Genomic DNA, 72,089 nt, shown 5'->3' with positions numbered 1-72,089 from the left:
TTTTGTCTATGCAAACATCTATTCAATTGTCCAGTCCAGGGCCAAGAAAACATTTTGTGCATTCCTGTATCAGAATAACCTATTCATACCTTGCCAGGCTTTACAAGTTTGGAAGTGACTGCCTGCAGCGTTCACATTATCTGTTTATACTAATTCACAATCACAGAAGTGTTGAGGAGCGCTTAAGGTCTAATATCTTGAGTCCAGCCTACCAGTGCGTTTCATTACAAGTAATTTTGATTCAGTGAATCCTCTACTCATTGTTCTATCAACATACTATGTCATCGGGAGTCTCAGAACCATGGTTGAGAATAAATATAAGTAGTAAACGCTATATGCGCCATCACCATGTTAATTTTTAACCAATGCAAATGCAGCATTTGGTTTTGACAGGTCCCCTAAGCCAATCAGAATCGACCGGAAGTCCCACCTCCCTGTTCTGGTCATGTGTTTGTAGTCTTTGAGCATTCTTCCCGTCTTGTGACGTTTTGTAGTTTTAATGCCAATATGGAAATCCCCCCTCCCATCCTGTCATGTGTATGTAGATTTTAATGCCCTTTTGGAAACCGTGTTCCATGATTGTAGTTTATCACATTAAAATGGTGAATTAAACAAAGGTTTAGGGTATTATTTTTAAATGTATTTAAGAGTGAAATGGGGAAAAACAAGGGGGAATACATTGTTTTGTTATATGTGTTATTTCAGAAAATAAAATAAACTTTTTAGAAAATAAAATAAGCAGTAAAAAAGGGTATAGTGTTGAAAAATAAAATGAGTAAAACAAAAAATGTAGCCTATAGTGTTGAAAGATAAAGTAAGTTTTGAAAATAAAAGGAGCAGTAAAATGTTAAAAACAAGGTTACAATGCGTGTACTTAAAAATGAAAAAAAAACAGTTTAAAAGCGGAGAAATGTGAACTGTTAAAACCGGCAGAGAACAGAGAAGTGTGTCTGTTGAAAAAAGACTTAAAACGTGCTAAACCGTTTAAAACACTTCTTGACCACCACATATATAAATAAATAAATAAATAAATAAATAAAACAAAATAAAATGTGAGAACCGGTATACATGGCAAAGTTAGCATTTTTTAAACAGCTTGAAACACACGGCTCTTCTGAAATGCGCTACAAAGTGCCTTGAGTTTAAAACATTTAAAAAGCCAATACAAAAGAATACAAACCTTGACTATCTGCTGCGGCTGCTGTGGCGATGTTAGACTTGTTACAATGTATTTGCTTAAAGAAAAAACATTTTTTAAATATAATGCTACAAACTGTGACTGCGTGTGTCTGTGTCTGAGGGAAAAAGAAGACTGTTGTACACTAAACTGTACCCTGCATGGAGCTAAGGGGCATCGCTCGAAGATAAGAAACTGGAGTGCCCCATCAATGGCTAGCAGCGTCAGGGGTTGTTGGCAAGTTTGTTCGAGATAAGAAGGGATCTAGGTGCTAAGGGTATTGATGAAACATATGGTAGCAATAAGAAACGGCCTAGAACCAAGGGGGTAAAGGGGCCCCCCTTGAAAATGTGAAGCAAATGTCACAAGTGACGAATCCTGTGTGTTTATATTGTATATTTTAAATTGTGTGGAATCTGCTCCTCTTAAACCCCTGCTGTTTTTTTTGCTGTGCTGATTCATGGACAGGGTGCTGTTCTGCCTAGCAACAGGAAGCCCCGCCTGGTTAGTACCACGGCCAATGGCGCTCCAGGTGGGACTATATAAGGATCCAACGGGTTTGGAAAAACTATGTTTTTTTATACTTATCTTTTTGTGCGGGACAGTATAGGACGGAAGACTGTATTTTGTGGCTGTTACTATATGTGATAACCAACATAGCTATCTTATCTAAACAAAAACAAAGGGATTCACATTCACGTTTTTTTTGTTACTTTATTGTTGATTTAATTTGGACAGTTTAATTTTTTCTGTTTTGTTATTACACTGTTTCTAGAACAAGATACGGGTTATTGGTTGGTATCCCAGCTTTTGGACACCTGGCCTTTTTCTCCCCACGGATCTGGGAGAGGGGTTATAGTTTGAATTCTACCCGTGCCGAAAAAAATAAGAAGAAAGGATTACTTGTGTTATTGTTTACACAGACAGACAAATTCCTAGTCTATTTTTTTATTGCAAAAAAAAAAAAGGAAACTACTTACCTACGCTGGTTGGCCCCGTACCACCCTTCTGGGTGTATTCGAGGCCTACGGTGTGTTACTTACCTTTCCTCCAGGTTTTCCAGTCCAGCTTCCAGGTCGGGCGTGGTGGCAGTACACAGAGGATCGGGTGAGGTCCGAGGGTGTGGTAGGAACGTGGGAGAGAGGAGAGAAACGCGAAGTGAAAGACTGGCGGAAGGGAAGTGACCAGAGCTTCTGGGTGGAAGTAGTGATTTACTTACCTGTGGTACAGTTCCTGACGGCCCCTTTTTCTTTACCCCGCTTCCTGGTCGCAGGTTCTACGGGGTGGTGGTCGATCGGCCGGGAGAGGTCCAGCAGAGAGCGGCTGTCCTACCAGAGACGAGGAGTCCGATTACGGACCAAGCGAGTTGGAGGGGGAGACCCCGGGAGCGTGGGATTTACCCCTGGACTATTTCTTTCTGTTTCATCCCATCTTTGTGTTAAGTCCGTGACTGTGATGTTTTATGTGGACCTTGTTTTTATGTTTTTATTTTTTTTCTCGGAGCCAGTGACCGACAGGAGGGGATTGCCTTGGTGTGCTGTGGATTTTTGCTTTTTTTGGTTCTGTTTTTGGCATTCCCTAGTGTGGTCCTTTTTTTGATTTTAGTCTAGCGATCTCTTTTTCTACCGTGTTTTTAGTACCCTGTCGAGAACAATAAAATTTGTTTTACCCGATACGGTTTCATTGTGTGTGTGTGGGAACCTGTGGATCAAAGAACCTGAACGGGAAAGTATAATTATCATTCGGTTACTAAGGTCCTTGCCTTATTAAAAACAAGGTGGCGTAGTTGTCAGCTACATAGGTATTATCGTCAAGGTTATCTCAGGTCACCCCACCCGTGACACAAACTGACCAATTAGCAATAACTGCATGTTTTGGAATAAACAGATAAGAAAAAAATATATGTTTAGACATGATTTTCTTATTACTGCATAAAAAGCGTGAAGTCTTTTTTTATTTAGGGGGTTTTAGTTGACTGTATCATGGATTTACAACCTCTCTTCAACATGGATGATTTTGATGACAATTAACTTATGTTTGATTTGATGGAGGCCTCTAGACAAGGTACGTGGTTTGTTTGTTTGTTTGTTTAACTCTAGCTGTAAAACAGAAAGGGTTTAAATAAGTTTGCTATGTTTTTCATAGTTGTTGGGGCGGCAGTCTAAATATTAACAACCACCTTTTTGAACAGCCGACGGTTGCCCTGGTCTGCTGTCAAATGTGATCAACATAACACCAGGAGAACAGACAGGCTCATGTAAGTGCATTTATTTTGTAAGACTCTGTAAAGCGATTTGCGATGTTGTGAAATTCTAAAAGACATTGTGGTGATTATTTGAATGTATGTTTAACAGTTACATCTAATGAACCAAAGATCCAGGGAACTGCGAAAAAAGTGTCTAAGCGGGGCGACTCTAAAGGAGAGATATTGCCAGGTAAACGAAATGGGGGGACAAACCAACCAGACGTTGCGGGTGCAAACGCAAAACAGAATCAGACAAAACGTAAAGGTACGCCAGAGTTTAAACCCACTAATGTAATGACTAAGAAGAACCTGCCCCTGTGGTCAACTCACCTACTCCCAGGTGGGCCCATAGTGTTTTTTCTTCACCCCAGAGAAGTGGAGATCACTGGGTATCTGTTAGAAGGGGACCCAAGGCCAAAGCTTCTTTGCCTGTTTCCCCTAAACTCGTGCTCAGAAATAGATTTAATGCCCTTATTGATTGTAATAAACATGATTCCAATTCTGGTGAAATACTCTTAGTTGGTGACTCCATTATTAGAAATGTCAGCACAGCTTTCAGGAATACTAAGAACATGACTGTTAAATGCTTTCCAGGCGCAAGAGTTCTTGATATTGCTGGTCAGATGGAACTTAGTTGGGAACCATATACAAGCGTCCACTGTCATTGTCCATGTGGGCACTAACGATATTAAACTTAGAGAATCTGAGACACTCAAGAAACACTTTAAATCCCTTTGTCAGAAATTAAAAACATTGGGTAGGAATATCAGTCTCGTGCCCTCTGCCTGTCATTAGGAGGGGTTGTGAGGCTTTTAGCAGACTGTTTTCTCTTAATAGCTGGCTAGCTAAGTGGTGTGCCTTAGAGAATCTGGGTTTCATTGATAACTGGGACAGTTTCTGGGAAAGACCAGGGTTCTTTAAGAAAGATGATACAAATCTCTGACTGAATGCTTCATTGCAGCCACTTGATCAAATTCCTGAAGAGATTTATCCAATTCAAGTTATACCAGTCCCCCGTTTAAAATGTTCAGCTTTTTCTCCGGGCTCATGTACTAAGAATTTAATTAAAGTTAGTACAACATCCACTGTGAACTCATCATGCTCTGCACCATCCACACTTCATTTTGCCTTATTAAATATAAGATCTTTGGCTAACAAGGCTGTTTTAATGAATGATTTTATTCTTGAAGCAAACTTAGATTTTTTAACTTTAGTTGAGACATGGTTGAAGCAAGATGAAAATGTACCTCTGGTAGAGGCCTGTCCCACAGGTTTCTCCTTCAGTCAGAAGACGCGCCCAGTGGGAAGAGGTGGTGGTATTGAAAACATTTTTGGTAATAATTTTAATGTTAATTGTGAAAAAACAGATGGCTATACATCATTTGAAATACTATCTTTTAAGGTTCATGGCCAAACTTCTATTCTAGTCTCTGTTACATATTGTGCTCCTAGACCTAACGCTCTGTTTTTGTCTGAGTTTAGTGAGTTTTTATCAACAATTGCTGTCAAGCATGATAGGATTCTACTTTTAGGTGATTTTAATGTACATGTTGATGTTGATAGAGATCCCCTTGGTAGAGATTTTTTGGCATTACTAGAGTCATTTGGTTTTACTCAACATGTTAAAAGTCCTACTCATATTCATGGCCTTACTCTAGACCTGATAATTTCTCGTGGTCTGCATATTCAGAACATGTCCATTACTGATATAGCAGTTTCTGATCACTCTGCTATTATCTTTGAAATTGTATTACATGGCTCTATAGTTAAGCCGGTACGTTATGTTAAAACTAGATCTCTAAATTCATTATCATCTGACGAGTTCCTGGAAGCTTTGTCTGTTTCAGCTTTTATTCAGTCAGGAGTGGTCGGAGATTTGGTGGATAACTATAACGCCACTCTGGCAAATAGTCTTGATACTATTGCACCTTATAAAATAAAGAAACTATCTACAAAAAGATTTTCTCCTTGGTTTAATGATACAACACGTATGCATAAACGTATGTGTCGCAAATTAGAACGCAGATGGAGATCGACTGGACTTCAGATATATTATCAAAGCTGGAAAGATAGTATTTTAACATATAGAACGTCACTGTCTTTAGCTCGATCTGTTTATTTCTCCGATCTTATTGACAAAAATAGGAATACAAGATTTATTTTTCAGTCAATAGCAAGATTAACAAATCCGCAATCAGAGTGCGTTACACAGAATATTCCTCCAGTAAGCTGTGACGAGTTTATGAATCACTTCAATAAAAAAGTGACCGACATTAGGAATCAGTTGAGCAACTACATACCACATCGAGATAAGTTGACTGACATAAACAATGATACAAATATTCTTGGTCCATCTGAACCCATCCAAACCTTACAGCACTTTTGTTTGACATGTGAACAAGAGCTGGATGCCATAATTAAAAAGACTAAACCCACAACATGTGCATTAGATCCCATTCCTACTACACTTTTGAGAAAAGTATATCCAAAAATAAATAACACTTTTTTTTTATATATAAATTTAGTCATTGCCAATTATTTTTATTATTTTCTCCCCAATTTGGAAATGGCCAATTACTTTTTAAGCTCAGCTCACCGCTACCACCCCTGCGCTGACTCGGGAGGGCAAAGACGAACACACGCTGTCCTCCGAAGTGTGTGCCATCAACCGACCGCTTTTTTTCACATTGCGGACTCACCATGCAGCCACCCAAGAGCTACAGCGTCAGAGGACAACACAGCTCTCAGCTTACAGGCAAGCCCGCAGGCGCCCGGCCAGACTACAGGGGTTGCTGGTCCGCGGTGAGCCGAGGACACCCTGGCCGACCTAACCCTCCCTCCCCCCGGGCGGTGCGCAGCCAATTGAGTGCCGCCCCCTGGAAGCTCCCATCCTCGGTCGGGAAAAGGAATAGCCTGGACTCGAACTCGCGACGTCCAGACTATACAGCGCCTCCTGCATGCCACATGGAGCGCCTTTACTGGATGTGCCACTCGAGAGCCCCTAATAACACAGTTTTAAATATTATTAACAGCTCACTGTGGTTGGGTGTTTGCATAGGTATATGTCCTGTTGTAACCCATTACATTTTGACTCTATATTTACAGGATCAAGAGAGGAGGCATTTTCCTGAGAGAATAAGTGTGCAAACATATCAGAAATGCGTCACAATTAACATTAAAATTATTACCAAAAATGTTTTCCAAGGCGGTTTTACCAAGTTTCCCTGCTATCTTTGCCTTTGGGATAGCAGGGACACCAAGGCGCACTACCACAGGCGGGACTGGCCACAGCGGACCAAGTTCTCTGTGGGGAGGAACAACATCAAGTGGGAGCCACTGGTGGACCCCCGGAAGGTGCTGATGCCACCACTGCACATCAAATTGGGCCTTATGAAACAATTTGTCAGAGCTCTAGATAAGGAGTCGGCAGCCTTCAAGTACCTTCAAGACTTCTTCCCTAAGCTGTCTGAGGCAAAGGTCAAAGCCGGTGTCTTCGTCGGACCACAGATAAAGAAGATCCTGGAGTGCAATGAATTCCCCAAGAAGCTCACTAGTAAGGAGAAAGCGGCTTGGAACAGCTTTGTCTCAGTGGTTTGGGGCTTCCTGGGCAATCACAAGGCCGAAAACTATGTGGAGCTAGTTGAGACTCTGGTGAAGAACTACGGCACAATGGGCTGTAGGATGTCCCTCAAAGTCCATATCCTTGATGCTCATCTTGATAAATTCAAGAAGAACATGAGAGCGTACTCGGAGGAGCAAGGCGAGCGCTTCCACCAGGATATACTGGACTTTGAATGCCGCTACCAAGGACAGTATAACGAGAACATGATGGGAGACTACATTTGGGGGCTGATTCGTGAAAGTGATTTACAGTATAATCGTAAATCTCGAAAAACTACTCACTTCTAAATCTTTTGTAGTCATTTTTGAATTACTTTAGTATAAATAGATGTTAATTTGGATTCATATGTTGTTTTTTTCTGACTTTATGTGAACGAAAAGACACAAATTTGCCCGTTTTCTCATTGGAAATAGGTAAATTTCAAAATATCACTGTCCTGGTCACAAAAGCAAAGTTTGTGGGGAATAATAGCCATTTTCTATACTTTTGAGGCATACGCAATTAGGAAATAACACTTACTACCCAGGAATAAAAATTGTGTTACATAGTGTAATAGACACAGTTGAACAGACGTCTCCTTGATCATTTTCAAAGCTTAGACACGTGTGGTGCTTTTGACCAGGCTCGTCAATTTCACAAGCATAGCAGTCATCAATCAGAGTGCCCTTGACACGTTTTAATAACACAGAGCCTATAACAGCATTTACAGTGTTATTCATTATGTATTTTACACGATCATCCTGATTTTTAAAACTACTCTGCACAGCGTTCTCCTTGCTACTAGCAAGACATGCGCAAAAGCAATTCAAGTTCATTTTACAAGGAGTTGTGCAGTCTGCTGTTTCAGTTACTCCAGCGTCGTTCTCGTCTTTATTCTGATAAAAAAAGAAAACACTCTATAACTAAAATATTTAGGCAAAAACAACCATTTTTAAATTTGTAATAAGTTTATATTTACCACTGATCCCTCTTTGTCGGATGACAAATCAAACATTTCGACCCCCTTACAGAATAACAAAAAAAAAAAATAGTAGTTAGTTCGCGTACATCAAGAATTTGCTCTTATTAATACCCCCAAAACAGAGGCCCCCTGACCCCCTGCAGTTATTGCTAATTGGTCAGTTTGCTTCACATTTTCAACGGGGGTGGGGGCCCTTTACCCCCTTGGTTCTAGGCCGTTTCTTATCGCTACCATATGTTTCATCAATACCCTTAGCACCTAGATCCCTTCTTATCTCGAACAAACTTGCCAACAACCCCTGACGCTGCTAGCCATTGATGGGGCACTCCAGTTTCTTATCTTCGAGCGATGCCCCTTAGCTCCATGCAGGGCACAGTTTAGTGTACAACAGTGTTCTCTTTCCCTCAGACACAGATACACGCAGTCACAATTAAGATTTGTACCATTATATTTAAAAAATGATTTTTCTTTAACCAAATACAACAAGTCTAACATCGCCGCAGCAGCCGCAGCTGATTGTCAAGGTTTGTATTCTTTTGTATTGGCTTTTTAAATGTTTTAAACTCAAGGCACTTTGTAGCGCATTTCAGAAGAGCCGTGTGTTTCAAGCTGTGTAAAATAAGGTTTTAAAAAATGCTAACTTTGCCGTGTATACCGGTTCTCACATTTTATTTTGTTTTATTTATTTATTTATTTATTTATTTATTTATTTATTTATATATGTGGTGGTCAAGAAGTGTTTTAAACGGTTTAGCACGTTTTTAGTCTTTTTTCAACAGACGCTTCTCTGTTCTCTGCCGGTTTTAACAGTTCACATTTCTCCGCTTGTTTTTAACATTTTACTGCTCCTTTTATTTTCAAAACTTACTTTATCTTTCAACACTATAGGCTACATTTTTTGTTTTACTCATTTTATTTTTCAACACTATACCCTTTTTTACTGCTTATTTTATTTTCTGAAATAAAGAATATAACAAATTGTATATCCCTGTTTTCAAACTTATTTTTATTTTTCTAAAAAGTTTATTTTATTTTTCCCCATGTTTACCGACCTGTTTATTTTTTCTGAAATAAAAAATATAACAAACTATATACCCCTGTTTTCAAACTTATTTTATTTTTCTAAAAAGTTTATTTTATTTTCTGAAATAACACATATACAAAACAATGTATTCCCCTTGTTTTTCCCCATTTCACTCTTAAATACATTTCAATTACAAAATAATACCCCAAACCTTTGTTTAATTCACCATTTTAATGTGATAAACTACAATCATGGAACACAGTTTCCAAAAGTGCATTAAAAACTACATACACATGTCAGGATGGGAGGGGGGATTTCCATATTTGCATTAAAACTACAAAACGTCACAAGACGGGAGGGTGGGACTTCCGGAATTGCTCAAAGACTACAAACACATGACCGGAACAGGGAGGCGGGACTAAGGGGATCTGTCAAAACCAAATGCTGCATTCACATTGGTTAAAAATTAACATGGTGATGGCGCATATAGTGTTTACTACTAATATATTTGTGCTTAACATGTAAGAGAACGTACTGTCAATTTGTGAAGCACTTGAGTCATTAAGATGGTTAATGCAGCACTACTGGGAATATTCATTTAAATGGCTCCACTTGAATGATTCAGAATTTAGGATTAACTACATTGTTTCTGAGACTTTCCTATGAATCCCTTATTAACCGTCATATGTCTTTTTTTTATCTCTTGACAAAGAGCTAATTTGTCAATGTATATTTATATATGCAAAAGCAATTAAACTATAAAAACCCCAAAATAATATCCTTGTTTTCATGATAGATATCAATCTAGCCCATTCAATTTAGTCACATACCGAGACTTATGAAAATAAATAATATTTACAGAGGTTTGAGATTGTTTTGTTGTAGTGTATATATTTAACAATAATAGGAATAATGAGATTTTTCTTCCCCACTGTTAAAAATTGAGATAGGATTGAATGCATCCATTGATATGTGCTCCTGGGACAGATAATACTCATTCCTTAATTATTTTTTTTTTTTTTAAATACCGCAGAGCTTCTTCAAAAAAGCAGGCATAAGATAAGATTCAAACTAGGACACATAAGGGTGGCTTTAGAAACTTATAGGAAACAAAAAGGAAATGTATAACAGTTTTAAGTTTTATATATATTTTTTTATTTATACATATAGGTTTGTATAACAAAACACATAATTGCCTTTACATGGTATGGAGATAATGTGGAACTCCATGTTTAAATAGGCTATAAAGGGCTCTTACTCTCACAGCTTTCCCACAGTGAACTTGTCTTTACCGCAAGAATGAGCATAGCATAGTCGGTATCTGTGCTAATTCCATTGTGACACTAATGTTCACAGATAGACTCGATCCAAACATGAGTTCCGACTTCACTTGATGAGATTAAGTTGATTCCATTGGCTGATACAAATTTCTATAGCAATAGGTGTTCTATACCTACACAAAAGCAGTTGGATCTGAGAATAAAGAAAATAATGCAATCCGAGACTCTGTGTTTCTGTAATCCATGGTCTGACGCTTCAGGTCCAGTCTGTTCAAATATCTTTTTTTAACCTGAGACTGGTTAGAATTTTTTTTGTGTTTCTTATCTTTTTAATTTGTCTTTAAGACTCAACCTGTGGCCCCGAGATATAAGCCCACCCTACAGGGATGCTTAATTAGGTAATGCAAGGAAACAAAGGACTGTTTACTTTTTCTTTTTTAATGACTGAAAAGGGATTATATAATTTAAAATCATCAGTATCTGTTTTTGATGAAAAGACCAAATTGATGAATGAGGTCAGGACAATTACTAATACACATCATTGAGATGATTAGTAAATATATGATAAAAAAAAAAAAAAAAACAGACAGTCTTACGATTAAAAAAAATAGCAAATTTCTTATCGAAATATAAGAATTCAACTTATAATGCTATTTGATAACATTTTGTACAATTAAAAAAGAAAATATCCCTAAAATAAATTATGATTTCAGTATAATGCATATGTACCTAATTATTATTTTTAATACAGGCAGTTTCATTAATAATATCATCTTTAGATGGGGCAGTTTAATTTATTATTTATTTTTATTTTTTTTACTCTAAAGCAGGCATTACCTTGAGAGCACAGAAGAACGATGTAGTTGCTTCATTATTGTATGCGGTTTTGTTTTATTTTGAGAATGTCTTTCTTTACCAAGCTTTACAAGTAAAGGAGGGGGTCAGAGTATCGTGTGGTGATTGCAGTGCTTTGTGGTGCTGTTATGGGTCACAACCATCGCTTTAATCCGGTTTACTATTGAGTTTCCACGGGTGGTTGTGTCTACCCCGTCAAGCTAATGGAATGTATTAAGTTGATGGAATGCTATTCTCTTTTGCATGTGGGCAGTTCTAAACACCTATGTATGCTGGGGGTGATAGCGCCTGGGGAAAGGTCAGAGCAGGGTCGGAAGTTACGCAATTCATTACTAATTTCTCTGATAAAGCACCACTCGCTCTGGCGCTTCAGCATGAAGTCACGCAACAGTCTCACACTGCACAGAGATCTGTTTCCATTGCCAGGAGTATCGATGGGTGAAAGAAAGCAGAATCTCAATTCAAGGTTTTATCCACAAAAAAAGATTTGTGGAAAGATTAATTCATTCTTGTTTTTGAAATGACACTGATATCTGAGTCTTATGATTTTGTTTTAACACATAAGACTGAAAAATAAAGTTTTCCTCAAAGGACAATGGTCTGTCTATAAGGCAGGAATTTTGCATACAAGTGACTAACAAAAATTAAATATTTACTCTGGAAGTTGTTTCACCTTTAATGGAGCTACCAAAAGGTATAGTTGTAGAAATTAACTTGTCTGTTGCCACACATTTTTCATTTAGGTCCTTTTATGAAATTTTGCTACAATTTTATGAAACTTTACATCTATTTTGAGCGTCGTCTTTAAACAATATCATATTTGAACATTTATCACATCTCATATTGCTACACAGCATATTGAACACTGAAGTTGTTTAAAGACCCTTCCATAGTAAATATTACATTTTTGTCTGTCACTTGTAGACTATGTTAAAAAAAAAATTGGTGGTGGCCATGAGTGGAATTTTTCAGCCTCTGTTGAATAATGATTTCTTCCAGAAGTAGAGGAACAACTAGGAGTGCTAAGTCAAAATGCTACCTGCAAAGTAACACAGATGCATTTATTCCACAGTGAAAGAAGCGGTTAGGATTCAACATTTCAGTTGCCAAATTGCTTCTCACTAATTTCAAAGGCAAGCTAGTTAAGATATATTTATCACAAGCATGCCCTAATTTCAATCAAAAGACAATATATTGCCCTTGTGGTCTTAACAAGAGTAATACAATCTGTATATTTTCAACAGATTAAACTTCATAGGTTTACAAAAAAAAAATGTAAAAGACCTACTGTTTTTTAAAATATCACTGGGGCTTTTGTATTATGCATGGGAAATTGATGGTGCTTGAAACAACTGATAGTTTTCTGCATTTTAATCCCAGTTGGGGCGACACATTAAAATTTGTTTTAAACTTAAGGTAAAAGGCCTGTAGGCAAAAGTCAAGGAACAATCGGTTTAAAAGAATGCAAGTTATTTCCTAGACACCATATTGACATAAAAAGTGAACAATCCTGTTTCTTTTAAGGGAATTGCTCCTTCATCTCCAATTAGAGAATTGCCTGTAACTTGGCTGTTTGGCAGCACATAATTTCTACAACAGTTTGCAAGTTTCTATTGTTGAAGACTACAGCTAGCAAATCTCTGTCTTTTTAACATTGGTTAATTGGTTAACTCTGCAATTTTAACAACCCAGCCTGTTCTGTTCAGCATATCATTTTACATATTCACCCCAGGCTTATAAGCAGACACTCCCTTAATTACTTGCACTAGAGGTGATGGAGGTAGGAGCAGGTAACCGAGCCAATCAGACTAAAAGAGCAAATGGTTAATCCAAGAGGTATGAGGAACACGCTGCATTAGGAGCTGTCAGCCCTACTTAGATCAGATCCCATCTCAATGTGCTACAAAAATACATACGCCACCACCTGGGAGGGAAATTCCTTTATCATTAGTCAAGATTTTTTAGGTATTCAAGATATAATAATGTTTTATTAAAACAATGATTTACTTGGGTCTCTGGTAGTCCAACTGACACGTAATTTTAAATCATGGAAGGTTGGTTACTGATAAACAAAACCTCCCAAAGAAAATGTCTAGAATATGACTCAGCCAAGTCACTAAATGATACGTATGTGAAAAGGAGATGGAAAAAGACACAAGATAATATATCCATAGGAAAAACATTTTATTGAAAAACAAAATTTCAGTTTGTAACAGACTTGTGGAATGTGACTTCTCATTTTCTATTTTTTTATTTTTCCATGGCATTATAACTGCAATGTGGAACTAAAGAAATCTAGAATTCATGACAGGCTAAGTAAAACAAGAAGAAAATATTTATGAACTCAAGCATAATACTGTGTTACTTACAAACTGGACAAAGAATTAAATAAATATTCATGGTACACGCTTATGGCACAAATATGCAGCAGTCAAATTTTGGCAACTATTTATTTTCCATTTTTAACCAATTATTCTAAACAGTGCAAACAGGGGGAAATGACACTGCTTTTAAAACAAGATATAGCTAAAATACATAGCAAAAAAAATCAAATTTTATACAAAACCTCTTATAAAACCATTTCATTATTTACACAAGCTGGTTACCAAAATTATGTTTTGCTGTGTGTTTTTATTTTCTAAAAAGGTGAATAAGGCTATCGTAACAACCCATTTTCCATATACAATACAAACGTTAACATATTTACATCTTTCACTACTAATGTACGGTGCAAATTTCAAAGTCAGGTGACTAGGGATGACCATACAAGCAAGGCATTTACAGTAACAGCCTGAAGTCTTAACTAACTTCAGATTAAAAGAAACTAGTTAATACGATTGTCATATTCTGGACCAGACTTGCAGCAACCACAACACTGATATTTCAATTGATTGCAGGTTGCATTTCATTAAATTCACAGTTTACCTCATAACCACAACACAGCCAAATGATGTTACATAAAGAACTGCTTCAAGGAAGAAAAAAAATAAAATAAAATAAAAACCTTAAATAAGGAACAGCAGATTCAAGCTACCTTTTACAATTACCAGAGGTTTAAGAACACTTTTCATGGGTATGCAGATCATTATTATTATTTTTTTTAAATACATTTGTGCAGAACTTGGCAACCATGACAACCCAGTACTGAGACATGAAGTGTACATGCTCTATTCTACATCTTGGTCAATGTAATTTTCAGGTTCATGAAGTAGTCAAAGTCATAATTTCTGTGACAGTTAATTTATGCAAGTATTCTTTTGAGAATTAGGAATATTAAAATAGCTACACTTTTATTCCCATTCCAGAATACAATGATATTGTTGTTATATTAAAACAAGACTTTTGTAAAACTACAAGTATTTTACATTACACAAGGGTGTCCCATTTAAAAACTATTCTCCTTTATTTGAACTGATAAATGTTTATAATACTACTCTACGTTAGACAAATGAAACACAATGACCGTAAATGCCGGAACACCTTGCTATTGTTTAATATATAATGAAGATTCATTTCCTGGTATTCAGGGGCTTGTGTTTCCTCATCTCCTGCAACTTGAGACAGCACAAGACTTATTTTTGCTCGGATTAGTTATTTTTGGAACAGGGCTGTATTTTCCCAGGGGCAGTTGTCCAATTTTTCTGTTTGGTTTTCTTTTAAAAAACAAAAAAGGCAGCTGAGACTTTCAAATTGTTAAAAAAAAGGGTTTTAATAACCTAACTTGCATAATGTGCATTTACCGGTATACAGTATTACATTTTCATACCACAAGTCATGTGCTCTAATCGCCTATCATAAATAAATCTTTTTCACCCCTCAAATTTACAAATTTTCCATTTGCAAAACAAATTGCAGGCATTATGTGCTTTACAGTTGAACAGAGCACCAATGAACTGCTGTGAAACTTATACTACCCACACCATAATAGGTTCACAGAACAGTCAATTTAGTACCTAAGTCTGCTTCAGTAGCTCCCCAAAGAAGACTAGGGTTCTTCAAAACAGCTGTAAGGCAGTTTTATTTCTTGTTGCCTGTACCTACAGTTACACCTGCCATGCCAATATGCCACCAGTGTGACACACTGGACCATCTCCTCTTTCTTTCCTTCCCTTGCACTTCAATTTTCTACCCTGTAGGTGCATTCTAGTGATCAACTATAATTCTACCATAATAAATATTCAAAGTGCAGCAGCTTCCATCTTCAGCTATTGTTGCTGTGTCCCTACCCCCGCTCCAACAAAGTGCTACTTCTAAGGTCACATATCCAAGCAGTAGCACAAGACTGCTTCTTCAAATGAACTCCTTTCCTTGACCGTTATCACTAACCTCAGGCTGGAGGTCTTACTCCGATTTTCTACCACTACACGCCATTTTCCATCCATTCTAGTGTGGCTGTTGTGTAGTATGTATGTTGAACATATGCAAATAGATAGTGTTAATATGCATTTTCAGTGGTGTGGTTACATAATTGAAAAGGAAATGAAATTGAAAAAAATCTGGCATTCAAGTAACCGTAGTTGAGATAACAGTGGTAGACTAAAAAAAGGGGGGGAAAGTGAACAGCTGACTACATTTAAATTAAAGTATGACAAAAGAAACGATTTAAGTAATGTTCTGGAGTTAAGTACAAGGGTCCTCAGAACCTTGTATCACTCAAAAACATCCCTTTCTGATAATATTCCCCAGAATGACATATAAACTGAAGAGACAAAAAACATTGTAATGAGTTTATTTCAGCCAATCCTCCAGTTTTAGTGAACGCAAATACACTATTACTGTGGCAGTCCACTGAATGCTTCTCTCATGGTATCTTAAGTCCAAGTCATTCATAGTGCACAAGGAGCCACCAAAAGCCCAACCACAAAAGCAGAAGGCTAGGAATTCTCCATTCTAATAATATATGAATCCTCAAAGAGTTTAAACTGCTGGTTCAGACTTTGTAGTAAATGTTTGCCGGACTTTGAGGTGGCATCTCTTGAACAATATAAACTGGATGCCCATAGTCTCCACTGACTTTCTCGTAGTGAGGGCAGAACACGCTATCCCCAGTCCTAAGTGGGATGATAATGTCACTGGGTTCAGAGCCATTGTTGTTGCCACCACGTTTGGGTGTGGCGAGGGTGCTGAGAGAGAGTGTGGTAGTGTGCTGTGGCGAGTGTTTCCTGTGTCTCCTCCGGTACTTCAGCAGGAGGACAACCAGCATGATGATGATAATTATGAAGATGACACAACCCGAGGCAATCCCCGCAAACAAGGCCACTTCGGATCCAATAATGCTTGAGGACTGTCCTGCTGTTGTATTGTTGTCACCCGTGTTTGGTCCTTTACCTCCTGAAAACAATAAGAAAAAAAGGAAGTTATAGAAGTGTTTAAAGTAATTCAATCACTCAGGCGTCTGAAACTCACTGACAGGAATGTACTCTCACTTTGAACACTAAATCTGGCTGTTGAACTTTGACAAACCAATTACTTTGTTCAGGAGCTATATGCAAACAGGAGTCAGCAGTCACTATTAAAAAACACTGGGGGTCTCTTGGACTTCATGTCCCCAATCTTACCCAAGCAGGGCTATTTTTTTTCCTACACTGCCATCCATCAAATGGAGAGCAATGCAGATGACAGGATATCTTTGATGTATGCCTCAAATAACAGATGCAGGCTTAGGCCACACTGTAGAGACTGTTGAAACAAATTCAGGACAGGATCTTTCATGATCACAAACTTGAACAATTTGCATATGTAAAACTAGCTTTTTAATACACCAATTATTATTTTTTTTTTTGTAAAGCAAAGGGTAAGCATTAGCAATCTAGGTTTAATTATCAAGAACATTTTTTCTTAATTGTTCTTAAGGAAGAGTGACCTTTTTGCCTTCACACAAATGGAATACTTCATCTGAGGCCAATCCTTCAGAGATGACTATTATTATTATTATTATTATTATTATTATTATTATTATTATTATTATTATTATTAATTTATGTTTTACACATAGAACATTTAAACTTTAAGATTTCAAAGGGATGGATTAGCAGCTCTCCACTTCCTGATAGTTTATACAATTACAGAAGGAATATGCTGCCGTAGACACTTAATTCACATGACTTTGATCCCCATATGCGCTCACCTGAAAAAACTGCTGATGCCTGCTAGAAGGATGCCAAAATAGATTTACCGGCATGCTAGCAAATACACACCCATTGTCAAAGTTATTTAATTGTCAGTTCAAAAGCAACTAGTCATGCCTTTTTTCTAACTACTACAGTGATTTCAGATTATTCTTATTGTGACCATTTAATGAGGTTCCAATAAAAATCAACAGCAGAGCGTTTACAATTTTGATGTGTAAAGCCTGGGAAATGCTTTAAAGCAATCCACACAGTGCCCTTAGCTACTAGAAACTAGTAACAGTCTGTTACTGTGAAACTTTTAATGATTTAACTAAACAAGGCAACCATCTGTTCAAGCTCCCACTCAGCATAAACAAGATACGAGACTTTAATCACATTTACAGTCTCAGCTTTGTGCCACATTTTCTAGGCCACGTGTGATTTTAAATTTGTTCTCTACATCCCTGGGCCAGTTGCACCAGTTAACTCAGATATTAAATGTATAAATGTTTACCTTGGTTTTCATCTACACCAGTTTCAGATTTATTTGTAGAGCCTTTCCCAATATTTTCAGTGTCTTTTGTTGGAGACTTTGTCGGGCTGTTCTCTTTTGATGATCCTGGGTCATTAGGATCTGGGGGAAAAAAGTAAAATAATTAGTTTGTTTTAATATAACATCATTAAGCATTATTCTTTAGAAGGAATCCTGATGTTGTTCTAGAGGGGGACTAAAGCATGCAGACAAAATGCAGGTCTCACAGGAACTGTATGTTGTGGAGAGTGAGATGCACAATGTTAATTCAAGGTTGACAGATTCCTGCATGGCATTTGTCTTTATAACCCAAGTATGCTAATGTGGTGGCCATTTCACATGTTCAGCGAGCAGGACCATCTGCACGAGCGACAGGAAACCTTTCCACGTGACATTTCAATTTCATAAAGCAACTTGACAGACTGTAGCAGAGACTACATGCTGTAAATGTAACCAAATCTCTTATCTATTGAAAAAAAAAAAAAGGGATCGCCTTTTAAAAAAACATCAAAAATGATATAAAAACCTACTAGCCAATGACATTGAAAGCAGTTTACAGTTGAACTAGGGGACTAAGAGGGCAAATGGAGTACATTAATCTTATATGAAACAATTCCTCACTTCAATCCAAATAAAAGTAGATTTGATATGTGATGCTTACCTTGCCCAACTTTCATCATGATCTTCATAGATCTGAATTTACAGACACCTCCGTCTTGATTTTCCAGGCCTGCCATTGTTCCATTTGAAGTAGCTGAAATATATCAAAGAAAATGGAGGAAACAAATTAAGCAATAAGATTACATGGCTCAATTAGCTCTTGGTTTATAAATATTTTTTACAGAAAAGATAAATATTGAAAGCCATCAAAAAGAGATTAACCAATGTTGGTGGCATTTGTCAACCTATGTAAAAACGGCCAAGCCATTAACTTCTTTTGTACTCCCCTGCAGAGTGATATGCCAAGAAACAAGAGAAATGCATTTCAATATGCCTCCGTACAATTACCATGGATTTTCTTCTAGTAGGATCCCCTACATTTATTTTTTACTTCAAGAAGCCTTTGCAATTTAATCTAAGTAATGGGCAAGGACTTAAATGACACGTACACCAAGACAGCCAAAATAATGATGTCATGCATTTTTTATGTGAAACAAAATTAATGCATCAGATATACTCATGGAGAACATGAACTCACAAGCTACTGCCAAGAACAGCAAAATAGTGGACAAATAGGTATAATGTTTACATTTGAACCGAGTTTCATAATTAAATTGGAAATGGAATTCATTAGATCTGTGGTGCTTTGGCAAAAAACTTAAAGAACAGCTTTAACTACGACATAAATCATCTGTTGGCGAGTGGGGAAGGGAAGTTTCCTACCATTAATACCTGTTGAAAGCTCAGAGTGTAACAGTTAACCACAAGTGCTAGTACACAGTATCCCCAACTGAACACAGCTGTACTGAAGACTGATCACTTGGTGTAAATGCACCATACCACCCCCTCCCCAAACTTGCCTTTACATCTCAAGATGGTGTTCTGGTTACAGGACTCGCATGCCATCAGCACAATAAATCATTTTGCTGCATGTCTGCAATGAAGCTGAGAATAATAATGTCCCCGTGTTTTGCAAACAGATGTCATGGTTAATGATACAAATCCTTGATTGCATAGAGTCGGTCCTTTTGTAGGCTCAGCAGTTTCATTATGGAATGCGTAATTTAAAGCGCCAGGACTACAAGAATAATTATTTCTGGTCAATTAGCTTTGACTGATTTTTAATAATTGGTGCCACAACTCGATAGCCAAGACACAACCCTTTTGAATAAAAAAGTTGCTGGAAATGAACTACTCAGCTATAATAAGGAAAATTATATAATAGTTTAACAGCTATTAAATCAAAAGTCGCTACACAGAACAAGTGACAACTGATTATTTTGTGGGAAAAGGTTTACATTTGCTATGGTCTAAAAGGTTGTTTATTCTGCAGCAAACCAATATGTTAAAAAACATTAAAACTTAACCACCCAAAGTGTACTAATAAAAATAAAATAAAAAATATGTTGCTGGGAAATGCTGATTTGTGTGCCATAGCAGATAGTATAAAAATATGTCAGTGATAGCAAGGTTTCTTGGTGGAATTAAACACATTTCAAACAGTATTGGATTTGAAAAATTACAGGAACGTAAAACAAAACAAACAAACAAAAATATCACAAGTGAGACTTCTGGAGATGACTGTGTGTGATCCCCATAGAAAGGAAGCAATAGCACCTTTAATATGTTTTCATTTGATTGCTATTATAACTGCCTTCCCTAGAGGCTAAGCTACAACATGCAATTGGAGGCTTGTGGCCCATCAGGTCAGTAACAGAGATCTAATCAGATGGAGAACTAAGCTGCTGGATTTGTGCCTGTGTGTTGGCCTTTATTCATAGGGATTAGGAAGCGAGACAAGTAACTGAAATCAGGCAGTGGCTTCATCCCTGCTCAAACCCTTCATTAAACCAGAAGAGAATTAGAAGCAGGTGCTTCTCGAGCATTTGTTTAAACATCTATATATCTATATCTATATCTAGATCTATAAAAAAAAAAAAAAAATGGGTGGGCTGTCTATTTGCCAAGGAAGGATTTAAATAAAAAAGCATGATACAGACATATGTATATCTGAAACATAGTATTCCCCCCCCCCCCCAAATGCATTCTGCTATACACTTACACTCCACTCAATATAGTTCATGATTATTCTAAAACAAATACAATACATAAAACTAGGTTACTGTAGTACCTGATGATTTTGACTCTCTCCAAAGTAGCAAAGCTAGCCTTAAATAAAAGCATGTAGAGTTGTTAAGTGTAATCTCAAGAGCACCAATCAAACAAAAAAAAACTACCAAAACCTTTAATGGACACCCTGATACTGTCTTTTAAAATCAAATGTGTCCTTGATTAACTAAATTACTTATACTACCCAAAACCAGATGTCTGAAACTTATATATGCTTTAGCATTTAAGAACATTAAAACCTTACCCACAGAAACCTAAAGTAAATGAACTGGCTAGTCACAGTTTACAACACAAGGAGGTAGTAAAATAGGTCTTTTGTGAAGAAGAATGTGGATGTGGAGCCCTTTTGAATTCTAGGGCTTGTAATCCCTTTTCACTATTTACTGCGGAATAAAAGGGATCATGTTTAGTTGCACTAGAATTTATATTATATATATATCATAGCAGATTGATTTTTGAAAGACACCTATATTTTAGCACTTTCCCCAAATTCATCAAAAAAAAAAAAATCCTGATTCATGATATCTTACTAAATATATATATATATATATATATATATATATATATATATATATATATATATATATATATATATATATATATATATATATATATATGTAAGAGATTCTTCAAATTGGGAAATATATTCCCAATTAAGAACCAATGGTGGACCGACACCTAAATCCTAAACACTTTCTGTCACTAGAAATTAACAAATTGTCTTAACACAGCACGTTTATTTAATCAGGCAGCTTATTTTTGTCCAGCCAGAAAGGTCAGTGCAGTGTCAATCCTTCTGCACAGCATATACATCCATCTTGGGGATTAGCCTTTACTGTTCACAATAGCATGGTGGGTGCTTATGAATATTCCAAATGGTGGCATGCTTTTTAATTTGAAGCACAAAGAAAGGCAATCCATGGGAACATATGAAATGGTAGTCACCGCCTCCATTCGGTCTCACTTAAGATCCATTTTGATTTAAGGTCTGACTTAATAGAACTAACGCAGGGAGCCAACTCTACTGTAATTGTCAGATTCCATCAAGGGCAGAGTTAATTTCTGGTATCGCAGACCGTCTTGAATTAAATGAGCTGGGACTTAAAGCAATGTAATTGTCACTTTAAAAAAGACAGGCATCAGAAGTTGCCCAGAGCAACGAGTTTGTGACAAGGACAGCAGCTCCTTCCCATGCTGGTTTTAACATGTCTGGACTGCAGCCGTCCAGGTTCTCAGGGAGATCAAATATTAAGAGCTGCAACAAATTGTCCATAGTCTTCTTCAGCTGCTAGACTTGTCAGTATCAAGTGAAAGGTATAATGCTGCTTCCCACATTAAATGCTATACCAACCACACAATTTACTCTGGATAATGCAATTCCATTTTCCAAGGAAAGCCTATTTTGTAGAAAGTGCCTGTGTACTATTCTGCCAAGAGCAAGTCTTATTTTGTAATACCAAAGACTAGTCAATGCAATTTTCAAAAGACTTGCCTGCCTTCAAAAGCACATATCCTCTAATTTATTTTTTCCCCCTGCAGTAAAACTTTATTTCGCTTACAGCATCAGTAATACACCTCAGCAGGATTGAACACAAATAGACAAGCATCAAAGGGAAAATGTTTACTGGTTTTATATAGCAGTCAATTAATTCTCTTCTACCATAGCCTTATCAGCCAAGTGAATAAATGCAAATCAAACATTATAATACAGTACAGTTAAAACTAAAAATAAAAAACGTATGGGTACCGAAAATATTCAAGCAAATCCTGACAGACTAAAAGCTGGCAATGATATTAATGACCCAATAATTATCCTGCAGTGGCAGTGAAGTGTAAAGACATCATTAGGGCCAGGGTTCATCCACTGGTTACTGGACTTCAGCGCACCGCACCTTAATATACTTTGACAGTTCAGAATATAACTGAAGAATGAGAAAATCTGCCACATTAGTCTTAATGCGTGTGACAAAAATGCACTCAAAACAGCACACAGTCCACTAGCCACCCCTATAAAACTCTGTGGCCAGAGTACCCTTACAGTAAACTTCCTTTGTGTTGGTGGAAGGCTCTACTTCTGAAGAACAGCGAGCAATTGCTTCAATAAAAAATACTTTAATCTCAGGCCTTTATACCAAGTACAACAAAAGTGTTGGGCCGCTATGGGGGAAATTATAGAATCCTAATTCACTTATTTTTACACATATCTACATACTACACCTGGTTTAGGAAGGGAAGCCTTGTATACATTTACTTTGAAAGTTTCTGCCTCCACAACCGATTAATCCTCTCCTTTCATTTGCGGCCCTGGGGAACTCAGAAGTACTACTTACAGAATTCCTATACTATACCTCTACCTTTACCAGTTTTAAATAAGATAAATTGTCTGGCTCACAGTTAATGTCACCGAATCAGAGTAAAAAATCCATTATTTGAAAATGTTTATTCTCACAAGCCCTGTGCCATTCAGGCCTGGAATCCCAATGGACTATGACTCCATTAAGTTCCTGTTAGGCCTCCGTTAGGTACAGACCTTCTCTGGATAACAACATTTTTCATAAAACTAATCAAAACAGTTAAATAATTGTCTGTTATATTTTAATTCAATTTACTAAAAACAAATACAGTAATTAACATAAGGTTATGCCAGTAAAAAATAAATAAAATGAAAGCTTTAAATGGAGGGAAAAAAAACAAAAAGAAAAAAAACAGTAACTGATTCTATAATGATTACTTGTACGATTTTTTTTTATCATTACCGGGTGTCAGATAGTCGTTCGTTCCAGGTCAAACGTTTTTGTGTGTGTGCGTGTGCATGGGAGAAAGCATGAATCCTTTGTATGTTGTACCAATTGCTTCATAAAGCTTGCCAAACCCTGGGTCATTAATCAGGTTGGTTCTCATTACATTTAAGGCAGACCGAAGCATTTTTTCAAAGTGCTTTACTAACTGTACATTTGGGCCATCTCTCCACTAAAAATGTTAGCAAATTGCAAAAAAAAAAATGATATGGTTTCTAAATATTTCTCTCATTCTTTGTATATTTATTTGTGATGTTGAAATGACTTGTTACTAAACACTCGTCTCAAGTTCAGAAATTTGCGAGTTTGTTTTAGTACACTTTCAATAACAAACCGTGCTATCAGCCTTTTTATGTATTCTTAAAAAATAAAAAAAACACACACACTTGTTTGAATGACTGCAATTAAACAAGCAAACGTTTTCACCTGTCTTTTTTTTTTTTAAATGGAGATTTATTTTGTACACTAAAAATCTGTCAGTGAGTCAGTTGTACTGGAAAGCAGCCACCTAGCAAACAAAGGCAGATGGCTACAACCTCTATGTCGCTAAAAGCCAAGAAATGTAATAAAAAATACATGCCTTTTTTTAAAATGACAACAACCTCTTTAGTGTGAACAATTCAAAACAGCATAGTATCAGAGCTCTTTTTGATCCACAAATCATGTACTTACATATAATGAAGTAATCCTTGTATCTTGAAAACTCCAGACCCCACAGGTTTGGACTGAATTCTTGAAACTTGAGGGTAAATTTGACATCTTGGTCAGGTTTGGTGCAGTGGAGTAAAGGTGTGTCTGCTTTGGTGATGGTGCAGCTTTCAGCCTGCTCTCTGGAGACCAAGTACAGTTTATAATATTCTTCATTTTGTCCGTTTGCCCTGGAGTCCGATTTTGGGCAAACAATGTCCAGTTTGTCTCCAATCTGTGGATACAGCACCAGTCCTTGTCCTGGAAGGAAACTAGAAGACAACAAGAAATGGGTCAAGCCATGTTGATGGGGGATCATTCTAAAAATAACATAGCACCTGTAGGAATTTGCTGTTAACTACACCTAAATAATCTGGTTGTCACTGGAGAACAGTCAGAGACCACAAAACAGGTTATTGCACATAGACTTTTACTGCTTGAATGTTTGTGAAAAGTACCTATGAAACCTTCCACTTTAAGTCAACCACTTCCTCAATACCACGGCTGTCTCACATTACCTGTTATCCTTACAGTTCAGTTAGCAACTGAATATCAAGATCTAAAATGATTGGCATAATTGAAACATCATGGGTGCCCACTCTTGGACACAATGAAATATTGTTTTTGTTGTCCATACCGTTGAATCAGCTCATGAGTTTCAATGTGTTTTCTTGCAAACATTTTTAATTAAAACTGCAAGTAAACTGCAATATGTCTTTACACAGCGGGTCATTGCGCACTACCGGCTTTGTATGAAACAAAAGTCTTTTTATGCCAGAATAAGAGAGTTTAGAGGGATGAATTAGTTGTAGTGTTGATCTGAAAGCATCTTATTACAGATGATGAATTCCTGTCTTGTGCTCTGTTCTACAATTCCACACTAATCCTCACCTCCAGATACACTGCATTTGCTTCAATTAATGCCCAGAAGGAGTATGTTAAACCTGCAGTTCCTGATGGAACAACCGAAAGGCCCCAGGCACAGGGTATCAGTTTTCTATTATTGCACAGGAACCACTCATACTAAATTCAAAACACAGGGCCTCAAAATGAATCCTAAAACAATTAAAAACACTCCAAAAGCCCATAGCTAATTTAAACCAGTCATCCATACATTTAGCCAACTTGCTGAACACAGCATAACTCTGTAGGTTTATGGCAATTAGTTGCATTTTCTTTGCAGTTTCCTCCAAAAAAAAAAAAAAAAAAAAGGTTTTGGCAGGGAGCCCAACTCTTGACCAATGGCATCAGGACGCACATTATCTCCACTACCAAGAATCAAGGACTTTGTTGATACTGTAGCAGAAATTATTTTAAAGTATTAGATAGAAATGTCGTGTCCACAACAAGTAATAAATCTAGAATCTAGAAGTGCAGACTCGTACTAATTCACAGTGATTATGTAATCCCAACAACCCCGACTTCCAATTTGACACACAGTAGTCCGTGTGCAGTTTTATACCATCATATTTAAATGTAATCCATTTAAACTTTGTCTTCCTACAATTACCTTTACAACTTGCACATCCTGTCTGTCACCAACTCACTTAAGTGTGCCCGAGCTGCCTCTCTCTCCTCTGTCCTAATTCTCCTCGACCTCTCTGCTGCCTTTGACACTGTTGATCACTCTATTCTACTATCATCTCTCGCTGACCTGGGGATCTCTGGCACTGCTCTGGCCTGGTTCTCCTCCTACCTCTCCAACCGCACTTACCAGGTAACCTGGCGTGGAGCAACCTCCACACCTCACCCTCTCTTAACTGGAGTCCCCCAAGGGTCAGTCTTGGGTCCTCTCCTGTTCTCTCTCTACACCCGCTCCCTAGGCCCCCTCATCGCATCCTATGGTTTCTCATACCATTTCTATGCTGATGATGCTCAGATTTTCCTCTCCTTCCCCACCTCTGACTCCACCATCTCCTCCCGTATCTCTACCTGTCTGTCTGCTATTTCCTCCTGGATGCACTCGCATCACCTCAAACTCAACCTCTCTAAATCTGACCTCATTTGATCTCTCTCTGTTCCTCTGGAATCTACCACACTCTCTCCCTCTTCCTCTGCTAAGAACCTCGGAGTCACCCTGGACCCCTGCCTCTCTTATTCCCAGCACATCTCCACTCTGGCACGCACTTGCCGATTCTTCCTGAGCAACATCCGAAGAATCCGACCCTTCCTCACCAACTACGCTACCCAGCTCCTGGTCCAGGCCCTGGTACTCTCCCGCCTAGACTACTGCAACTCCCTCCTGGCTGGCCTCCCTGCGTCCGCCACCTGTCCGCTCCAGCTCATCCAGAACTCTGCTGTCCGCCTCGTGTTCTCTCTGCGTCGCTTCGCACACGCTACTCCACTACTCCGCTCATTCCACTGTCTCCCGATCATCGCTCGCATCCAGTTCAAGACTCTTGAACTAGCCTACAGATGCCTTGACCAGACTGCACCCAGCTACCTCCAGACCCTCATCTCTCCCTACACCCCCACTCGACCTCTCCGCTCCGCCTGCACTAGAAGACTGGCTCTACCTCCGCTACGCTCCCCTGCCTCCACAGCCCGCTCCTTCTCCACCCTTGCTCCGCAGTGGTGGAATGACCTTCCTACAGATGTCATTACTGCCCAGTCCCTGACCACATTCTGGCGCCTCCTTAAGACTCACCTCTTCAAACAGCACCTGTAGAACTGCTCTGTTTGTATCCTGGGACACTATCACCCTTCATTTAAATGTGCTTTATTTTGCTCTTATCTGCCCCCTATTTTACTGCATTTAATACTGTACTTCAGAATACTGTAATCTGCCAAGTGTTTAACCTGTAGTATTTTGTATTTAATCATATCCTGATGTAACTATCACTATTTAATCATATCCTGATGTAACTATGACTATTATCTGCTGTATTATTGAATTGTATTTTGTCACACTTGTACTTTGCTTGAACAAAAGTTATTGTATTTCTTGCTCTTATTGTATTACTTGTATTGTAACACTTGAAATGTATTTGCTTACGATTGTAAGTCGCCCTGGATAAGGGCGTCTGCTAAGAAATAAATAATAAGAAGAAGATTGAGTTTTACAGCCCACAGCAATGTGCCACGGATTCTCCCCTTTCATGAAAACAAGCTCCCTTTGATATTAATATTATTGCTTACAAACCTGCAAAATGCAGGGAAAGAGCTGAATGCAAAATCGACCAAAATTTGAGGCCTTTATCACCTTTATTAAGCCAACACTACATCAGTATTTACATAAAGCATTACTTGCAAGGATATATCTAATACAAGGAATAGTTGTGGAGTTTACAGTATATGCTCTTAAACCATTATTCAAGAAATACTAAAACAGACATTATCATTAACTGCAATGGGGTTTCTGGGAGGACAGAATGTGTCCAGAGGTGTAATGGAATGCAAGCATCTCCCAGCTTTTAATGGGTTAATGAAATGTAGCTGCCATCTGCCAAACCAATCATGTGTAAAACAGAGATTGTAAATCAAAAGAGTGCCGATCGGGGACAAGAAAGAAGGTTGTTGAGTTTATGATATCCTAACTATCTCAAAAATAAATCCTGTCAAAACGGCTGCAGAAAGCAGATAAGATTTCTATCTTTCTCTTAGCAACAGTATTTGTATGCACTCATGCTCAGAGTGTGCTTCTAGCAAGTCTATCAAAGAGGTGAGAAACCACTTGTTATTTACAGTCGAGGCGTAAAGACATTATGGCGGCTGCTTTTTTTTTTTTTTTAATGACTGCACCTATTTTGAACTTTGTTGCTATTAAACACCCTTCCTATTTATGCTGAACAAGGAGAAGAAAAGGAGAAAATCACTTTAGTTTTTTCACTATGCAATTTTACATTTTGCATGATGCTATTGACCCATTTAATTTACCTTAACCAAAAGACTTTGATTCACAGAGGTCTAGTCATTAGTCAAAGACAAAAGACCAAAAGAATTTGAAACCCACACCTGCTACTTGAACTCTTAAAAATCAGTGTACAAGAACTGGATCCTTAACCCTCAAACTTTCAGGACACAGGGAGACAGATGGGACTTCTACTGAAAGAATTCCCAAGGCATTGTAACAGATTCCTGGCTTGCGGTGAAAATGGGTCTGGACTTGATTCCTGTCCTTGGTTTCGGAAGCTTGCAATTGGCATTTGTGCCGAGTCCAATTTTATTTTTTACCTCAATAAATAAAAACAGACTTCCAACATACATATTCTTAAATAAGATATAAACTATGCTAATATAAAGTACTGGATACTTTTTGGAGGGTAGTGTATTATAAAAAAAAATGAAATACTTTTTTTTCAACTTTTTTTAAAGCTATGCTTAATGGGTTCTGATGTACAAAGTATATAATGTTAGTTAAAACAATCCCCTTTTGTCTGTGGCAGGAACCAAAACAAAATAAATAAATAAATACATTAGAGTTTGCTTTAAAAGTAGTTTATTGAAATGTCCTTACAAACCCTTCCATTTTTTTTTTTTTTTTTTAAAGCGGTTTATTTTTATAAAAGTGGAAATGGTTTTATTTAATCTTTGGAAATAGGAGTAGTGCTTATGAATAGAAAAGTTTGTAATGTTGAAAAAAATAAATACATAAAAAAAGACATCTTGTACAAGAGTCTTAATGCCTGAGTTTTAAAGCTTGCTTTCTTGATTCAGTCTCCGTAGTATAAATGCTCACCGAATCACCCACTGAAAACAAATGTGGCATAGCAAGGTCATTAGCTTACCTTCTAGATAGAGACATCATCATTCAATTTATTACCTGAACGTGAGCAGCCAACAACATGACAGGTACATTCAAAAACGGCATATTAGCAGGAACAAACAAAGCCAGACCGCCTCTTGCATATTTTCTGTAATCGATTTAACCTTTGTTCGAACAAAACGCAGAGGGACACACTAACTCAACTCCCCTTTTGTCATTTCCCTGCCGTAAATATGCACCAGTCTGCATTGGAAAGGCTGATGGAGGCATGGGGCCTGCTGGACATTTATCATGCTCTGTTCTCCGTTCACCAGCAAATACTTGCCTGAATAGGCCATTAGCAATCATTGTCAAATGCAGAATGCAAGGTGCTTGGATGTGATCAGCCTGATGATTAGAAAAGGGTGCCCCTGTGCTTTGCAGAACACTTGCACTGGGTGGAATCTTTGATATGCGATTCTGAAGGTTGAACTGAAAAAATTAAACTAAAAAAAAGGACAGAAATGGCCCAGAAAATCATAATGGGCTAGAAAATGCCAGATTAACTCAAACCATTTTGTTTTGTTTTTTGCTGTGCATATCTGTGTCTTGAAAACCAAAATGTTTCAAATTTGTTATACCCCTTCTCCACTGGCTCATCCGACCTGTGGGGGCTCAGTACGGTACGGGTGGTTCTACCCTTGACCTTTATTATATTAATACAAAGAAGAAAAAAAAGCAGATAAAAAGATAAAATTATAAACTTATTTACAAAAATATAGTAAAACATAAAAATACAGCTGTACCATACATACAACGACAGCTCTCGTGCTCACGCAGCTTCTTGTTTTGGAGAAGAGGCATTAGTGTTGTAATAGAATGTGTACCCATTCTGGGCTTGTTTCAAATATAATAAAAGCCTCAAAATAATCAACTTGCAGGAATCTGCAGTTAGAGGAGGTGGTAGTCAAGCGTTTATTGCAAGTGCCATTTAGACCACCCTGTCTTTGAACATTTTTTTTAAATGAAGGCCTACACCATCAAAAGAATAGTCCTATTTCAAAACACTGCTCTCACCAATTGGCCACAGCTTTCTCTTGCTACTGGGCTTTTCCCTTAACACAGCCTTCCATGTTCTCATTCTACGGATGTACAAATGAACTGCTAATAAAAGAACATGCTGGCTACATGCACCTGTAGGACACAGCTCCCTGGGACACTCAATTCCACTTCAATGCCCCCGTCAATGCCCCCGTCAATGCCCCAGTCAATGCCCCCGTCAATGCCCCCGTCAATGCCCCCGTCAATGCCCCCATCTTAACATGGTGACTAGAAACAGGGGCACAACCAGCAGCGATTTAAAAAATACTGTTGATCACAAGATTTACCATGGTAACTACGTACATTAAAATACCAAGAACTACAGAAGTAAAGACAGGTTTAATCGATTTGAAAATGAATAAAAAAATAATAATAATAAAATAAAATAAAAATCCACATTTCAGACTGAAGTAAGTAATCATCATCTTCAAAAAAATCTCATCAGGTATTTTGTGAAAATGTACATTAGTATTTGAGAAAAAAGGTTTTAAAAGGCAGGAGGTAGAGAATTTGGGGAGCAAATCCTGAACGAAGAATGATGTTTATCTTCGCTGCTACCAAGTATAGTGAAAGACTGTTGGGGGGGGGGGGGGGGGGGGGGCTGCCTCAAAGATGGCTGAATCAAAAGAACTTTGTTTTCTTTTCAGACAACCTTCTTCTTGCCAATCCCCTGTGTTCTTTACTCCTTCCCAGCATGTCCCTGTCTGCAGCACAAATAGATGAAAGAAACAATCTCAAATTGCGCCTAATCCTGCTGAATGGTCATAGCTAGGCCAAGAGTTAAAAGAAAAAAAAACTGTTTGACTAACAATTGCCCCAATATTGAGATTTAAATAATATAGAACCTTCATAAAAGCAGAACATGAAATCCACCTTTGCCATGTTACACAGTACCAGTGAGCAAGAACTGAGAAGCTTTTCTCTACCGTCACCCAACCCCAAACTACAGCTAGGCCTTTCATAGACTCTAATCCTGGCTTTTGAGTTTTGCGCTGTTCTCACATAATACATTACCGCCCTGGGCAAGGCCGTTCTGCCTCTTTCAGCATTATGCCATCTTGAACATAGCCTTAAATCTATATGTTGCCATGGAATCGCCCTTTTACCTTTCCATACATTGTATAAACTGGATGGATTTAACACATTATTTTTCTCTGAAAAGACAGAAAAAATCAGGTTTTCATTACAAAAACAATCAGATTACGATAGCTAGTTCCTCCTCTAGGCCTTTTTAGCTTTGCTTCATTCATGTCGGATCTGTGTCTTTAGACCCCCTGTCTTTAATTTGCATCACATCTACAAAGAACTAGTATGCAGTGTAATCTCCTTATTAACAAGGGCTGGAGTTGATTTACTTGAAAAAGCAAATTTTGTCAAGGCGGCCTGCTTTGTTGTTGATTCTGAACTACAAAATGGATTACCAGGGAAATCTTTAGAGTTCACACATCTGTTAAGTAAAGAGAATTTACAAGGAGCATTAAATGGACAGACAAGGAAACTATGCCCATGGTTTAAATTTTCTTTCATGCACAACAGACTAAACGTCTTAGTCTTTGTCCAATTGGGACTTGGTTAAACAAAGGAACTACAGGGGCTTTTCCATGCAGTTTCCCCCTATCCCTCTCCACAATGTCTACTCTTCAAATACTGTACCTTAAATACAATCATGCAACATAGTCAATGTTCCCAGATAGGGCCCTGCGCTTTGAGAGTTGGTCATTTTCATAAAAATATTTAAAACACTTGAGCTCCCTTATGTAATTTCCCACAAAAAGGTTTCTCATAAACAAATATATGCATATGCATTATAAATGACGCAAGGAAAACCGGTTTATGTGTCAGCAGCCAAGCCAGTCAGAGATTAGGCACACATGAATCACACGGTAATCACTTAGAATTCTTCTAATTTTAGAGCTATCCTGTTTTCATGGCACTTAGGCTGGATCTGAAATGAATCTAGCCCAAGCAAGTCCTTGTACGGTCTATGTGCTGCAGGTTTCAGAATGATCAAGGGATTCCACTAAATAACACATTCATTTTCAATTGTATAAGAAAACAATGAACTTTAAAAACTTTCTTTGAATGCGACCACTCAAACAGATACCTGCATGTTGGACAGTGCCAATACCATGACAGGGTTTCCCTGAGAAGCTTTAAAAACTGTGAAAGCTTCAGCTATTAATAAATGCCAACATCATTCACATGATAGTTTTTTTTTTCTTAAGGATTAAATACATTCAAAAGGGACTTGCCAAAAATACAGCATTATTATGGATTAGGATTTAAAGATAAAACTTTGTAAAGTCCTAAAATATACTTGCATTGAACAATAAACACATACTAATTTGTTTTTGTGAAGATTTGCCGAACAATCCTTTTAATCCTGCTTTACAATTTATTTATTTTTTTTCCTAAACCCAAACCATGCTTTTTGTGCCCTAAAAAAAACAAAAACTAAAAATCACAAATACCAGTTAAACATGGTGCCTTATGGGTCTAAAGCAAGCTGCCGTGTCCAGAGATAATTTCTCCATCATACAGCTTGCACAGTATGATAGAACATTAGTACAGCTAACTCTTTCAGTTCTCAGTGTCCTCTCAATCACTGTCCATTGCCTTTAGTTCATCATCCTGACAGAATTGTGGAATGAGGATGTGAAAGCACTACCAATGCAGGGGCTGCTCAGGTGTTTTGTCCCTTTCATCCTCCTTATTAAAAGCTGACCAAATTAAATCAAATACAACCTCCAGTGCAGGGTTCACAGTCTATTCAATCAGCAGTGAGTATGCATTTGGTTGTACAGAACAAAACACATCTCATAACGTAATAAGAAATAGACCAACTAGTGCAGGAGGCCAACCAGGCCACCTAACAAGGGTCATCGATTGTGCTTTAATAAAAAAAAAATACAGCAGTTGACTGACAATTTCCATGTAAAAGGACTTCACTGATAGGCCTGCATATTCACCCCCCTTCAGACGCTATACTCTTCTCAGAAGGATCAACATCAAATTAAAACATTCACATCAAGTGAAGGTTAATTTAAAAAGAAAAATGAGTAATGGGGTCTCAAAGGCCAAAGGGCTTGCCTGGTGTAATTTTGATTGATTCTGAAAATTTAAACGTAGGCCTATATGTTATGTTTCCCTTCCCAGGTCGTTTTAATATCAATAATCTAACGTTTATGACTAATTTGTACTGAGGCAGTTTTGCTTTTACAGTTATTTGTAGTTTAGATTAATTACAGACGAATAGATTAGGTTTACAGGTGCAGTGTTAAAGTGTCCTACTATAAAACATGTAATTCCACATAAATAGAAATACGATCCATGAAAAATTTGGCCTCTGTCATGCGTCTTTATTTAGGAGTTATTTATGAGCACACAGTGGCCCTGCTTTCTATGACGCCTGCAGTTGCGAACTAATCTAATGACCAGTTGAGAAGTCGGCTGATGTTTTGATGGTCGCCCCCCCCCCCCCCCAACAAACTCTTGAGTTTAAAATCCGGATTGCTTAAAGTATCCCATTAATTGCAGCCAGTATTCAAAATATGCTGGACTACATAGCATTTGAAAAGGTTGTTGACATCTTAAAGGATGTATATTAGGTACGACACGGTCAATTGTACAGTAGCGCCTATAAAAATGCGCAACTATAGCTTATGTCCTTAACGGGTCAAATGATAAAATATTTTTGTATGTTTTGGAGTAAAATTATAAGTATGGAGCCTCTGCATCCTGTTTCCCACTGTGCCTATAACTCCCACAACTACATCTTTTTAAAAGCACTGCTTCTTATCACAGATTACACACACTGTACACCATTGCCACATTGCAAAACATCGAGCCTGCAGAACCTTGAATGAAGTCAGACCATTCCAGACTAAACGCACCGAGCTGTGTATCAGAAGAGTGACCCCTGTAGGTCTGTGCTGATGACCAGGATACATTATCTTCATTTACTTTTACTCTTGCCAATATTGCGTTTTTCTAGTATCATGATTAGTGGGCTATTATTCCAGAGCTTCTTTCCAATATGTTGAACCGTATAAAACTATATACAAAAGTGCATTAGGCTTATTACCGGGCTAATAATCTCAATCATAACAATAGTAATGCTAATAGTACAGCACTTTTTTTTTAAACAGTTAACTAAACATACCAACATTAGCACAAGTGAAATGGAGCCAATTGCATTTGAATTGTACTGTATTGTGAATAATCAATGACATAATATCACCCAGTCTACACGTAATGCTATATTTTTTACAGAAATCAAATTGGGAAAAAATAGAAATACAAGAAATTATATTGTATCGCTACACTGTAAAACACATCTGTTTTTTGTGTGACAATATATTTAGGGTTCAATAAATAAATAAATACAAAACACACAAGGGTGCCATATTTTGTATACTGAATAAAGACTAAAATGTGTTGCTTTAGATTTTAGTTTAATTCTTGACTTAGAGTGTACCTTATCCTAACACACAAATTAAAACTTGTAGCCTCCATAACTTTATAATAAAAGCCAGCGGCTTTCTAGTTTTGTTTACAGTATCTGTAAAGGTTTTGGAACCTGACGATTTTGTTTTCAAAACAAGCATAAAAATAAATAAATAAATAAAAAAAACTTAATTTAAATGAACCAATGCAAAAAAAAAAAACTTCGGAGTTTAAAAACATAACAGGTACAGTTAAAGGTTTGAGCCGTAGAAAACTTTTCAAAGTTTACAATGTCCTTGATTATAAAGTTCAAGCGTGTTTTTTGATTAGCCTACATACAATTTTTTTGTCAATTAACAATACAGGTGTAAATAACAGTGTATTTCATTATAGGTTATCTGAATAGCCTACTCATGTGTAGGTTTAATGGAGATTGACTTTTAAACTCAATTATTTCAATATGATATATAAAACCTTGCTTATTGAATATGCCGGGTTGTTCTCTGCATTTCCAAAGAAAAAAGTAGACAGTTCGTGACACATTCCAGAGCGCGATGTTTCAACTGATCAATTGGTGAACGGCTATAGCTAGTCATATCTTGTTGATAACATATACAATGTGTAAAATACCATAGGTTACTTGTGTAGATCTGCACATTAAAAAAGCGACAATAAAAGCTAATAATAAAGTAAAGAGTACATTTAATCTCCAAAACCACGAATGTGGCTTGACATCACAAACACCAAACCCTCTCGTGAAATCTGCCATGAGGCTAGTCTATACAATACCCATTGCGAGACAGTTTTTAAACACGAATTAAGCCTTTAAATAATTAACTTGTTATAATTTCCATCTTGTGATTTTCTGAAACATGTATGTTTTAATCGTGTTCAAAATACGCACAGGAGCAATTGCGACGAACTCGGGTTTATGCACATTCCTAAACTGAATCCTTCAAAGCAAAACCCGACACATTTAACCTGAAGATTGCTACACCTCTTGATTAGCCTTACTTGGTATTTGTTGAATTCCAGTAGATTGACTCCAAAACCGCCGAGCGGGACAATGCCGTCTTGCATAAAATGACCACAACTCCAAAATAGTATTTCCAAACGGTGTCCCCCATAATTACTGGTATGGTCGATCGCTCCAGTCTCCCGTCTCCAAGCGGTGTGCACTTTGCCGGTCGATCCTGTAAATATATTATTTTAAAAAAAATTGTACTCCTAATACTTGAAACCAAAAAAAATGTCCCTTTTGTTTCAGTCCCAGATTTTCTTTCTAAAGAAACCTTTGAATAACATACGAGAATTCCACCGATCCACCTCGTTGAGATGCAAAGCGATGCACCGAAGTCTATTCCAGGGCACCGTGCTAAATCTCCTAAAGATCCGCGTAGAGACGGAAGCACTAGCACCAGTCTGGTTACTGCAGATGTCCTTTCTGCGTATTCTTCAAGGTATATCCAATTCCTTCAGTATCACAAATCAGGAGGGATAACCAATACAGATCCAAATGTATAGGTTTGGTCAAAGTACAAAAAGACAGTTGATTTGATCTATAATATTTCCGCAAAACAACTTTTTCATATATAGTCACAATAGATGATGACAGATTTGCGATCTCGGTTTTCAGCACTGGGTAAAGCACCTCCACTGCTTGCTCCCTCTCAAAGCTTAGTTGGAAGTAACTGAGTGACTGAGACGAAATAGATGGTAGCATTTTCTACCCACAAACTCCGCCCACGCCAGCGCTCATTGGCTCACCCCTTCAGCTAACTGGGAAAAGTTACTGTCAGTCAAAAGGACACAGTGAAGTTGGTTTATCGACTGGCACCACTGAAAAAAAAGTACTAAAGAATGGGACCGTAAAATAAAAATAACGCTTAACTGTAATAATTATTCGTTAACCCCGGTATTCCCACAATAGTATTCACTTCTAGAAATGCAATAACAGCGTCAGATATTATATATATATATATATATATATATATATATATATATATATATATATATATATATATATATATATATATATTTATGTGATTATTATTATTATTATTATTATTATTATTATTATTATTATTATTATTATTATTATTATTATTATTGTTAAACAAGTTACAAAACCCCCTATATTGAATCATCCCAGGAAATATTACCCGTGTGAATACATTGCATATTTTAAATACTATACTATTCATTTAAACATCGATCACACATGTTGGTAGTAATGAGTGCATCGTGTAATGGTGTGCTATTTGTTAAAATTGTACATGGAAAATTGTAATTTTACGTATTGGCTTGTAAAATATTTCACCGCAAGCATACACTTTTTTTTTTTTTTTTTTCTGCAAAACAATCAAGCAGCTGTGGCATGTCCTCCCACTCAAAACAACATTTTTAAAAAACTACTTCAGGTCAAAGCGGGCGCCATGAATTTGCACCTGACAATTGTTCCTGAGTAAATGCGAATTGCAGTAGGGACTTAAAGACGGTTGATTCATGAAAGATTTTACACTTAATTGACCACTTTTATTGATTAAGAAAAGTGAATCACGAGGTTCTGTAATCATGGTTTGGTAGACATAGACAGGATTTACAGGGCATATTTTTTAAATTATTGAAGCTAGAATCTGATTTTTATTTGCTTCAAATATATATATATATATATATATATATATATATATATATATATATATATATATATATATATATATATATATATTTCCAGATGTGAGTGTAAACTACATTTGACCAGAAAATGAACAGGAATACCAACAGAGATGTTTCAATGGTTTTTGGAAAGTGTAAAAAAAGGGAATGTCCTTATGTTTAATTTGTAGGCTAATTGTCACTGTTTTGATTAAAAAGAAAGCACATTGTTAACTTTCATTAGGACCTAAGTTCTAAACTAAATCAACGCAGATGTTTTACCCTTTATTACTGAATTAACGAGAATAATGAAAATTAATAAATAAATGAAAACAACTTTTCGTATTTTTAAAGGTTTGTGTAAAAACGTGCTTTTGCATAGATCAACGGCGCCCACTAGCGTGGAGAGGCATTTTCCGAACAAAAGCACAGGGAACCTTTTTCCACCCAATAGTGATCTCACTTTTGTATGGATAGTGTGTGGGGGTCATTTAACCAGTATTATTAAGTATTTAAAATATATAATTGTTGGGGTTTTTTTTTTTTTTTTTTAATCTATGTATGCATTTCTGTTTGTGGTTTTGGCTATATGGGATTAAGATTTATTCATGAAAATAATTTGCCATTTGTTCTCCCTTATATGCAGTTTATCTATGAAGAATCTCTTGTCCAATAAATCAAGTTTATTATAAAACTAAATAGCTCTAAATATATATATTTATTTTAACGAGAAAGGATAGAATAAAAAACGTCTTTTTTCCAGACTGCAATACGCTATTGTGTATTGCAGTCTGTTCTTTCCATCAAAGCAAAGTTGAAAGGAGAAAAGATAATGTAATTAGATGGAAATCAACATATTGTCTGTCATTGCTGAGTAGGGTACACATCCCGTGTGTATTTCACTGTGAATCACTTTGCCACTCTCAGGTGAAAAAACAATTATGTATCGTTACATGCTTAATCGTTTTCAGTAAACTGACATTTTAAACAAATAACATGTCCGGTTTATGCCAAAATTAAGAAGTGTGTTAAAATTTAGAACTTTTAAAGTAAAACATATAATGGCGAAGGTAGCGCGTATTTTATTTTATTTTTACTTTGTTCCCAATAGCATAATCAAACCCTTTCCGTTTCCATTAGGAGTAAAGCTGAGTAAGTGAATTGATTCTGACCTTTTAACAGAGAACATCCTAATAAGGGAAACATAAGCGGAAATGAATAGTATTTTTATGATCTGAAAATATCTCCAACTAGTTAAAAATAATTATACTATCCAAAAATCTTTTTTTTTTTTTTTTTTTTTTTTTCCAGCTCAGATTTCAGAAAAGTTTGTGCTTTTCTTATTTGTGTGGTAAGCGTAAGGGAAATTTGGGCCATAAAACACCAAGTAATCTTCCTTTCTTTTTTCATTTGTCTGTTTAATCTTTTTCCCAGCAGTCATTTTAATTTTAACCTATCACTTAAATGCTATTATTTATTTTTAAATATGACATAATAGCATTATGCCTTTTTTTTTTGTAGCGCAAACCATCGTCGGTAATTGTGGGGGTTTCGTTTAACTTTGAATCAAAAGTAACCACACTTAAAACAACGCAGGAAAAAAATAACGTAATGAAATCTATGTGCATATGGAAACTGTTGGGGTTAAGAATACTATATTATATATACGGGGTTGCAAAGAAAGACAGGGGTTGTGTGGTACCTAAAATAACCACATCAAAGACATTCTTTATTATCAAAGTGTTTGTCTGTTTGTCGGTCGATTTGTCCACCAGTTTTTATTAAATAGCCCTCCCTGTCGTGTATTTCTTTTAGGCAAGATATTTGTAGATAGACCCGACAAGGAATCGTCCAAAGCTGCTTTGGCTTAGAATAAAGATTAGTGGTGTAGATTAAAATGATTTTGTTGATCAGCTTTTTATTTCAATAAAAAAAAAGTGAGAATCCTACCGTAAACGGCTTCGTCTTTCCTGCTTGACTTGATGGCCTCAGTTACATCCTGTGTGACAGCATACCAAGAACAAACTGAGTTAAGACACAGGGAACTTAGATTGGGTCTTTAAAAAATCTTGCAACCCTGCGGCGATAAGAAAATAAAAAATAAAACAATTACAGGGCAAAATGTATCCCCCTTTATGTGTAATTAAGTCATTTTAATGCCCCCTCACACGCATTCGTTGTCTTTTCCAGTACCCCTTTGTGGTTAAAAAAACAAAACACAAAAAAAGAGGCACATTTAATAAAAATCAGTACCTGTTAAACTCCAGTTATATAAACGTAATTTGAACTACTGGGTAACAATAACATTTAAAAATTGCCACCAGAATCCAGAATTTTATTATTTTTGTTATGTATTTTTTGTTGGGGGGGGGGGGGGAGTTAAAAACTCGCAGAAAAACTTAATTCCATAAATCCATTGACACCGTTCATTTTTATTTCCTAAATTTATCTAAAACTAGAATAGTTTAAACAATATAGCTGTAAAATCGAGAAACCATTTATTGTTTTAATTTAGAAAGCATTAATATACATATATACTGCAACAGATTTTACTTTAGGACACATTCAAGACGACCAAACATATTCAACCTGCTATTCCTTGTTTGTTTATACTGTAATACAATACTGATTAGATATATTTAGATTTATAAAAATCAGGGTGTAATATTATAATTTATATTATAATTTGAAAATAGTGTTTAATATTAGGAATAAACAATGTGAATACACTAAACAATGTTTACTGTTTAAAACGTTACACGAACTTGTGTTTCAAAATTTCTAGTCAAAAACACTTTATGCTGTACAGAATGAGTGAAAGCGGGGTTTGTGAGTAGCCTTGTTAAAGATCGGATATAGCATTATTTTTGCGGGTATCTCAATTAAGCTATTTTTTCAAACATTACATTAAAAGACATTAAGGGGGTTAAAATCAGTATAACTTATTAATTGGAGTTTACAATTTACTTTTTCCTGATTTACACCGTCAGAATGCATCACTTTAATATTAGTGTAGTTATATTATTTATTTTCTTACATTTTCTTTTAGATTGTGTAGTATATTTCAGAATCCTGCAAGCAAGTTTTACCAGCGGGGAAATTTATGTTTTAAATTTAATATTGCAGCATGTACTTGCATTTAAAAATGTCGATTTTTGGCAATTTTACATTAAAACCGCCTCGAATTTCAAGTCAGGGAAATAAAACCCGGTGCTATAGTGTCAATAGTTTCACACCTTGTAAGGCATCAGATAATTGGTTTTCTTTCCAAATGTAGTTATAGTGCTGTTGGGACAACTGGCAACCTCGCTACACAGCATGTTATGCATACACCTATTTCTTGTATTTATGTAATGTAAAACGAATTCCCTTTCCATATACAACATTTAAACACTTTCAACAATTACACCATGTATATAATGTACACATTTTACAAACACCACGACAGTGTAAAGTCAAACTACTCTTGTAGTATATAACAGTTAAACTTCACCTGTTTTATTTGGGAATTGTTTACCAATTACTGTACACTTTCAAGATGGCTATATAGTCATATCACTTTATGCTGGATCAAAGTCTAACCTTTGAAAATTGTTACAAAATCATTTACAACTTACTGTATATTAGCATATTAAAAAGGTCAGATTTTATACCAAGAACAAAAACAAAAAATACATCATTCGATGTCCACAGTTTTGAAATGTACACATTTACTTTCTCTGCAAGGTATTTTTAGTTCAGACTTCAAACTATTCTTAATTGATGCTTTATATTCATTTCAGGCTACCAAATAAAACAAAAAGGGTTTAGCAGTGACCTTGGCATTTCCAAAGAGAGGACACTCAAATAATGCTGTGAGATACAAAAGTTTAGATCCAACTAGCAAAACTGACTGCAAGGGCTGAGGCTGTAAGAAATGTGCTCTAATCCAAAAGACCAACCACTGTCACTTACTTGACTGTACAGGTCCAAGGAACACAAAGGGTACATTGTACATGGAAAGTGAAAATACCTTAATGCTGGAAGCAGATGGTGATTTAAGAGGAGCATGTTTAGGTGCATTGGCAAGACAGCAAGAGACCTTTTCTATCACTGCTCATGCAACCTACTTACCCATTATCAAAAATAAAACACACAAAAAACAAATATGCATTCAAGACTTTTATTTGTCAATTGTACATATTTCCAGAATGGGGAAAAATACCAAAGTCTGAGCAAACACAAATTATTCCCACCCCCTTGCCCAACTAACATGCAACAATCATTTCCTTACCTGTATCAGGACTGCTTTAACCAATATGCTGAATGCATCATTGGATTTTTACAATGTACTTAATACAGATACAGTAATACTTTGGGGCATTGTACCCATTCAGACGTGCAAAAAAAAAAAAAAGGAAACGTGATCTACAATTTAATTCTCACATTACCTTACGCAACATTACAACACATAGGGTCTATTAAAGATTATAAAAGAAACTTCCTCTAATCACCCCTTCAAGAGCTGTACTTTAGTACAAACTTTACCATGATCTCTTGAAGAACCCACTTCGCGAGACTGCAATGGTAAGCATTGGACAAAGGAGAAAGTTTCCTCTATAATGTTTAAACATTAGGATGGTGGAAATTCAGTTAAAATCATATGCCTCATTAAGAAAGATTGTTGAGCACAGCCCACATCAGTATAATAAGCCAACTTGTCAGACTTTCCAGAAAACACTTCAACATGAAGCTACCATACAGAGATAAAAAAAAAAAAAAAAAAGTACAAGCTGCAGTTTATTCAGTTGGTTTTAGAGAGAAGGACAGCTTTGGCCTGGACTTCCCCTTGCCCAGGATCATTTTTTGCTCTTCTTTTTGTTGACGCTGCCTCTCTTGATCTAATTTCATCCTTTCCTCATGAATTTTTCTTTGTTGTTCAACAATTTTCAATTGCTCTTCAGCCTGTAAAAGCACAAGACAAGGTTAAACCATTATAGTAAACAGGTTAAAAATCCTGGTACGGAAATGAAACACGGTATACTCAATGACTTACAAACCATGGACAACACCGTTGGAAATTGACCACAAAAAATAAAAAATAAAGATAGTAAATCAAATGCAAGCAACACACATTTTGAATGCAACACTAACAACTAAATTCTAAAGAAGAATTTCCTGCAATTTAAGATTGCTACCCTGCAAAGGCATACAGCACCTCAATCATACAGCAAACAAAGGGGAAAAAACAGCTTAATATGAAGCTGTAAATGAGCAGGTGGTTTGTTGGGCACACACTTAAAATACCAGGGCAACACAACTTTGTATTTAATATGAAGTTGACTTTTATATTGACCATATTAGACATAGTTGCACATTTACTTTTGTATTCTACAAAGCATGTGTGTGTTTGTGTAGAATTAACCCTTTGCGGTCTTATGTCGGACCTGGTCCGACATTACAATTTTCCCTTTCCGGTCCGATGTTGGGGGGTGGATCTGAACAATACACAGTCCCTGCACCACAGACCTAACACGGACATAAACAAACAAGATAGCTGCTTCTGCATCCTGCACTGAAAGAATATCAGACATTTGCCAAGCTTTTTGAGATGTTATAGTAATAAAATAATGACTTGGATCGCATTATTGAGTTTGGTGATAAAACAAGTCATCAGGAGATGATTTAACAGTATGCACGACTATGAAAAGGTATGTGATAAATACAGTGAACAAGGGATGGGTCGGGGCTGGAGATGCAGTACTGAGTGTCCTGTTGATATGCAGTGCCTTTTAAACCGGTTTTACTTTGAATAAAATTACTTTTAAACAGCGCGTGTAAAATAAATAGCGAGTGTGAAAATAAATTAATGTATATCTGGGCACTATCGTCATTTGAGAGTGGACTTTTCAGACACTATTTTTGTTGACTCCTGAAATTGGTCTATTAGTAATCTTCAGCATTTCTTTCAAAAACCATTTAAAAACTGCTTCATACCAGTTTAGCCTGAGCATCAGCAATTTTGCGGTTATTTTCCTCCAATATTTTCTCCAGCTCCTCTCGTTTTGCACGTTCTTCTTCCTAAATGGGAGACACGGTGAAATGTTAGACAAAGAACACACTGAAAAGTCTTTGCTCACCTAAGCTTTCTTTCATCATTGTTTGTGCCCTGACTCTCATAACAAAGGCAGCCTTAATTGCCACCTGTTGTGTCCCACACAATTAGACAAAATAAATAAAACCAAATACAATAAAAGCACCTATAAAGGTCCTGGTTATTTCTTGCCTTTTCTACATTTACGACCCTCCCATTCCCTCAACCACCAAACAAAACTAAACCCTATGTGCTTCAAAAAATCCTAACTATATAGTACTTAAAGAAAAATAAAAGAAATTTTGAAAGAAAAAAGTCACAATCAACATTGACAACTATTAAAATACTTTACAGCAATTATTTTGTTAAAAAAAAAAATAAAGAAAGAATATGTAATAGTTTGGCTCACCACATTACGAATACCTACGCATTTACCTATACTCCTTTTATCAGCATTAAAAGTTGGATATTTACTGTCTTGTCCAGTGTCCTGCAGAGAGAGAGAGAGTGCTCCTCGGCTGCCATACGCGCCAGCTTCCTCTTTAAAACTGACTTGTACTGTTAGCGTAGCAACACCTGCATCAGCAGCTCAACCATTTACAAGAAACATACAAAAGCTGAGCTGAGGAGTGCAGATGTTTATGGTAAGGAGGAACAAAAGTATATAATTCATCATTCCTAAGGCAAACAATTAATAAGAATACATGAACTGTTAGTTATTTTTATATATATATATATATATATATATATATATATATATATATATATATATATATATATATATATATATATGCAAGGTTTAATCCAAACTAAGGAAACTTTTGGCCTCATATACTGTAAACCAAAACCAAATTAAATCGCTGGGACTCGTAGAAAAAAAATGTGAGGACTAAATAAATATGGGTGCAAAAAACGATTGTCCTGAAAATTTGCCTGCAGTTTTGTAGGGCTGCTGTTAATACAAAGCCAAGTGGACAAAAAGAGGAAAGATGAAAATTCTTACTGTGATTAGTAACGAGCTGCTGGTCAATATTCATCACTGCCAGGATTGCAAAATAACAAATCAGACATTCCCATTTTGTAGGGAAAAAAAACTAAGCATAATTAACTGCATGAATGAAAATGCACAGATAGCACTAAATGCATAAGACTATCATTTTACTGCAGGTTGCAATTAACCAAACAAGAGTTTCATTGTATCGGTCACTAGGAAATTATTTTCTTAACACCTGCTCTACATTAACTAGTGAAATTTTAATTACAAAACAAATTGTGGCAGAGGTTGTGAACATGTTATGGATACAAGTCTGCTCACCCATAATCAAGGCGCTGCACAAAAGGCAGCACTCTCATGTACAAAGTAGACAATAGCCAGTAAAACAAACTTAACCTGCAATATATGCAACTGATGTACATCGAGAAAATAAAAAGGAGAAAGATTGTCACTTTATAAAAAACAAACAAATAAGTGTTTGACGAACAACACGTTTATAGTTAAGGATCCCGAGAGTGTAAGCTAGAACTTAATTACAGTAGCAGGTTACTCTTTCACAGAAAGGAATTTTTCAACTTCCATTCCAGCCAGCGTCCTAAACAAATGATGTGTTTAGCTTCGCATTAGGCAGGGACAAACCAGGTCTTTTATAACCCTCTCCAGGAAAATAAAAGACAGTTATTAGTAGGTACTGAAAACTGGTTCTAAAGAATTAGATGAATTCCTTAATGGCTCCTTTGAGTAAAGTGAGGAGCAGCGTAAAGGGTCTAATGATCAAGTTGCTGGAATTTATAGTCTTACATCTAAGTAGGATATAAAGAAAACAGAAACCACTTGCCAAAGGCGGGGAGTGCTGTTCAGCCACTTGGCCCGGTTTCAGACAGGGAAGTCACTTGGGTAAAATACAAATTGATTAAAAAGAAAGCAGGGCAGGTATTTAAAAAAGAATAGAGCAAATGCTGTTTTGTTTAATAAACAAGGGTTGAAAAACAAACAAACAAAGGGATGACACTAGTTACTGTTTCCACAGCCATGGCAAAAGTTTCCCCATGAATTTCACAAACAGCCAGCGAGTAGCAAGCATGTGTACATGCTTTGTCGCAATCGTCTTTTAACAGTACCTGCTAATTGACAGGCACAAGGCTTGTGAATAAAGGGAACAGAACTCTACACATGACGATTTTTAAAATCAGACTGTGTACTGCTGCCCGATCCGATGATTTGGACTGAGCAAGAGTAAAGAGCCTGGGCCCGAAAGTTTTGCCAAGGACTGTTGCTTGCATTCCCAACGATCAAGCGTTACCTCTCTAGCTTTCTGCGCTGAGAGCTCAGCTTGCCGCTGTCGCTCCAGCTCCTCTAGCAACTGTTTCTCCATGATGCGCTTTGCCTCCTCCACCCTTCGGAGCACCTCATGCTCAATCTCATCTTTCCGCTTCTCCAGCTCCTCCTCCACCCGCTTGGCCACCAACTCCTCAACCCTCCGTGCCGTCTCCTCTTCGATCAGCTTCTCCTCAATCTCCTGCTGACGACTGAGGGGAGGAAAGAAAAAAAATAAGAAATCTACAGGTTAGAAGTGTAGGATTCAAGTTTTTACTTTAATCTGAAACACAAACTGGTTAAAAAACTGACACCCATTGGCACTTTTGTATGCTTTCCTTTGCAATTCTGTAACAATATTCATAAATCAAAAGTGATAGTTAATTTCAGTAGCGCAAAAATCTAATATAGCTAAACTTTTTTTGTATTTTGATAGGGTATTTAGCAGGCTACAGACTCTTCCTCTAGCACAAGTATTTCAAAGCAAATCAAATGAATTAACTTGTCTGTCAACATGGTACAAAGCCTTTTCATTGTGGCTTCTTGTTGTTCCACCTTGGGGCATTCAAGTTTGGACGAACCATCATATTTCCTGTGTTTCTCTTTTTCTCTCACTTCTGTAATGATCCTGTGTGATAGCACAAATACAATACATGGCAGAATGTTTGGTTAATTTGAAAACTGACCTGTTAATATGGCAGCAATGAAGCATGGTTCTACAGCAAAACAGGCCGCCCCCGCCTTCTAGTCTTTAGATTTAATAGTATAGTGATTACACAGGTCTCCCCTAAAGGGGAGAAAATGATATGTAGACGCCGTTTACTGTTAAATAGTCCTGTTTTGACACAGACTGAAAAGCAATTTAAGTCTCACGCATTAAAACCTTTGGGCCAAACCCATAAACTGTTGACTTAATCCCTTCCTGTACCTAAGCAAACCTAACACCACATAACAAGTGTCTTCTTGGTTTCTAATAACAAAACTATAAAAAGAAAAAAAAAAGTCACAGTAAACCAATGTATAACAGCTTGTTTTTTTATAACTTTGGATACCTTGACTATGTCTAGGCCACCTACTGTGTGTAATAACTTTCTATTCTCAGGATACTATCCTATATTACTTAATTAAAAACAGAAATATCAATACTTTTACTTTGTCAAAGTAGTAAATAACCTTTGATTATTCATTCAAAATGTTAGGCTAAAAAGCAGCTTGGTCTAATGTGGATTACCAGGTTAGAAATTCAACCTTTACCCTAAATGCCCATGTTAAATGCCAGTAAAAAATAAAATTAAAAATCCCTTTTTAAAATGTCTGTAAGCTGTACAACGTTATAAATCCAGCTGGTACATAATATATGTATATTATTTATAAAAGATATGTATTTTATACACCGTTATAAAAGGTATTTTAAATACATATACAGCTGATCCTATTAAGTTTCAAGTAGAGTAAGGTTGTGTCCAATAGATATAACAACTTTGAGAATGTAAACAGACTTGTAAACAAACCAGTCAACTGGGCCAACTTTCAAATAAGGAGAATTCACAGATACCTATGAATTAAATTTCACTGACGGAAATAAGACTCCCATTGCATAGCAGATTGATCCATTCCTGGCTCTACTAGACGTTTAATAAGACACACCTGAGCTTGTTACCTATACACTGTGACGTAACTATTCTGGTATTAAAACCTGGAATGTGTGAAACTGGTATGCAGCAAATCTTTCATTCCTGTATTTTAATGTAAAAATACTGTGGGGCACTACCGATTTACATCATGACAAATATATATATATATATGGATAGAACTGTCACATTTTATTGTATTTATATAGTGTTTTTATACAAAGGCAAAACATCGTACAGTTCATAGCATGTGAGATACGAATTTATTTTCCATATTATAACTTATGCACCAGGCCAATGTAAAGTCGCCTAACCAAATTTATCATTATACACATTGGCAAATGCATGGACGCATTTCGTTACATGTAAATAAACTCATTCATGGACTCCTTGGTATTCTAATATATCAGCCCCATCTAAATTTAAAATTACGATAAGTTAAGAAACCTAGTAAAAATAATAATAATAATAATAAACTAATAAACAAAACAAAAAAAACTAACGCCTATTAACAGCTATACGTCCCCTAACCCAGGACCTGCACAACTATACCGTCTTTATTTCTTAAGCAAACGGTGGAGACGTATACATATATATCACATTTTCGTATATTTATTATTACATCTAAATACACAGAATGGTAATGAAATACGACTTAAGTACCGGTGCAAATAGCACGAAATCGTGCAGATAGGCAACTTAAGCTTTTCAATGTGCGACAATTTACGCTTGAATACCCAAATTAAATGTGTAGGCCTCAAAGCAAACTCGATCAATATAGTATTAATATCGGTATACATGCGGCTCTTTTAGAAGTGTGCACAACATATGTCCGTGTAGATGTATTACATTGGTTTAATGTCGTTGACTGATTTTGTTTTAAATATTTCCAAGAAGGTTACACTGAGGCCTGGTTGCAGCCCGGGATTAATAGTACCAACACGACTACAGTACTTACATTTTCCTCTGTCTCTCAAGCTCGGCTTTTTTCTCCTCTTCCTCCTTTTTCTGCTTCTCATCCAGGCTACTCCTTTTGCTCACCGTCCGCCCGAATATGTCGAGTCTCTCGGGCGGAGTAGCAGCTCGTTCCCGTTCTCTCTCCCTCTCCTTCTCCCTCTCCTGTTTCTGTTTCTCCTTCTCCCTTTCCCTCTCCCTCTCCCTCTCCTTACGTGTCGCGGCAGTGTTAGAGCGGGACCGGGAGCGAGATTCTCTCCGCCGGCTCCTCTTGGCTTCTTTGGATTTCGATCGTTTCTTGACCCTCTCCTTGTCCCTAGACCGAGACCTGGAGCGTTTTTTGCTGTGTTTGCTGCTCTTTGTGTGTTTGGAGCGGGACGAGCTGCGACTGCGGGAGCGACCCATTATCACTGCAGAAAACCTTACAACTAACTTAAAACAACTGCTTCTCGAAACGTCAAAGTATATAATGAATTGTTTCAACGTAAACTTGCGGTAATAGTTCGGATTCCCTAGAAACTGATTAATTGCTAAGACTAATTTCTTACTCCATCAAGCAAAATGGCGTCTTTCTCCTTTCTCCCAACATGCACCACAAACTCGTCTTCTCCCGGATCCTTTTGGGTTACCATGGTAACGCGGTCACACTGAACAGGAAGTTCTAACAACAGTTTTGATAAGAGTTATTTTATTGTTGGCTGATCAAGATTAATTTAGCACTTTTCTTGACACATACAATGACAAATTTCTTAAATAAAATTGCATATGTTTAGAGTACCACTTGTCCTATTGTGATAAAACTGGCCAGTTAGCACAAGTCAGTGATTGTACAAAAATCTCAGAGTCAGTATGTCACTTATTTTCTAACATCTGGGATCTTCATATCCAATTGTTATAAAACCTACTAAGAACATTCTTTGGTACATGTTACTGATAGTATCAGAATATGGGGTACATATAGTATGTCTGTCAGACTGTTTGTATGTCACTGTGGCAAAGTGGTTGACTGTGAACAGGTGCAGAGGTGATGCAGTGCAGGAATAACAGACAGAAATTGTAATCTGGTATGGAAAAGGGGTATTTTATTTTTATAATCCAGGTCTGGTGATCAAAACAATGATTCCCGGCAATACACAGCAATGTGTAATGCACGGGGTTAAATAATAACAGGTTGCAGTCCCAAACAATAAATACAGGTATCTCTCCCACAATATACATACACGGTCACCAGTCCTGGGTGCGTGCTGTAGTGCTCTTGGTGGGTGATACAGTTTAATGAGTGACAATTATAGTGCAGTGCTGTTCTGGGTTCAGTGCTGGCCCTTAGCGACAGCTCCGGAACGTGTTAGCCGTCTATAAAACACAAGTAACAATTATAGACAAGACAAACAAACACTCACGATATTTTTCAAATGCTGCACAGGTCCTTCTGAGTTATGTTTCGTAACCAAAGCAAAGGAACCGATTACAATTCTCAGCCCCCCTTATATGCTGTCACGCATGACCCCTTGGTAAACGAATGCAGCTGCCTTTACAATCTGCGGCTGCTACATGTTTCCCTTCTGGGTCAATACGTTCTTGCAACAGAGTCTTGCCTTCTTCCAGACTGACCGACTTCCCGACCCGGGGAAAGAACTGTCAGGCCAGTCCGTCCAAAGAACTCGGTCCTCGCTGCTTAGCGCCCTCACAGGTTGGGAGGGAGATTTACAACCAAGATTCATTATATTTCTGTCACAGTCACACTTACATTTTTACAGATAGCTAGAGGACCATCTTGTGTTGAAATGGTCTTGAAACTTCGTCTGGACATACATTAGCACAAAATCTGAATCTAGGGGACATGAAGGCATCTGTCCTGTGTATTTCAAATTTCCATTTTTACATTCAGTGAGTAAATTCTACTTCATGTTATTGGTAGGATGCGTAACTAGCTATGAGGACACCGAGGTCATGTCCTCGGTTGTTTTTTGTTTTTGTTTTTTTTTTTGCATCATCAATGCTGATGTAAAATTTCTGCTTAAGTACAAATGACTCCTTAATTTTCTCTGTTGATTTGCCATGTAACATAGATTTGGAGGTTGAATAGTAAATACCAAGCAGCCATATAAATACTGCCAGCTATAGCTTGAAACCTAAGTTTGACCTTAGTAGAATGTCAGCTCTGGTTACGACTCTGATTGGTGGCTCTAATTTTAAATGCACAGCCTTGATGGAGGAAGATTGTCATTGGTTTCCCTGTTGAGAAAGTAGGGTTAAAGTAAGGTGACCATATTTTCTATTCCAAATCCAGGGACACACATAAAAAATTGTACTCAACACAGTATTCTTGATGCTGGCAGCACTAGAGAAGCTCGCTGGATTAGCTATGGCAACTGCAATAGTGCTGTACCATCTAGATCAGGGGTCTTCAACCCTGGTCATGGAAGGCTGCAGGGTCTTCTGGTTTTCGTTTCAACCAAGCTCTGTTACTTAATTGCACCAATTATTTAATTAATTAGTCAAGATTAATAGGTTGTCTAGATCTTTAGCCATTGATAATGTAAAGACACCTAGAAAACCTGCAGGATTGGGGCTCTCCAGTGTTATAGCTAATAATAATAACAATAACATGAAACGGTCTGGATATTTCCCTCTAACGCATTTATGCATCTGACATATTAACCAACACAAGAAATTAAAAGTAAGGGTATTCGTGGATGAGTTTTGTGAACCGGGGAGTCTTTCGGGGACATTGTTTGACTGGGGACACAGTACTTCACCTGGGGACTGTCCCCGGAAATCGGGGATGTATGGTCACCCTAGGTTAAGGGCCAACAGATGTCCTCACTCCAGTCATTCCTCCTTTATTCATCTGTCCCATAACTAACTGGAGCTAGGGCAGTTTAGAAAGGTCTTTTTATAACCATATTAACAAAGAAGTATACATTTTAATGAGACTAGAAAAATATGTGTTTTTGTGGCTATCAGTCATCTTGGCTCAAGAAGGGGCAAACAGCCTGGAGCCAAGATGGCCACCATTTGCACAACAACATAGTTTTAATTGGGTTGATTGGAAAAGTGTGGAATGTGTACAGGTGGTAATTGATTTATTTATTGTCAATTAACCCTTGGCCACATGCTATAAAAACAAATAAATGCTTAAGTGAAGGCATTGCCAAGCCTGAACAATGTGCAGAGTAAAAAATACAGAGACCAGAGACAGAGTACAGAGTACAGAGTACAGAGTACAGTGGACAGAGACAGAGTACAGCGGACAGAGACAGAGACCAGAGACAGAGTATAGAGACAGCGCTCCCTGTTGACGCACAGAGATAGCTGAAGGTTGGCTGCTGGTTTTGAAGTGTTTTGATTTGTATTTGGTTTGTTTGATTTTTAAATCGTTTGTTTTGTAAAGATTAAAAGTGCGCACAAGTGCTCAACTGCAGTCTGGGTTTGCTATTCTTTCCGCTGACCAGCCTTGACCTTGGGACCGCTATGCCACAATATGTATTTTATTAGTGTTAGCAATGTGTATGCAATATTTCAGTGCTTGCTAGCCAGTGTTGTTTCCTGGATAAGACTAGACTAACTGGCAATCATCTAAAGCTGTGAATGTGTTATCTATCACACTTGCTGGAAATATATAGCAAACAAATGCCGATGATTTTCATCAAATCTGAATTCTCACCTTTCCGAAACTGTGAATTATTTATGTATGCTTTCTGCAATATACATGAGTTTTCTTTATTTATTTAATAATCAGCCATTATAACTAAAGAACTATATTAATTCCACATTGAGAGTGTCTGTGACAGGATGACTGAGTGGTCTGACGTCAGGCAGAAGCAGGAACAAAAACTGACACCAGGGACGTACTGCAGGTAAAGGCGCACGCGCCGTTTTTATTTACAAAAACAAAAATAAATAAAATATTTAAACAAACACACACTTGCTCGTAGAGCAAAATAAAACCGGTAAACGAAACAAATCACGAACACAAAAGTAATAAACAAAACCCAGGTCAGGCTGGGCAGTAGCCTTCACTGATCCTGTGGTATTTTTAAACTCGTTTTTTTTTTTTCTCTCTCTCTCTCTCTCTCTCTCTCTCTCTCTCTCTCTCTCTCTCTCCTTCCAACACCCACCCCAAGCTGGAGAGCTGCAGACTTTTTATATAGTGGCCGAGGGGTTTAACTATCTTGTAATTAATTATTCTATTACCCCTCGGCCACAATCTGCACGAGTTTTCTAATTATTTTGTGGATGGGGCTTCCCATCCACATTACAAAATAATAAACAAAACGGCCACGCCGTCATCTAAAATATAATACAATAAAATATAATACAATAAAAATAAACAATACAAAATAAACACAGGGGCGGAGGGGGACCCCGCTCTAAAATAAAATAAACAAAACAATGTACAGGGCACCTCGCCCTGTTACAGTGTCTTAAAAAGGTAATTAATCATTTGATCATACAAAAGAACACCCTGGTAAGGGAGTGTTTACAGTTTAAATTCCAACCTGTCTGCTATGATACCTTTTTAAGTTAATCTTTATTGTGCACCTGTTTTATGGAGACCCCTCCTCAGTCATTACATAACCTTTTGACAATTGGTGCATTTTATTCAATCTCCATCTGTATCATCCTTCTGTTTCATACCCTTTTAGAGTGTGTAGGGGATCTGACCTGGATAACATGAAAGGTCCCCTGTCTTATCCACCTTTTCTCTGTTTGGTAAATTTTCCCAAGGTCTCCAGACTCCAATTTGATGTCTCTCCACTAACAGTGATTTGATGGAATTAAGTAGCTTGAGGCATTTACTTTTATTCATTGGAACCTCCATTGTCTAAAACTGTTAAACCCAAAGCCTTTGAGATGTGAATGTTCTTTTATCCCCACCTAGAATCAGTTGATTACATCTGAGCTCTTGGAGGGAATTTTCAGCTAAGTTAGTTTTTGTTGAGGCAGCATCAGTCTCGGAGGTATGACTTCTGTGCATTGCAGAAACACAATCTAAGAAAACTCCTAAGGACATTGAGATCTTATTAGACTCACATTTTAAGACTTAGTTATCAAACTCCCTTGAGATTCGACTTCATGTTAGAGACGCAGACAGACTTAATTTCTATCTTACTGCACATCTAGCGACACTGCTGATCAAATTGTATTACCGTAGTTATACAGATACAGTATATAGTTGGATGGATGGGTAGATCTTTTTTTTTCCTGGCTTCGCCACAAACTTTTAATAATACACACATGTAAAGTATTTGCCTGTTGAGGTATCTGCCCACAATTTCATTTTATTTCCTTACTGATCTGAACTCTCTCAATTGGATTATTAAAGAAAATCTTGAATCAGTGTAACTACTGTTTTCCCCAGGATGCAAAGTCATCAAGCAGCCTGGCCCAGCATTCCTTGTTCTGTAGTTCTTAACACAAGATGGCATACTTATTGTACAACCCTCCCACATTGTGCTAAAAGAACCTCTGCTGCAGGCATTTTTTTAATGCATGGACTGACAAATGGTTAATCTTTTTAGAGCTTTGATGCTTTATCAGTCAGTCACAAATAAACATATGTCAAAAAAGCCTAACCGGCCAAAAGTATGCAATAGTTCTTTGTTCATCTTTCTGTTAAAATAACAGAGCAAAGTAATAAAGTATATTATTTCTGTTAAAATAACTAAACACATGAAGGTCTGGAACCAACTCCCCAGTAATGTTGTTGAAGCTGACACCCTGGGATCCTTCAAGAAGCTGCTTGATGAGATTCTGGGATCAATAAGCTACTAACAACCAAACGAACAAGATGGGCCGAATGGCCTCCTCTCATTTGTAAACTTTCTTATGTTCTTATGTTACTGTTTAGGATCTGGTTTTATACCACAATCAATGAGAAGTGTCCAAATAAATTCCAGGGACACGCAGCTTTAAAAGGCCAATCCTCACATGTGGCATAAAACTGATGAAACACACAATTCCAGATAGGAACCTATTTTTAGCACAGTGTTATAATTGGATGTATTAATTACAAAGGAGTATTGTTTATTACTCTGCAGTATTTCTCGGGATTTAGAATCTCTTTTAAACTGTACTGTAAATTAATTTTGGCGGTATGGGCCACAGATCAGGCTAGTTGGTTTGATTGTAAAAATGAAACCACAGTTATATATGAGGGTTTTCTTCAGTCTGTTTATTCAGGCTATTTATGCTGCTTAGGTAAGTAGTTAGATTATCCAAAACAAATGTGAATATTTAACATGTACATTGTGTAAATAAAAGCACAATAGAACACCTGCCTCCATCTTGAAAATGTTTTTCTAATTTTAGATTAGCAGGTTTTAGAATGAAATCTCAAATCTGTCTGATGAAACTGATTTATGTGGCCTGTGTGTTTTGTTTTTGTAAATGTATCATTGTAGCTCCCATTGTGTTCTCTGTGATAAATGGCACACTGTTTATGGGTTGAGGAGTCATGGTAACTTCCTTGTCCTTAATCCAGTATTTCCCTAAGGCATTGTTTAAGAACCCCCAAGAAAGATGACTAATGGAACTAGTTCCCTTACACACAGGAAGCTGTAAACCGCTTGCACATCCCATATACAAATCTCCCTTTTCTGCCCTTATTACTATTTATTTAATTTTAATTATCACAATTACACTTATGCAGTGATTAGTGACCGACTGGATTGTTGCTTGGAACATTTCAGGTAATGCTTAAAGTTTACATATAAATAGGCCGTCTGATTTTCGGGGTTTTACCCGATTTACCCGAATGCTTTTTTCTGCATTCGGGTTAAACCCTAGTAAAACTCCCCGACAGGCACATACTGTATATGAATAAACGCATGCGCAGTTGTCTGTGATTCAAATGCAACAGAGCAGAACTGGCGCCGATGACGGTAGACTGATTTACCTATTAGAACAATGTGGCTTCTTATATATATATATATATATATATATATATATATATATATATATATATATATATATATATATATTATTATTGGACCGTTAAGTTTGAGAACTACACTGAAATGTGTTCTGTTTTATTTTGTCATTCACTGCTTAGCGGGATCCGATTACTGAGCATCTATTATTTTAAAGAAAATCACACACAGCACAGCAACCCCCACCCCCGATCGTTAGCTTGCATTCTTGCATTCTCAGGTTTTGTGATCAGCAAGAGCCAGACCACAACCACGACCACGACCTGCCCCCCCCCCCCCCCCCCCAACATTTTAAGTTAAAGAGCATTTAGAGGTAACAGTCGATCGTTTCACTTTGTAAAACAGCATGGATTAAAGTTGCTTAGTTTTCCCGTATGTTCTGTGTTAAGTTATACGTGCAACTCCACTACAAACTAAAACTTGATTGGAATGGAGAAATGACTCCATATACAGTATGTGTGTGTGTGTGTGTGTGTGTGTGTGTGTATGCGTGTGTGTGCGTGTGTGAGAGAGAGATTTTCTTTGATTATTATTTATTTATTTATTTTATCATCGATTTTATCACTTAATCAGTTTGTTTATATATATATATATATATATATATATATATATATATATATATATATATATTGTAGCATGCACGGGGGAAGGCAGCAGTAGGGCTGGTAGGTGACGTAATTACACACAAAGACATGAGCCCAATATACACTCCTTGCAAAGGAGCCAGCTCTTTTGTACAGCGGTATCGGCGCTATGCTAGTGCGAGAGGTCCCGGGTTCGCGCCCGCCCTCCGTCTGTGTGTGGATTGCCTCGCCCTGTGTGATGCGTCTGCCTGCGAGAACCAGGATCGCTACAATATATATATATATATATATATATATATATATATATATATATATATATATACATGTATGTGTTGTATAATTGCTTTGGCAACACCTGCTATTGTAAGTCATGCCAATAAAGCACCATTGAATTGAATTGAAATTGAGAGAGAGAGAGAGAGATGTCGTCAAAAGTTTGCATACCCCAATGTGTGGAAATATACATACATTGGGGATTTAAACTGTTGAGGACAGCTTTATTGTCAACACTTTGTGCTTAAGCATTTGTTTATTTCTTTCTAAATAAAACCAGATTTCTACCCGAGTATTTATTCTTTCTTGATTATATATAAATGAATCCACCTGATTTCACATGATTGTTTCATTGAATAATTCTACCAGATTAAACAAACAAACAAAAAAAAAACATTCACCTGAATTTGGAAAAAAAATTCACCCGAAAATCAGACGCCCTACATATAAACAGTTTTTAAAGAGCTTACTTGCTGCAACAATTGCTCTTATATGCACACACAAACTTTAGTATCCTGATTACCAAACAAAACAAAAATGTCTTACAATCTGAATTTCAAATGTATTGGAACATTTGTTTGTTTGTTTGTGTGTACCATATTACTTTGAATTAATGCTGCAGCGTTTATTTGAAATTGCTAAAAAAAAAAAAAACCAAAACATCTGCAGTGTTTATTTAAGGGCGGCGGTAATTAGAAGTACTATGGTTTTTGAAAAGCGCGTTTTTGTGCAGTATTTGAGAGAGGCGTATACTGAAGTTTATTTCTGTGGATACAACTTGATCCCGATAGCAAAGAAGTCCTACAACTTTAAACTGAAAGCTGTCTAGCTCGCAGATCAGATTCTGTGATTTAACAACAAAGTTGAATAAGAATAAATGTTTGTAACTCGGGTCAATGACAAATGTGGCTTGCCTGTATAAGGTAGCCCATTTTGAGTAAATATATAAAGATTTTTTTTTTTTCTCAGGGGCAGCAAGATACAACAGTACATCTGGGGCCTCGTGCATGGGACTTAGAGCATGGAAAGCCGCTTTCCAAGCTTGTGTACTGTGGTAACCATGGAGACTACAGGCGTTCTATATGCGCGCAAGAGGAGAGGAGACTAGGCAGGTTTGTGTGTGTGTGTGTGTGTGTGTGTGTGTGTGTGTGTGTGTGTGTGTGTGTGTGTGTGTGTGTGAACACTTGACTGTCAAAAAAAAGTATGAATCTGTCCAAAAAACAAGTAGCACTTGATCGGGTAATATGAGCAATAATTACAAACCAAATAATATTTGTACTGTAAAGTGTTTTTCAAAACGGTGATCACTATGACAAGGTGATATGCAAAATAAACATATTGTTGTATTGATAAAAACGTTTTATTTTTTGTTAGGTTTATATAAAAACAGTTTATTTTTTAATATTTCTCTTGTTCTGTCCACTGACTGTGTGCCTAAACCAGGGGTTATTAACTCTGGTCCTCAGGGATCTCCAATCATCCAGATTTTTGTTCCAAACAGTAAATAATTGTTTTTATTAAAATCCACTGGTTTGCATTGCATATATAATTCTCACATGCCCTAGACTTTAGTATGAATTGGGACATTTAAGTGTTTCATATGCAATATTAAGCATTGTACATTTTAAAACAAACTATTAAGTGCTGGTTGGATTCAAAACCTGGACTATTGGATGTTGCCAAGGACCAAAGATGATAGTCCCTACAAGAAATGACCTAACACCACACCTGGAAAGTCTCACTCTTTGACCTTGAATCTCACTGTTTGGGGCTATAAATCTCACTCTTAAGGAAATCCAACCCTTGGCATATCTGGATCAGTTGGACTAGTCGAGGTCACATACCAGTGTAGTGTAGAGAGGGAATAATAACAAGAAAGAATGTCAATTCAACACCAAGGGTGATTTATTTTCCCTTTCTTTTCTTACAGCAGTTTCTAAGAGTCGCAGGGCTGAACTCTGTAATATACAGACGTGCTCAAATTTGTTGGTACCACTCCACAAAAAACGAAGAATGCACAATTTTCTCTGAAGTAACTTGAAACTGACAAAAGTAATTGGCATCCACCATTGTTTATTCCATATTTAATAGAAATCAGACTTTGCTTTTGATTTTTTATTCAACATAATATTGTAAATAAGAAAACAAATGAAAATGGCATGGACAAAAATGATGGGACCGCTAACCTAATATTTTGTTGCACAACCTTTAGAGGCAATCACTGCAATCAAACGTTTTCTGTAGCTCTCAATGAGACTTCTGCACCTGTTAACAGGTAGTTTGGCTCACTCTTCCTGAGCAAACTGATCCAGCTGTCTCAGGTTTGATGGGTGCCTTCTCCAGACTGCAAGTTTCAGCTCTTTCCATAGATGTTCGATAGGATTCAGATCAGGACTCGTAGAAGGCCACTTCAGAATAGTCCAATGTTTTGTTCTTATCCATTCTTGGGTGCTTTTAGCTGTGTGTTTTGGGTCATTATCCTGTTGGAGGACCCATGACCTGCGACTGAGACAGAGCTTTCTGACACTGGGCAGTACGTTTCGCTCCAGAATGCCTTGATAGTCTTGAGATTTCATTGTGCCCTGCACAGATTCAAGGCACCCTGTGCCAGGCGCAGCAAAGCAGCCCCAAAACATAACCGAGCCTCCTCCATGTTTCACTGTAGGTATGGTGTTCTTTTCTTTGAAAGCTTCATTTTTTCATCTGTGAACATAGAGCTGATGTGACTTGCCAAAAAGCTCCAGTTTTGACTCATCTGTCCAAAGGACATTCTCCCAGAAGGATTGTGGCTTGTCAATATGCATTTTAGCAAATTCCAGTCTGGCTTTTTTATGTTTTTCTTTCAAAAGTGGAGTCCTCCTGGGTCTTCTTCCATGGAGCCCACTTTCGCTCAAAAAGCGCGGATGGTGCGATCAGAAACTGACGTACATTCACCTTGGAGATCAGCTTGTATCTCTTTGGCAGTTATCCTTGGTTATTTTTCTACCATTTGCACTATCCTTCTGTTCACTCTGGGGTCGATTTTCCTCTTGTGGCCGCGCCCAGGGAGGTTGGCTACAGTTCCATGGACCTTAAACTTCTTAATAATATTTGCAACTGTTGTCACAGGAACATCAAGCTGCTTGGAGATGGTCTTGTAGCCTTTACCTTTATCATGCTTGTCTATTATTTTCTTTCTGATCTCCTCAGACAACTCTCTCCTTTGCTTTCTCTGGTCCATGTTCAGTGTGGTGCACACAATGATACCAAACAGCACAGTGACTACTTTTCTCCATTTAAATAGGCTGAATGACTGATTACAAGATTGGAGACATGTGTGATATTAATTAAAGAAACTAATTAGTTTGAAATATCACTATAATCCAATTATTTATTATTTTTTCTAAGAGGTACCAACAAATGTGTCCAGGCTATTTTAGAATATCTTTTAGAATAAGCAATAATTCATCTCTTTTCACAGCTTCTTTGCTTTATTCTATGACATACCAAAGGCATGCAAGTATACATGATAAAATAGCTTTTAATTTCATCACTTTTCAGGAGGAATGAAGCATTATTCCAATGAGCTGTAAGGGTACCAACAAATTTGAGCACGTCTGTACAATGCGTTTCTTTCTCTTCAAAGAGCAAGACAACTCACGGTCTCCTGGTCCAGGCAGGGCTTTGGTGAGGATGAGTTGATCTTGTGGCTATCCCCTAAACACCAGCGCCACAGCAAGAGCTACACTAGCTTTTGCTCCCCCCACTCTCCGAACTTCCTGGCTGGATCAGGATTCTGCAGCGTCTCTTTTTAGCCAAAATGCCGTGCATACAACCAAAACAGAATTACATTTAAGAAACTTAAATAATAATCCTACTAGCTTCCCATGTACTGAGATGGATTTACCAGTGAGCAGGAGGATGATGGGAAATGTAGTTCTGAGAGGTCAATGCGGGTACATGAGAAGCCATCTTGTGGCAGGGAATGCAATTTAAAAGTTAAAAAAGTGGTCAAAATGTAAAACAATACACAAACCTTATGTAAACAGTTGTAGCAACACATGGGAACATGTAACACAATAAAATAAAAAGGTCCTTATGTACCATTTAATGCAAAACTGGAAAAATGACAATGCCCTCAAACCCGAATTAATTACTTCCACTGCTCAAATAAAACATATATTCATGGTATCAATTGTAACAAAAATTGAATATGACACAGGCAACTCAAACTTGGGGGGCAAAGACAGCAAGTTATAATATAGAACACTTCTTTATGCCTGTCCTCTTAGGTTAGTTTTAAAAGAGGAATCCCATTAAGTATTAATTTGAGACTTACAGAATATTTACAAAGGTTCATATTTCAGCCAAGCACGAATTATATCAGAGTATGGTTACTCCCCTGTTTTCCATATGAGTAGATATTTGAGCTCATGTGCCTAAGTCAAGTATAATTATTACTGTGACTCTTAAAAAAAAAAAAAAAAAAGAAGAAGATGCAGTTGCCAGGTCAGGTAGCTGTATATTCTGCTTTATTTGTTTTTTCTGCATTGCACACACACTTATTAGGAGGCTTAATGTATGCTAATGCCAATGGTATCAAAAATAATTAGCAAAAGTGTTATGTGATCCAATACACACTACCTGTATAATCCATATTGGACTTAATATGGTTGTATTTAGGAAATCTAGAAGGTACCTGTGTAATAGCAATTTATTCACTGAAGAAAATAAGATGGCATTAGTTGTTTATAATGTGTTCAAATCCCTTACTCCATGAAGAACACAATATTTTGTTTTTTTATATTTAATGCTGTTTATGTATTGAACTATTGCTACTTATAGATTATACTTGATTATGTGTGATACATTCTCTTCAGTCAAATGCATTTATGAATTTTACGCCCATTAAAAATAGCCATGTTAAAAATAGTTCTTAAAGTGCTAATACTGGTGGTGCTGTTTTATGTAAGACTACAACATGATCCATGGAGACAATGAAAGACAAATGTTCCTGAATTCTTCAGTTATAACCGCTTTGGATTATCCATCTGGAGTCTTTCATAAGAAACAACGGCTTTGAAGGCTGCAATATTTAGAGAATTTCTCAGAAACACGCTGATGTTTAAATTTGACTGGAAAAAGCCTCAGTTTGGAACGAAAGCAACATGAACACTGACCTACAACCCATCCATTCATTCTTTCATATACACTTTTCAATGCTAGAGCCCTATAATAAATGATAAGATAACTTGTCACATTTGAGGGCTTGGAATAAAGAAATGAGACCTGAAGCTTATTTTTAAACTTTACTAACCACCTTTCCAATTATGAAGAACAAAAAATAGTTTTAAAAACAAAGGGGATTACTGGTGTGGCAATATCTTTGGGACACGGTGTAGACTTCTTTGGGTATACCACTTGTTCGTAGGAAAATACTGTAGCCTGGTTTCTCCCCAATGTCAAAGGGCAAAAAGCAATTGCCAGATGTCAATAAATCCATTTGGACTTCAAATACAACATTTTTTTCATAACTGTCTGTCTGATTAATATAGGGGGCCCTGATCAATGTATACAGTACTTCCATCAACATTTAGAATACTTACACTGTGAAAAGAAAGGGTTAATAAACATATTTCTTCTTTTTGGATGTGAACTAAAACTTCAATCACAAATATATTTTTAAATTGTCATGTTTTTTTGTGTTTTTTTTTGTTTTTTTTTTTCCAGTGCCCAACGTGATTTTGTAACAGAATGGTAAACAGATACATTATTAAAAACAACAAGGTACCATGCTTTAGTGATGAGAACACATGGAAGTTAGTCAGCCTGTCTGGCCATAGTTAACATGCAGTTTACCCAGAGTTGCTTAAGGAAGGCAAACTCTCATGAGAAACTGCAAACAGGAAAAGAACCATGTCTATCAGTGCAAAAACGCCTGTCTGCTAATACCTGACTACACTTAGCTCAAACAATGACTGCTTCCTGGTACCCATATCAGAACAAATGTGTGAAAACAGGGAAAGGGGCTCGCCATCATGTTATTATGTTCACAGGAAAGTTCTTAAAACCCCTCCGTCTCCTACCAATTACTGTAAATATTTTCTCTGGAAGACCAGCTCTGGTAAAATTTGTAATCAGCTTTCACAAAGATTCTTGACTTGCATGCGTGTCAGTCTTTAAACAGATTCTTGATAAAAGTAGGCATTTTCATGGTAATGACCTGTATTATAGAGCATTGGTTCCTTATTGTTATCACTGGGTCTAAACTCTACCAAGAATAAGTCAATGGACTACCACAGCTGCTAAAAAAAAAAAAAAAAAAAACTGACTTTGTGTGTTGTGCTTTTGTGTTTTTCAGCTGTGGGTTTCCCAGGTCCACAATAGGAACCGGGGCCACAATAAATAAAAAAACTAAATTAATTTAGTGGCCTTGCTATTTAGAACATGTAGTATTTTCTGCTTATTTCGCGTTGTGTTTGTCAACGTTAGAGTAAGAAAAGCCTGGCACATGGACACAAAAGCAGGACAGCTGCACATCAGCCAATCCTGCGAAGATGGAGATTGTAAACATTATGTTAAAGGAATCAGCCTTTTGGTTGCCGTCACGCGGATACAGCCTCCCACCTGTCCCGTGGAATTCCACCCACAACTGGGTGTTATTTTTGTCAGAAAATAAAGTTTCTCTGGGGAAATAATAGAAGTGGATGTCATTTTTGTTTTCAACAAAATGCTATTTGACTCTTTACAGCAACATACCAAATAGGTGTTAATAAAGAGTGTTTACTCCTCGCAATATATTAACCTGTATGTTTTATATTATAAAGATTTCTGCACAAAACCAAAATGACCACATCACTGTTTTGAATATGGTTATTTGATCTGGTTAGCTAACTGAATAATTAAGAAATCAGCCGAGCCAGTCGGATCTTGTTGTTCTAGTGTTCCAGAGAGATGTCACAGTTAAAATGAGCTTAGGCCTTTGCCCTCTGATAAGCTAAATTCAGATTCAGTGAGGTCATGCATTCATATATCAAGGGACTTCTGGACCTACTCGTTGCCTTTAAATATATTTCCTTAATTGCATTAACTGCTTTATTGTATTCTTACGAGCAGCACCATATTCTCACTAAACGTTTTTGGTCACATTTTACTTATGAGTTTATCTTAACTATTAATAACTAGATTACTAACATCTTAACAAATATTGCTTATTTTTTGCAAATGGTTAGTTAATAAACAGCAACCAATTTATTAACTAATAAAAAAATAAGGTCATCTAAAACGTTCAGCAAGCATCAGATTCCAACTTCAGGATTATCAACCATTTGAAATAAGGCATGAAAGAATGGTATTGGTTCTTAACTACTATCCTAGGGTACCCTTAAGAGTTTTGGTTACGTTTCAACAAGGTCATAAATACCTATTTTGAAACTGATTGTTTAGCAGTGGCTGCCTCTTCTATCTATTTGCAACAACTGATCAATGCACATGAGATTAAATACAAGTTAAGAAACAAGAAGAAATATTGTACAAAGGTTTACAACCACTGAATCAACTGACTGATTTAATTGCCACCTCAACCACACATCTATCTGTGTCAGTATGCCTGTATAATGCCGGTGTTTGTACCTATCTCACTTGATGTCTATAAGCTGTCTGCCTGTCAAATCTAATTTAGATATTCCTGGGAATGGAAATAGACTCATGCTATCTGTTGCTACTAACAACAACCTCGGCTAACACTCCTGTAAATATATAATATTACACTAGAGAATTACTGCTTGCTAGATTCATATGTCACAGATGTGACAGGAATTAATTATACAATGTCTTTACTTGAATTAAAGAGACAGTTTTACATTGTTAAAAAAGAATATATATATATATATATATATATATATATATATATATATATATATATATATATAATGTGAATCATATTTATTAAGAATAATGATAAACAATAACTATCCAATATGAATCAGTTTCATGTGAAGCGATAATTTTGGAAATTATAATAATTAACACAAATTACATATAATTAGCACGATGCTTATTTTAAAGATTGATTTGTAAAAACCTCTATATTGGAATTGGATTGAAAGCATTTAAAGTTTAAGTGAATGAACTTCAGTTGGAATGTTGGAATACAACACAGCTGATAGATTGCTTATAATTTATTGCTAGTGCTGTGTTTTGTGTTTCTTGTGCTTTAGGTAAAACATGTTCCATCAAAAAGAACTAGTTTGTATAGAACATTAAACATCAATACCTTAAGCTTAGACCTATCAAATGTTGGTCCTGGGCTTAACCATAGAAAGATAAAATACAACACGATCAAAGATCTTTAAAGGATACTCTGTAGATCATAATCTCCTTTGTGCAGATCTACAATCTATGACTGTTGAGGAGCTATAGGTTGTCTTGTCTTTTAAAAATTAGATTTGAACACAAGCACATTTAGCCTTGAAATAAAATTCCTGTAATGTATTTGATATGTTTAAAACGTATTCTGATGTCTTTCATGGAGAATGGTATTATTATAACACCTTGTAGTGTGTATATTTCTTCCTCTGAGAGTTGCAGAAAGCTTACTCTGATTGGGAGTGATGTCATATTGTCATAAAGTGGCATATTTACTAGATCATGGGATTCTCTTCTGGTCAAAGGGCGTTTTCACAGGAGATGGGACTGAGCCGAAATAGCAATAAGTTACTAATTCCGGAGATAAGTAATTATACATAGAACATTGTATTTTACAGATAACAACAACAACAGATAATAGAGTTTTTCTTGTCTTGGTTTTTATATGAAAATCATTTTATTAGTTAGAAATATCAAGAACAATTGACTATTACAAAAAAGTCACAGTTCTGTCTAGGCTGTAGGTGAGAGGGTCAGTTTCATGTAGTAGATAATACTGTGTCTCCTGTTTAGAAGTTATTCATGGAAAACTGTGTAAAATGGTCATAATTAGCCAGCTTTGTTATTATAAAAAGTAACAGACCTTTGGTAAAGCTTTGGTGTCTCCCCCACAGTTAGATCAGGGAGAACTGAAAAACACGTCATTAAATAATTTTAGCTATCCTTCTTCCCCAGGCAGGAGCTGATCTTATTTATTTATTTATTTATTTATTTATTTATTTATTTATTTAATTACATTTATATAGCACATTTCATCACAAGGACCTCAAGGCACTTTACAACACTTTACACTATTATACAAAATTTAAAAGATAATTCCTATAAAACAGTTATAAAATTATGGTAAAAAAGCCATAACAATGGGTTTTCAATGCTGTTTTAAAAGTAGAAAGATTCCCTGCTTTTTTGACTGAAGATGGTAGATTGGGGCTTTACAAGAGAAGGCCCTCCCTCCCGCACCATCTTTATTCACTCTCGGAACAACCAACAGCCCCACATCCTGTGATCTAAAAATACGACTTGGATTGTAAGGGGTCAACAACTCCTGTAAACAACTTGGGGCTAATCTATTTAGGGCTTTATGTTAAAAGCAAAATCTTACAATCAATTCTAAAATGCACAGGGAGCCAGTGCAAAGAAGCTAAGACAGGGGTAATATGCTCATTTTTTTCGGTTTTAGTTAGAATTCTGGAAGCAGTGTTTTGAACTAGCTGTAAACGAGACACCACACGTTTAGGAATACCAGAAAACAGAGCATTACAATAATCTATTCTGGATGAAACAAAAGCATGCATTAGCTTTTCAGAGTCAGGTACAGAGAGAATGGGTCTAAGTTTGGCTATATTCCGCAAATGATAAAAAAGAAAACTTTAGTATTTTTTTTTTTTATATGAGACTCGAATTATCTGGGTCGTGATTGACTGCAGATAATGACTTTGCATTTATTAAGAATTCCACACAGCTACATATAGATGAGTATCTTACCTTTTATTGGCTATAGTGATATTGGATTCTAGTTACCCTTCACACATCAGTCACCAGGCTTAACATAAGTAAGAACCATAACAGATTTGACATGTGGTGATTGACTTGTTAAATGGCTGCATTAAACGGTATGACACTTCTTTGGCAATTTATTTTAGCATCTCAGTGTTGAGGTCTTGTGGTCCTTTTAGCTTGTTTATTTTACAGCTTTGGAGCTTGTTTTAATCTCTTTATGTTGAAGAGCTATGAAGTAAGGAATTGGCAGGCTACTGGCTAAGTAGCTTTGATCCAGAGTTTTAGAACTTTCATCATCCAAAGCCAAACCAGCCAAAGTTGTTAATCCAACATTTAGCAAATTCAACAGTGGACTAGCACAGTTGACTCTGGGTTTTAACACATACTCTTCATCATTATTTATGAAAGGTGCTGCTTGGTAGCCCTGATGACTGAAACATCTATATTTTTACAAAACAGGGATAGCCATGGCACCTACTGTAGAGAGAAACACTCTTCCCACTCACTTCAGTATCCATGACATTTAAATCCTTGGCCTTTCTTTTTACGTCTGTAGGAAAATGGTCTAACAGAATAAAGGTGTGCATGGTCATCTTTCTTTACTCCAAGAAGATGGTACAGATGAAATGTTGATTGCTTACCTATTTTGTCTAGATTTTCAGTGTGGAAGAACCAGAAATGACACCCCACTCTGATCCCACTCTACCTCCAATCACAGACCCCTGGATTTTGTTTATTGTGTCTACTTTTTTACAGTAGCCAAGTGGGATTATGTAACCAAAATTGTATGACCATATTCAATGCAGAGCATAACCAGATTTAATTGTGTAATATATCCTTCATTTTATTTAAATTAATTTACAAAATGACTGAGCAAATTGCCATGTTCCAAATTACTCTTGCTAAGCAGTAGCAAAGCTTGAATTCACCATCATTCGTGGAATAACTGCAGTACACCATGAACATTAATATTAATGCTACCCCGTTAATGCACTTCTCGGGGTCCATAATTAGACCATGTTATTTTGTGTTTCACTTTATAACGAATATTGGCCTTTTTGGTCCCAAAATGATTTACAATGCCCACAAGCCAAATTAATATTGTAGCGTACGGTGGACAATGAAGGAAGGAGACATCCACAATTTGCAGGTACTCAAATCCACAGTTTATTGGGACAATTATTCCCAGCCCCTGTTAGCCTGTACCACATCAAAAACAACAAACAGTCTTGCACTCTCACAGCAGCACATTCACACAGCAGCTTGTCTCACTCTTTAGCGTAGCACATTTTTTCCATAGAGCAGCCCTCCTAGGAGTCAATCTTATCAAGAAAACTTAGTTTTTCTTTGTCTTTTAGCCATCCATGCAATGTAGATTCTATGATATAGAAATATATATATATATATATATATATATTTCTATATCCCATGTGAAAAATAGATAACTGATAGGACTAGCATGAGCTCTTAACATATACACTTCCATTATGAAAGCCTACTTAGGTAAACTTTGTAAAGCTTTGGTACTTCATGGTAAAAAAAAATAAGGAAAAAATAAAGAAAAAATGGACTACTCAGAACTGTAGCTTTACTTAGGTTACCCCTTAATGTCAACACCTGCTGCTAAATCTCCACATCAGTACAGCTTGACTATGCAGATCTGACAACATCCTGTTTTAACACATGTCTCTCTGTAAATAACAGAGAGACCCACCACACTCATTGTACCAACAGCACATTCCTCACATACAAAAACACTAACAGTGTGAGAATTAATCCCTTGAAACTGTCAGAAGAATTAAAACCTGGTAAAGTTAACACCAGGTAGAGTGTGTTTTCTCAAAAGCTTAAGAGATTAAAAAGACTGAATCACAGATCCCAGTGGATCTGGAAGAGCGCAAGAATACATACCTTAGGTATACAGTACATGCATACAGTAATCCACATGTGGTCAGCACCAGGTGATTTTTACAAAAGGTACAATAGACATCAACAAGACATATATTAAAATAGTATCAATCAGTTCATATTTGCTGAATTAATTTCAAGGCAAATATTTCTCTTCACCTTATGAGCTTCAATAGCAAGTAGCAATGCAATAGTTCTAAGGGCTACTCAGTGGTAAAATGTAATACACCAAAGGTTTCACAATGGTATAAAATATACACTAACAACCCAATGCGCCAGAAGCATGGCACTACATAGGGCCAAATCCATTTTTTAAGGTCTGTGTTTTCTTTCTTCAGGTTTGGTACATACTGTAGGTATTATAAATGCTTTTTAAGGCAAGGTGCAATATTCAAATAGTAGTCAAAGTGTAAAAATACTGTATAAATATGGTAATAAATACCAAAGTTATGTAAATAGCTCCAAATAAAGCACATAGTGTAGTGAAAATGTTCAGACATAGTTTAAAGAAATAAACCTGTAAATCTGTTGTTCAACATAATCAAATAATTGCTTATTAAATCACTAAGGTTCCAGAGTGCTATGCAACTCTGATCATGGGAAGGCTTATACAACTCATTCCAAAGCAACGGCCAAACAACCCTTATACTGCCAGACTTCTTGGGTAACTGCCAGTCAAAAGTTCAACTATAGCCCAGCCAGACATGACAGCCCAGAAATTGTCATTGAAGATTCCACATATTATTTGGCAAAAATACCTGAGGTGCCTCAAGCAATTGTGTAAGACTGGTAATTTAAGCAGATATCAAAAGATAATGGTTAAATAAAAAGGTTGGCAATGTGTTATCTATTGTGTGATCCAAACACACAATCATTTGACTATATTTGAATATACACTGAAATACTCATTAAGCACGTTTTTAACAGAAATGTTACCGCTGCAGCCATTAGTTTTACATTTTCACCAGGAGAAGCAGCTATCCAATGAAAACTCTAATTACATAACCTCATCCCCTCAATATACAAAAAGAGGGTTATGGTTATGAATGTATGTGGTGTAGGCCTAATATTTCTAGAATAATTACAGAATGTCATATATTCAAATGAAATAAAAAAGATTAGCCCATGGCAAGAGCAGCTGAGAAAAGTTCATTAAAGGTAGTGCTTTGTCTTCATAGAGTTGATCAGGAAGCACATTCAGAAAAGAAAATTCAAAATATTTAACCAAAAGAGTGCTGCAGGTAAAGCAAAAGAAGTCCCACTTTTCCCCCACTGGTAGAAAAGACTCACAAACGCACACACATTAGGCAAGAGGGGTATAAATATTCCATCAAAAATATAAAAGCAGACAATAGAAAGCCTCTCTTTGTACAGAATAAAGATGTGCAGGAAAACCGGCCCCCACTATTGTGTAGGCATGTTCTCATTGTTTACATGTCTGCAGTAACCTCTGATGGGCTTCTGTCTACAGAGAAAATCCTGTGTCAGGCACACTGAGTCTACCGTCAAATGTTGTTATCATTACTGGAAGGGATCCAAATATAGTGCTGAAAGAAAACAATAGCAACAAATTTAGAAACTGCTGGGAAAAAGAATACAACACACTGTTCATCCCAGCTTAAGATGTTACACCCTAAAGCAAGTTTCCTGTAAGCCCACAGAGACGTGTGCGAGGTTAACCCTTCAGTAGCACAAACGTGACAAAAGCCACTGCCTCTTGACCACTTTGACTGTATGACGGAATTCCTCATAGAGATAAGTAAATAAAGCACTACTATTCCACTAAAAAAGTAACGCAATATTACTGCAATGCATTATTTTACATATAGCAGCCTTAATGCTGTAGTACTGTAGAATTTGGGGTAATTTTGAGTACTACCAAATATTTGTGGTGTTTTTTTATTACCTCAAAGACCTTTAAACCAGTCCTAATTGTTTTCCATCAACATAAAATAAAATAAAAAATAATACAAATACAGATTTTGATTCCTATTGTTAGCTTACAGTTAGTAAGTTTACTTGTGTTTTTGATTCAGTTTCAAACAACTGAAAATACATACTGTATACTGCAATACAATGATTATAAATACAGTATTTTATTTACAAAACAACACTCACCATATGTACATGCTTAGACAAGGCACTTGCAAGAAACCAATACAAAAAGCTTGTGTGACACATTGCAATTCTCTTTGCAATTCTCTTTTGATGAGATATTGAGTGAGTACCAGGAAAAATCAATCCAAGCAGTGGTACACAGCCCAGAAGAAAAGTGATTTCAATGGCAGTAGTGCCTTAACTAGATATTCCTAGTTAAGAACCTTTTTTTTTTTTTTTTTTTTTTTTTTTTTCTTCTTATAATGGCAAAATAAACTGTTTATTTGTGTTGTATTATATTTAAAACTCACAAATTTATTTCAGCCAGAACAAAATAAAAAGCGGGGATTGGGGGGGGGGGGGGGGGGGGCGGGGGGTAGAATGGTTTCAGATTTTTTCCCCTGCTAAAATGGAGTGCAAAGACACATTCAGAACACCAGCTGTGTAATTCAAAAAGGTACTGTTACCTATTTGCCCTGAAGGACTGAGACAATGACAAGTCTGGGATCTGAGATAATAGAACTTATAAAAAAAAAAAAAGAAACTCCACAGCCTCTTTAAACCAACAGCTTGACCCGTCAACAACAATGTGAACCTTTAGATCAGCCACCCATGCAATGAACCTCTGAAGAGCACTGATTGGTTATCTCTCTCATTTTGGAATTCTTCATGTGCTGTATGTCGTTTGATTGACAGTTTACATTCTCCTACCTTTTACTTTTTTTGTGCGAGCCACCTCTTGAATGTCACAATGTTGCCTGACAATGCCTATTTGCATTGCACTGACAAGTATGTAAATGAAGCCATGTCAATTCCTTCCCTATCTGAAAACACATCTTGTTGTGTTGGTGTGGATGCGTTGACAACTATTAGCAAGGAGACGCACAACTGGATGTGCAGAATACAGCAGAGTTCCACTTTGGAGCCATCAGCTCCAGCAGCCTGTACAAGCCCTGCATTTGATTAAGTGCTTTCTAGTTTATTTATTTATTTATTTTTGCTTTTGGGATAAATGTCAAACAGGAGAAACATAAAGGGCCAGTATCAATATGGAAAAACGTCTCAATTAAATAGTTGGAAATGAAGGAATGAATGAATGAATGAATGAATTAATTAATAAATACCCAAGCATATTGGTTCTGTCTCAATGCATCCAAAATAAACACAGATTTAAGAAATGACTACTGCATCTCTTTACAAATTGACGGCTACCTAAACACTGGACAATGTCCATCACACACATAAAAAACCTGTTTATAAACAACCCAAGTTAAATTCCGGTCACTGGCTGTCTACTGTAAACAATGGGTATCCGTTGTGTCAACAGTTTGGTTTTTATAACATGGTTATGCTACTTTTTGTGCAACTAGTGTGAACATTGCATTTTGGCAAAGAAAAGGCCTGCAGTCAATTATTCCAGTAAAAATTATTTGTTCAATGGGTTGCACAATGCAAGAACATGCAACTTGGACCAATGTCGATTAAGCAGTAAAGAAACAGACAGTCATTTTAAAAGGTAAAACACAAGCAAAACAAGAAACTATATATATATATATATATATATATATATATATATATATATATATATATATATATATATATATATATATTGTAAACGAGCGGCACTCACTCGGGTTCGTGCCCCTTTAAAAAACACGACCCAGCACAACACAAGTGGATTTTTCAAGCACTGACGCGCTTTTTTTTTTTATAAACGCAAAAAATCAAACAAATACAAAATCAAAATAAACACCTAACTCCTCTTGGAGCACTAACTCAACTTTCAGGAACACACTGCCTAACACGTATATATATGTTCCAAATGACTAATAAACACTTGTCCTCACTTTGTGGTAATCTCAGACTAAGTCAAAGGTCTCTTCAGAAAAGGAAGCGGGGGAGGGTTGCTTCTGTTGAAGGTAAAGGATCTGACATGCTGCCAAGTAGCTCCTCGTCACTCTCAGTAAAAAAAGGAAGAACATTGTTCACCAAAATAGGTTGTGGCCTGGTGCCAAAGGAAATCATATTGTAACCCAGGGCTGAGAACGAACTGAAGTCATAACGACAGTCTCACTCCTCTTTGGGAACTTCACACATTCCCAGGCAACATGAAGGCGTGCTGAATTTGAAGTTGCTTGATGCTCTGGTTGGCTTCAAAGCAAGTTGTAGTGCTTTATATAAACTCTCTCTCTCTCTCTCTCTCTCTCTCTCTCTCTCTCTCTCTCTCTCTCTCTCTCTCTCTCTCTCTCTCTCTCAGAGCTTTTTATTGCTGTTATAATAACACAAGGTCTCTATCCCGCTGTCCCCCTGTCCCTGGCAGGAACTGACCCACTTCTATTCACGCCCCCCCGAACTCCCCTGGCATGTTCCCCTTCCCTTACAGGTCGCTACAATATACAATATGCTGTATATACATCAATCAAAATATATTATAGTCGATAACTAGTTGA

The 72,089-nt window shown here is 36.8% G+C and overlaps 2 protein-coding genes across 4 annotated transcripts; both read right to left on the bottom strand.

Annotated features, from left to right (window-relative positions):
• Positions 1-13,331: 13,331 nt before the first annotated feature.
• On the bottom strand, positions 13,332-38,935 carry LOC117405170 (ephrin-B2-like). The gene is made up of 6 exons (XM_034008007.3): positions 38,918-38,935; positions 35,327-35,505; positions 24,067-24,353; positions 18,468-18,560; positions 17,789-17,908; positions 13,332-16,495 (listed from the first exon to the last, which is right to left on the bottom strand). Exons 2-6 carry the CDS (start codon positions 35,437-35,439, stop codon positions 16,095-16,097), a joined length of 1,014 nt encoding a protein of 337 aa, XP_033863898.1. The 5' UTR covers positions 35,440-35,505; positions 38,918-38,935; the 3' UTR covers positions 13,332-16,094.
• A 2,180-nt stretch (positions 38,936-41,115) lies between these two features.
• On the bottom strand, positions 41,116-48,542 carry LOC117405938 (arginine and glutamate-rich protein 1). Of its 3 annotated transcripts, none has more exons than XM_034009479.3 (5): positions 47,941-48,542; positions 45,854-45,979; positions 45,338-45,563; positions 42,944-43,027; positions 41,116-41,911 (listed from the first exon to the last, which is right to left on the bottom strand). In XM_034009479.3, the coding sequence occupies exons 1-5, from the start codon at positions 48,339-48,341 to the stop codon at positions 41,747-41,749; spliced, it is 1,002 nt and encodes a 333-aa protein (XP_033865370.1). In that variant the 5' UTR covers positions 48,342-48,542; the 3' UTR covers positions 41,116-41,746. The 3 variants fall into 3 exon arrangements, with proteins under 3 accessions (XP_033865370.1, XP_033865371.1, XP_033865372.1); XM_034009480.3 differs by lacking the exon at positions 45,854-45,979 and adding an exon at positions 46,038-46,100 and having other exon boundaries at positions 47,941-48,541; XM_034009481.3 differs by lacking the exon at positions 45,854-45,979 and having other exon boundaries at positions 47,941-48,541.
• Between the last annotated feature and the right edge of the window lie 23,547 nt (positions 48,543-72,089).

This window comes from Acipenser ruthenus, chromosome 9 (assembly GCF_902713425.1).
Source record: "Acipenser ruthenus chromosome 9, fAciRut3.2 maternal haplotype, whole genome shotgun sequence".
Lineage (NCBI taxonomy): Eukaryota > Metazoa > Chordata > Actinopteri > Acipenseriformes > Acipenseridae > Acipenser > Acipenser ruthenus.
Note: the sequence above shows the minus strand (reverse complement) of the source record. Positions and strands in the feature narration are given on the sequence as shown.

Bases quoted from the DNA above. Each gene is read 5' to 3' on its own strand.
- LOC117405170 (XM_034008007.3), bottom strand. From the start codon at position 35,439: ATGGGGGACACCGTTTGGAAATACTATTTTGGAGTTGTGGTCATTTTA. The intron at 24,354-35,326 runs GTAAGGCTAATC...GTTGTCTTCTAG, and splicing joins TGGAATTCAACAAATACCAA to TTTCCTTCCAGGACAAGGAC. The intron at 16,496-17,788 runs GTAAACATTTAT...TATTGTTTTCAG, and splicing joins TGGTGTAGATGAAAACCAAG to GAGGTAAAGGACCAAACACG.
- LOC117405938 (XM_034009479.3), bottom strand. From the start codon at position 48,341: ATGGGTCGCTCCCGCAGTCGCAGCTCGTCCCGCTCCAAACACACAAAG. The intron at 43,028-45,337 runs GTAACGCTTGAT...TCTCCCATTTAG, and splicing joins CAGCGCAGAAAGCTAGAGAG to GAAGAAGAACGTGCAAAACG. The intron at 41,912-42,943 runs GTATGAAGCAGT...GTGCTTTTACAG, and splicing joins CTGATGCTCAGGCTAAACTG to GCTGAAGAGCAATTGAAAAT.